The following is a 72,089-nucleotide window of genomic DNA, read 5'->3' as shown; positions in this document are numbered from 1 at the left end:
CAGTACAGGTACCTGAGTCTAACCTTGCCACCCCTGAGAATAATGGACCTGCCACCATTGGGAGTGGGTATACTATGCCAGGGGCACAGGCACGTTCGGGCAGGGTGTGTGGGAGGGATGCTGTGGACCAGAGGATGTGGTCTCAAAGGAAACATACTGACCAGAAAACCATCTCTCAATTCTTGGGAGTCTAGCACAGTTCTAAAGGCAGGATGGGCCAAGCTAGCACCATGTTGGGGGAAATCCAAAAGCTACAGAGGGACAACCACCAAGAAGCCATGCAGCACAAAATGCCCACATGGCTTCCATTGCAGGGGTTGCTGAGAGACATAAACACCACACTGAGTAGGTTTTGTACCCAACATCTGGCCTCTTCCACTAGCAATGAAACATAAGACTCTTCTACATCTGCTGCTGCTTGTAAAATGGAGGCCCTGCCAGGGGAAGGACGTGCCTCAGACACCTCACCCCTCTGTAATTGAAGACCCCCCCGCAAACGTGGATGTTCACACCGACATCCAGCAGCAGCTGATGCCAAGATTAAACCCACTGCCAGGAAGTAAACTGCTCCTGAATTGTTTCCCTTGTGTGCCACAGATACACCCTGTTGACTGTTTTGTAACCAATCCCCATTTTCATATGGTGCAAGGACACTGGACCTGTGTTTCCAAATGGCATAGCAGCTACCCTGATGATTTCATTCACCATGACTGAACCTATCACTATTTTTGTGTGTGTATTTTACGTTAATAGTCACATATGTTGTTTTTATTTCCACAATAAATCCCACTTAAACACTGGTCATGTGTATGTCTCATTTATCATCCATGTTCAATAGTTATGCATGCCAACTCTAGCCTAATAATGTCCCTTTGTATTGAACACCCATTATTATGGGCCCCATCAGCAGGAGTCTCATTACAGCAGGATTGTAACAGAAGAGCTTCCAAAAAAGTTGTAATCTTTTGCAAATATTTCGTCCATTACTTTGACAGAAGACTCCACTTGCAGGCAAATCATAGAACAACATGATTCAGAAAGAACGGCGGAAGTACAGTCAGAGGAAGCAGGAGTCTTGTCTGCTGATGCAACGAAAGGTATAACTAGTGAGGAGGAGTCACAAATCAATACTTCTGCAATACCTGGAGCAAATGTGGAGAAAGCAACTGAATCCAGAGCAAAGGCACTCCAGTAGATGAAGCAGCTAAATGCACTGTGTCAGAGAGCTCTGTATCCATCTTATTGAATAAGCCAGGAGCTGGGATGCAACATATGACAAAGACACATGGAATGGGCCAATCACAGTTTACTTTTTCTTTCAAAGCCCAAGGTATGATAAGCTTTCTGAGTTCTTTCAGTATCACCCGATCCAACCTTCCAAAAGTCAACAGTTTAATGGGCAGTTGCCATTTATAAGAAAAGATGGAAGTAAACAACACTGGTTAAGTTTTTCAGAAAACCACAAAGCTTTCTTTGCACAGTTTGCTTTGTATTTAGCAAATGTGAAGAAAGTGGTCCATTTATTCAAGGGATGAAAAATTGTAGGCACTTGTACATGCACATTACAGAGCATGATGCATCCCAATTCGACAAAAGATGCACTGGTTTACACATGATGACCATCTTTGGAGTTGACATAACCACTCTCCTCTTCTCCCAGTAGACAACAAATCGTGCACTACAAGTCAGAAGAAGGAGAGAAATATTGGAGCGTGTGGTTGAAGTCATTAAAGTGATTGGTAAACGAGGGCTCAGCTATCGTGGGAAATGAGAATTTGTTTTTGAGTTGGATAATGATTTGCTTGATCATGGAAACTTTCTTGAACTTACTCTTCACCTGACAAAATATGACCAACCTCTTATACAACACATTGAGTCTATCACTTCCAAAGCAAAACAGAAAGGTGGCAGTGGTGCGTCTGTGAACTTCATGTGAAAGACCACTATTGGCTATGTAATAGAAGTAATTTCCAAACTGATAAAAAGACACATTACTAAAGAAATACACGGCGCATATATGTACTCAATATAACTGTTACTGACCAGTGTTCAGTTATCATCCGGTATGTCACAGACATTGCACATGAATGCCTAACAGCAGTCAGAAATTGTACTTTGTCAACAGGAAAAGGATTGTTTGAGTTGGTACAAACTGCAATTCATCAAAAAGGTGTTGAAATGGTTAAGTGCATTGGAAATTTGACTGATGGTGCTTCCAACATGCAAGGTGAGTAAATGGACTCAGTACTTGGCTAAGCAAAGGTTCCCCAAGCCACATACATGTCTGGTGCTATGCATGTGTTATTGTGTTAAACCTTGTACTTATTGATGTGAGCCAGGCATCTACAGATTCCACCTCTCTCTTTGGACTGCTACACACTTGAATAGTTTTTCTCCGGGAGACATATAAAAGGATGGATATGTGGCGTGAGCTGTCAAAGGATGGTCGGACAGTCCAGATTATTGGAGAAACACGGTGGTGGGCAAAAGATGCTGCTCTCAAGAAAGTATTTGGCTCTGCCAATGCTATGTTTAATGACTTGGTCAAAGTCCTTCATAATATTTCATCTGACAATCTTAGATTTGTTCCAAATGTATGGTGCCAAGCCTTACAATTTGCTGAGATCCCATGCAAATTTCAAACAGTCCTAACAGCCCAATTGTATCTTCGCATTTTTTGCATCCGCCACGCCTCTGTCTCCAAACAAGTGGAATGGATATTCCGCAAGCACAGAGAATGGTGTCGGACACTATAAAACTCCTTACAACAGTTTACCGTAATTTTGAAACTGTGTAATCTGCTGCCACAAAATTTGCAGAGTGGGCCACCAGGCTTAGAAGAAAGGAACCCTGACCAAGAAATATAAATGGCACTTCCTGAAGGGAGAGTGTCCTTTACAAAGATGCCTGGGATGAGAACAAAGGATGAGCTTATAACCTTAGCTAAAGATTGATTTCCTACTGGGGTGTAAAATACAGTAATGGACATGGTTTTTAAAGTCTGACCACTCGTTTCAGGAGCTTTGGCAGCAAATATAGCATGCCTGGACCCAAAGAACTTCAATCAAAGCCTCCCGGTCAATGCTCTTGCAAAACTGTGTTCCTTGCTGCAAAACGTAGATAGCTCCATAACTGTGCAGACTTTGCAGAAAGAACTACAAGATTTTGCTGCTAAATGGGCAAATTTAAAAAGGACACTACCTGAAGAGTATGACAGAGAAGACCATACTAATAAAGACCCATCACTGCAATTAGAAGAATTTGACCTGAAGCTGGGCCTACAAAGTACAATACTTGCCATGACTGTGCTGTCTGTTGTTACTCTATCTTGAAAAAGTACCTGCTTTTCAGCAGTGCCTACCAGCATTTGTATTTGGCATACAAATGTGTCTTGACCTTATCCTGTACACAAGTAGCTTGTGAGATATGTTTTTACTAAACTGAAGTGCATCAAAACCCACCTAAGAAACCATTTTGGTCAGGAAAATCTTGAAGCCTTTTTGCTCATGTCAGTTGAATAGAATGTGCTTTCTCCATTGAAAAACAATGACATTATAGACTTAGTTGCAAAAAAGTGTATTGCTGCAAGACCTTTAGATTGAGTAAGGCTCAGTCTCTCCACAGCCCAGACTTAAAAGCAGCAACAGATATGAACAAATCTGTGTTTTCTGTATATGAACATCAACTGCTTGCTGTGGGACAAATTTACAACTAGATTGTATGGATACATTTTTTTAGCAAGCTTTACACCCCAGACTTCCTTTTCCTCATTTGTGATTTCAAAAGTAGAATTACCAGAATAATTTATATGAGAAGCCACACTGATTTCAAAGCTGCTCCTTTTACCAGGCATCACCCAATCCTCTGGAGAAGGCCCAGTGAAGAGCTTGGCTAGAAGCTGCAAATGTTTAGGTAAAAGACCACATATACTACAAGAACCGGATGTTATGTATGTTGCTCAGTTTTGCATAACTCTGTTTTTTTTCCTGTTGGTACAGGTCATATTCTTCAGAGCCGCTGTAAGAGAAGCATCTAAATGAATGTAGAAGACAATAATGAGATTCACTCTAGTCCTGTGCAGGCCACCTACTGAGGACTTTGGACAACAAGTGCATACATTCAGGTAAACAATAGTAAATTATGCTGGCTTGAGTTAACTTTTAAAATCTTTGGGAGTATCCTTTATAGGTCTCAATCAAGTGTTATTTCATTTCTACAGGTTCTTTTCTCTACTAGCCCACTCCTCTTTCCCATGTGAAACAGGGCCTGACAAAGATCCACAGAACTTTCAAATGCAATCTAGCTCTTCAGGGATAATCCTGTGAAATACTCTGGAGAAAAGATGCATACTTTAAGGAAAAGGTCAGGTGTTGTGATCGAGCTACATTATGGGAGTCATTACAACCCTGGCGGACGGTGTTAAAGCTGCGGTAATACCGCAAATAGGCCGGCGGACAAAAAAAAGGGAATTATGACCGTGGCGGAAACCGCCAACATAGACAGCCACTTTAACACTCCGACCGCCACGGCGGTACAGACAAGCAGCGCGGCAGTCACCGCCAACAGACAGGCGGAAGACAATGTACCGCCCACAACCTGCCAATCCGCCACCTTTTCCGGGGCGGATTCACCGTGGATAAAAACACGGCGGAAACAGCTTTTGCAATGGGAAAACGCTCACCTCAACACACTCCACGAGGAAGGAGGCCACCATGGAGCCCGAACTACAAATACTCCCTGCGCTTGTCTTCCAGCTCCTCTACGAACACCAGCAACGTAGGCGCCGAAGACAACGGTGAGTACTGCACCTACGACATAGGGGGGGGAGGCAAAAGTCAGTGACACACACATGCAACACCCCCACCCCCAACCCGACCCTCACCCACTACAACACACACACCAATGCATTTCCAAACAGCACAGAAACAACCCACAACCCCCCCCGGAAGAATACAAAGACAAAAGGAAATCAGTTCAAACATTGTAATGTTTCAAAATACAGTAACCAAATATATACAGATATATATAAACATTCGAAAATCATACATCACGATTAGTACTGCAGGTATGCACATATCAATGTCCGTGGACCACTGGGCCCACAATGCATGGGCGAGGCCCACACTAGATACCTGTCCACAAACGGAGAGAACACTGCAGGGGCATCAGATAGAAATACAACAGGCACCTCAGGGGGAAGAGAAGGGGGGGGCACCTCAGCCAGATTACAGCACCACGCCAAATCCACAACGGGGCTCCATGCCCATTGATGTATCCTGGGGAGTGCAAAGCCACAGTCGCTCAAGTGGATGACAGTCTCCACTGGTTCTGGAGGGGGACTGGTGCCCAGAGTGCTTCATCCTGTGAAGGACAGACAGAGTGGATGCAGGTCTCAACTGGTTCTGGAGGGGGACTGGTGCCCAGAGTGCTTCATCCTGTGAAGGACAGACGGAGTGGATGCAGGTCTCCACTGGTTCTGGAGGGGGAATGGTGCCCAGAGTGCATCACGCTCCCCGTGACGGTCCCAGTTCCGTCACTGTCCCAGCTGCACATGGGCTAATGATGCTTGATTTGGCGGTCTTTGCCCTGCTCAGGGGTCTTCACCATGGGGGTCTTTGCCCTGTTCAGCGGTGCTTGCCTTTGCTGTCTCTGACCTGTTCAGCGGTGCTTTGCCATGGCGGTCTTTGCCCTGTTCAGCGGTGCTTTGCCCTGTTCAGCGGTCTTCACCAGGGCGGTCTTTGCCCTGTTCAGCGGTCTTCACCATGGCAGTCTTTGCCCTGTTCAGCGGTGCTTGCCTTTGCTGTCTCTGACCTGTTCAGCAGTGCTTTGCCATGGTGGACTTTGCCCTGTTCAGCGGTGCTTTGCCCTGTTCAGCAGTGCTTTGCTCTGTTCAGCGGTACTTTGCCCTGTTCAGCGGTCTTCACCAGGGCGGTCTTTGCCCTGTTCAGCAGTGCTTGCCTTTGCTGTCTCTGACCTGTGCAGCGGTGTGTGGCATGACGGTCCCTCAGTGCCCAGCGGGGCTGTGGCTGCCGGGGCCCTCCAGGTCACTGACTCTGGCGGTGGTCTCCGAACCAGTGACGATACTGCTGCCCTCCAGGGCACTGACTCTGGCGGTGGTCTCCGGACCAGTGATGATACTGCTGCCCTCCAGGGCACTGACTCTGGCGGTGGTCTCCGGACCAGTGACGATACTGCTGCCCTCCAGGGCACTGACTCTGGCGGTGGTCTCCGGACCAGTGATGATCGTGGTGACCTCCAGGGCACTGACTCTGGTGGTGGTCTCCGGACCAGTGACGACAGTGCTGGCGGTGGCGTCCCGACCGGCGGGGAGGATGGCAGCCTTCTCCGCCGTGCTGCTCTTACCAGACTTTGGAGACTTCTGCCCCTTCACCACCTTGGGAGGAGTCACAGCTGACTCGGCATTTCCCCCGGGACCCTTGTGAGCTGTTTTGCCGGCAGGAGTCTTCACCCTCTCCCGTCGGCCACTTTCCAACTTAAGGTGCTTTACAGGGGGTGGACTGGCAGTGCTTTAGCTCCTTGTCACACTGGCTGCCCTGGTGGCCAGTGCACTCCACACACCTTTAACACGCACTACTGGTACCGGACTTGTTTTGGCTGAGGTGCTACTACGGGACCTATGAATTGGAGGGGTGGGGGTGGTGGGAAAGAGGTCAACATTGCTGAGGAAGAGTTTCTGATGAACACTGGGATGGGTAGCTGGAGGGATTCTGGGAGTAGAGAAAGAGGAGGTGGTTGTAGGAGGTGTAACTTTAGGTGATTTGGGTGCAGGTGCAGGTACTGGAGGCTGTCGTGAGGTGGATGGATGTTGGGTGTGTGGGTGCCCACGTTTGTGTACTTTGGGAGGGGGCATCACAGACACACTGGGAGTGGACACAGGGGACGTGTAAATGGTAGTGGGGGTGGTGAGTGCAGGTGAGCGGGGTGTGGTGCTGGGTGTTCTGGTGCAAGTCCTAGTGCCTGCAGATGTAGTGCATGCAGGTGAGAGTGTAGACGACACTGGGAGGGAGGAGGGAGACGACAAGGAGGGGGACACAGTGGAGGCAGTGGATGTTGCTGTGTCTGTATGTGGGTGATGCTTGTGTGAGTGCCTGTGGGATGTTAGGTGCCTATGTTTGCCTGAGCTACTTTTGTGTGTTGAGGTCTGTGCATGCTTGTCTGATGGTGTGGTTGGGATAGGCTGGGGTACAAGGGATTGGGTCTGGGTGGAGGAAGTTGGAGGGGGAGGCTAGACACAGGGACAATGGCTGCCATCAGTGCTGAGGCCAGAGATTGCAGGGTTCGATGATGGGCAGCCTGACCAGAATGAATGCCCTCCAGGAATGCATTAGTGTGTTGCAACTCCCTTTCTACACCCTGGATGGCATTCACAATGGTAGACTGCCCAACAGTGAGTGACCTGAGGAGGTCAATGGCCTCCTCACTGCGAGCAGCAGAGGTGGCAGGGGCTGAGGTGCCTGGGGCGAAGGTGATGCCCACCCTCCTGGGTGAGCGGGCACGGAGCGAAGCCTGAGGGGCTGCTGGGAGGGCGGTGCTGGTAGGGGGGGTGGCAGCTGTACCTGTAGGAGTGGGGGGCACAGATGGTGCCGCCACCGCAAGGGAGCTCCCATTGGCGGATGAGTCCGTGTCGCTGTTTGCTGATCCGGTGACCCACGTGAAGCTCCCCTCGCCCTCCGTCCCACTGGTGTATTCAGAGTCTGTGGTGTGGCCCTCCATGGCCATGTGGGATGCAGCTCCCTTGTGCTCCGGTGCCACTGTACCTCCGCCTGATGATGCTGATGCACAAGCGAACAGGGAGAGCACAAAAAGGGGGGAGGGGACGACAGAAGAAATACAGGTTGAGTGCATGGCTTACCGCTACCGTTGGCGGACAATACAGACACAGCAGCCCCCTGCACTACGCCGTGCTCTTGGCCTATACAGATGCAATTCCTGGGATATGGCCTACATGGCTATGAGTGTCATCTGTCCACATAGATGACACAGGGGTATGTATACCTGTACTTGGCACTCTACAGAGGTGGGGTGGAGGGCCACAGGGCCATGCCTTATGAAGGGGCCTAGCCTACATAACTCGCCCTGGCCTAGGGGAACCCACAGCCCTCCTCCCCCACCCAGACCCCTCCACTGCGCGCAAAGTCTGCAGAATGAGAGTGTACTCACCCCCTTGTGTCTGCTGTGAAGCCCTCAAGCACCCATCCAACTCAGGGTAGGCCACCGCCAGGATCCGGAACATCAGGGGGGTCATGGTGCGACGGGCACCCCTCCCACGTTGGGAGGCCATCCCCAGCTGAGCCTCCGCTGTCTTTTTGCTCCAGCGGCGAAGGTCCTCCCATCTTTTATGGCAGTGGGTGCCCCGTCTCGGGTGGACCCCCAGGGTCCAGACGTCCTTGGCGATGGCACGCCAAATGTCCTTCTTCTGGTGGGCGCTGACCTACATGACATGTACAGGGGAAGAAGAGAAGTGATTACCAACTGCACCGTCGAAGTGAGTGGCCCCCATCCCTACCCTTGCCATGTGGCACATGCATTCACAGTCCTTCATGGTCGCAGAACTCTGCCCCCTTCCTACTGACATCCAGCCCTCTCCACCCAGCATAGCCCATACAATGTGCTCCCTGTGTATTTACCTGTTGGTCTGGAGGACCGTAGAGTAGCGTGTACTGGGGGAAGACCCAGTCCACGAGCTTCTCCAACTCCTGAGCAGTGAAGGCAGGAGCCCTTTCCCCAGACGCAGCAGCCATTGTCTCTTCTAGACCGAGGTCACAGCAGCACTTGCAGTGTAGGTCCTCTCCTGTCGAAGATCAGGTATCGAGTGATTGAACAGCTAGAAAATGGTGGTCACGTCCGCGGCGGTGACGTCCGCAGTGGTGTGTATCATCACCGCCGGCGCACTTCATCATTGGCTCCTGGGACCCATAGGGTCCTATGTTAACCAATGCAGCATTGCACCGCGGTCTACGACTGCCTACCGCGACGGTGTACAGCGCCAGTGCAGATACCTCACATCCCATTGTCCCACTTTAGAGGTCAGGCAGCTGCCATTTCAGGGGCCCACATGGCTTCATTTACTACTGCGTCACACATATCTAGGCCTACACTCAACACACATACAGGAAGAGTTTTGTATTTGGTGTTGTGTTCTGTGTAGCTGTGGGTACATACCTGAGAATTTGTTGACTCTGTGGTCACTGTTGTCCTTCTTAGGCACCGTCAGCTGGGACATTTGAGGAGATGGCGGAATCCTCCGGTGTACCGACCGCTGGTGGACCTGTTAACAATGGAGGAGCGACATTTGATCATCACCTACAGGTTTGACCGTGCCACAATACAGGAACTGTGTACCCAGTTGGAGCCAGACCTGATCTCACCAATCCGCCATCCCACAGGAATACCCCCTGAAGTGCAGGTGCTATCAGTGCTCCATTTCCTTGCAAGTGGATCATTTCAAACAACAGTGGCCATGGCATCAGGGATGTCCCAGCCTATGTTTTCCAATGTGTTGGCCAGAGTGTTGTCTGCCCTGCTGAAACATGTGAGGAGCTACATCGTTTTCCCTCAGGTGGAGGATTTGGCTACAGTTAAAGGTGACTTCTATGCCCTGGGACATATCCCCAACATCATAGGTGCTATTGATGGCACCCATGTAGCTCTGGTCCCCCCACGCAGGAGTGAACAGGTGTACAGGAACCGGAAGAGTTATCATTCGATGAATGTACAGATGGTATGTTTGGCAGACCAGTACATCTCCCAGGTAAATGCTATGTTCCCTGGCTCTGTGCATGACGCCTACATCCTGCGGAATAGCAGCATCCCTTATGTGATGGGTCAACTCCAGAGGCACCGTGTGTGGCTATTAGGGGACTCTGGTTACCCCAACCTGTCATGGCTATTGACCCCATTGAGGAATCCCAGGACCAGGGCAGAGGAACGCTACAATGAGGCCCATGGGCGGACTAGGAGGGTGATCGAACGCACCTTCGGCCTCCTGAAGGCCAGGTTCAGGTGCCTCCATATGACAGGTGGTTCACTATTCTACTCACCAAGGAAGGTGTGCCAGATCATCATCGCCTGCTCGATGCTTCACAATCTTGCTTTGCGACGCCAGGTGCCTTTTCTGCAGGAGGATGGTCCAGATGACGGTGTTGTGGCAGCTGTGGAGCCTGTGGACAGTGATGAGGAGGAAGCTGAGGAAGAAGACATAGACAACATGGAGTCAGTCATACAGCAATATTTCCAGTGACACACAGGTGAGAACAATTTTTTTACTATTACATTCACTTTCACACTTCTACCTCTATCCTGTCTGTCAATTAGAAGCAGTATTTGGTAACTGAGTTGTACATTTCCATTACGGTTTCACAGGTGTGGTTACCAACGTGTGTCATCTGCTTGAATACTTCATGGACCTGTGATGTGTTACATAGGTATGTTGGCATTACATTTGAAAACGCATTTTGTCACTGTCATTGCTAATACACATTTTCAAAATCACAGACTGACTCCAGATTGTTTTGTGGTTCAAGGGTGTTTATTGAAGTGCTAATTATTGGAGGGGGTGGCAAAATGGTGATGGGTGATGGTGGAGGAATGTCCATGGCAGAGTCCAGTCTATTAGTCTCACGGGTATACTGCCCATATGGGCATAGGAAGTAGAGCTGGGGCAGTTCCAATCTGGACAGGGTAACAAAGTGAGACAGTGGGATGACAATCAGGGTGGTCTCATTTCCTGGCGGGGGTCTTGCCATCTTGCTCTGTCCTGTTCCTGGATCTCAGGGACCGCTTGTGTGGTGGTTCTCCATCTGCAGGGGGTGGGCTGCTGGTGTGATGGTCCTATGGCGGGGCGTCCTGTCCACTAGCGCCGGCGGAGGTGGTGGGCAGTTCATCGTCCAGGCTAGTGTCAGGGGCCCCTTGGAGTGCCACGGTGTCCCTCATGGTCTTTTGTATGTCCTTCAGCACCCCTACGATGGTGCCCAGGGCGGAACTGATGGTTCTGAGCTCCTCCCTGAACCCCAAATACTGTTCGTCCTGCAGGCGCTGGGTATCCTGAAACTTGGCCAGGACCGTAGCCATTGTCTCCTGGGAGTGGTGGTATGCTCCCATGATGGAGGAGAGGGCCTCGTGGAGAGTGGGTTCCCTTGGCCTGTCCGCCCCCTGTGGCACAGCAGCCCTCCCAGTTCCCCTGTGTTCCTGGGCCTCCGTCCCCTGGACCGTGTGCCCACTACCACTGCCCCCAGGTCCCTGTTGTTGTTGGGGTGGTGGGTTATCCTGGGTTCCCTGTAGTGGTGGACACACAGCTGATTGACGTGTCCTGGGTACGGAGGTATGGGCCCCCTGGGTGGGTGCTGTGCTGGTGTTACCAGAGGGTGGAAGGTCAGTGTTGGGCTGTGCCTGTGCAAGGGGAACCGACTGTCCCGAGGCCCACGATGCTCTGGGCTGGTCATCTGGATCCAGTTGGCCAGAGCTGCTGTCGTCACTGTGGGCCTCTTCTGTGGGTGGAGTGGAGATGTCTGGACCCTCCTGTGTGGTGACGTTACATAGTAGTCCTGCAGGGGTATAAGAGCATGATTATTGCATGTGTGTGTGTCATGGTGTGCAATGGGTGGGTGTGCGTGTACCCCAGTGCAAGCATTCCTGTGTGGGGGCTTGTGTGATGATGGTTGGGGGGTTGTTATGGGTATGTGCAGTGGCCATGCTTTAGTGATGGGTGTCCATGCTTAGTTGTGTCATGCAGGGCTTGGTGTTGGGATGTGTGGTTTGTGTTATTAGTACATTAGTGAGGAGTTGTAGTGATAGGGGAGGGGGTGAGGGTGGGGGTGTGTGATAGCATGCAGGTAGGGTGGGGGATATGATAGTTAAGATTTGACTTACCAGTGTCCATTCCTCCACCGACTCCTCCGAGGCCCTCTGGATGCATGATGGTCAAGACCTGCTCCTTCCATGTTGTTAGTTGTGGGGGAGGAGGTGGGGGTCTGCCGCCAGTCCGCTGAACCGCGATATTGTGCCTGGAGACCACGGAACGCACCTTCCCCGTAGGTCGCTCCACCTCTTCCTGATGTCCTCCCGATTTCTTGGATGCTGTCCCACAGCGTTGACCCTGTCGACGATTCTTCGCCATAGCTCCATCTTCCTGGCTATGGAGGTGTGCTGCATCTGTGCTCCAAATAGCTGTGGCTCTACCCGTAAGATTTCCTCCACCATGACCCTGAGCTCCTCCTCGGAAAACTTGGGGTGTCTTTGGCATGACATGGGGTGGTGTAGGTGATGTGTGGGGTGGTGTATGTGTTGAGTGTGGTGATGTGTGATGGTGTGGGGTGTTTTGAGCATGGATGTTGTATGGGTGATGGTGTTGTGTGCCTCTGTGTGGTGGGGTTGTCTATTGCTGTAGTCTCTGTCTGTCGCCTTCGTCTTCAGTTTTTGGTCGTAGGGGTTTGTGGGTGATGTGGGTGTGTGTTTTATATTGTGTTGGGTGTGTGGGAGTGGTGTTTGTATGTGTATCAGGTGTGTGTATTTGGAATTGTCCAATGTGGCGGTGTTTTGGAGATGTGTGTGTATTTTGAGCGCGGCGGTGTCTACCGCCAATGGAATACCGCGGTTGAAAGACCGCCGCGTGGATTCGTGGGTCGTGATAGCATGGGCGTGTTTCTCTTGGCATGACGGTGGAGGTTTTGTTTTCGCCAGTTTAACACTGACCTTTGTTGTGGCAGACTTGTGTGGGTGTCTGAATTTTGGCGGATTCCGAGATGTGGGTCATAATAGCTGTGGCGGAATTCCGCAGCCGCGGCGGTGTATTGGCGGTCTTTCTGCACGGCGGTAAGCGCCTTTTACCGCCAATGTTGTAATGACCCCCTATATGTTTTGGAGGTTTTGTAAGGGTACCTTCTGCAGGTGACATTTAGATATTATTTTTGTTATTTCTATATTGTTGCAGTTCTCTTTTCTGGAGTCCTACACAGTGAAGCCGGACAAGGTTATTATTGATATGAATGCAAAAGCCTTTGGTGCTGAGACAATCTGCAGAGAAAGGCCAGTGAAAACCTTGGACAAGCATTTGTACATCCAGGTAAAAGACTACACATTGTGATAGATCTAGATTTCTTGCTTTGGAATTATTAAAGTATATTTTTTGTTGTCCCTAATCAGATATATATTATTTGTGTCCTTGCAGATTCTGTTTTCCACAATGTCTCCTCTATTGACCAGGGAAATTAAAGGATGCTCAGAAACTTTAATTCCACTCTAGTCCTATATAGATTTTCCTGCAATTATGTAGGACAAAATCTGCATACTTTGGGTAAAAAAAACAATAATTGTGAGCGGGTATAAATGTATATATCTGTTAATTTGCTATGCCCTTTTGATGTTGGTGTAATTTCTCTTTCTCTTTATATTACAGGTTTTCTTCTCCCCCAGTAAATCAGGAGGAAGGAATCATTCGCTGGAAGTAGAAAGACAATGCACCAATACAAACTATGTTTGCAGGTAAAATGATAGATTTTATCAGTTTTTTTTTAAATCTGCAAGATCTATTTTATGTATGGGCAAAAGGTAAACTTACTCTGTTTATTATTTTTTTGCAAGTTATGTTCCCCAAAGTTCCTTCATTGTGAATTGGCTGGAGAAGAATTCAGGAGAGTTTAAGACCTGTTCTTTCTGGGCCATTGTAGGTTCTGTTCCCAGATATCCTGACCTAACCCTTTCCCACTTGATTGTGTGTGAGATTTCTGATTTGTTTAATGATCAATGTTCACACAAAGTTGTTTGGGAATGGGTATCTTTCCACCTTGTGCAAGATGTTTAATCTTCAAGTAAGTATTAACAAAAGTATTACATTTTCAGCTCCAGCCATGAAGATGTTTCAGAAAATACTTTGGTGAAACACTACATAAATTCTGGTTAAAGCTAGACTTGGGAAGGCACTAGATTTTGTTAATTTTGGGGAGCTTTAGATTCTGCTTTCCATAGGTGACTTATATGTTTTTTTCTCTCTCGGTGATTCTCAGAGGCCCAACCAAGTGTAGTTAGCACCCATCAAGTCTTTGAGCAAATGGTAATTACGTTCAAAGAAAGGTGCAGAATTTGTGAGGGAGTTAGATTTAATTTCTTTTGAGTGTTTTGCAAAATGTTTTTATGGCTGATATGCAAAATGTTTGTCATTGTAGGTTCTATTCTCCAAGGCGAAGGTCCAGAGGTTTGTTATTACAGGTTCTGTTCCAAGAGATTAAAGTCTAACCCATTCACTTTGACTTTGTACTAGATTTCTGATTTATGTGGTGATCAGAGTCAAGAACATAGCTGGTTGGGAAAGTTTACCTAACAAGATTGTTCAGAGTGTTGAGCCTGCAAGTAAGTATTCAGTTTTCAGAACTGCAGTGTTCCTAATCTTCACCAATGTTACTGGCTCTATAAGCTATAAAATGATTCGTTTTATAAGTATTCCTCTAAAAATGAGACCTCTGCGAGTAACCAAATGGTATTTCATTAAAATGGCACACCCCGCGAATGTGGGTCACTTCTTTTGGCAGTGCCAATTGTGATCCCAATCCGACCCTGCTAATTAGGCGTACATGAGTGGCAAGCAACCTGGAGTTATATGGGAGGTGCTCACGCTGCTGTAGGAGCACGGGAGGAGTAGCCACCAGGAGCTATACTTTTACTGTACCCTGAATCAGTTTGTATTCTATATAGCACTATTGGCATTACCCGAAGCCCTGTCAGCTGCCTTTCAATTCTAGTAAAGACAGATAGTGAAGCACCCTTCCCGATACACATTGCTAGCTGCTTATCTAGGGGATTCCCCAAAAACTGCGGCTGACACAGTAGGGCGCATTGTCCAGCCTTGAAACTACCTGTGATGGTTGGCGGCACAGGACTATTTATACACAGAATTGATTCCAACTTTACAAAATCAGGCATTGCTTAAGGCTACGGACAGGTTGATCTGTCTTCGACTGAAATGTCTACAGTTGACAACACTGGGGAAGCCCTGACCAAGAGGCACCTTCCTCCTGATATAAGATATCACTGAGAACTCAGCCTCTACACTGTGAACACTTTCATGATGCATAGACTATGTGCCACCTTTCAAACTGTGTATAAAAACATTCCCTGATGCCACCTTACGCTACATTCACTTGAGACAAGGAAGCGTATTACTCGCTTATATGTGACCATGTAGCCCCTGTCTGCACGCCAAAGGGAGTATGGTGTGGCAAACGGATTTAAATCATGTGCTCACCGATGGACAGCGGTTATACTGCTGCGCCCAGATGTGCACCCTTTCGCCGATTACAGGCTACGGTTGATACATTTCTTCATATAATTTACTGTATACCTGTTGTTATGTAAAAGGGGTCTTTAGATGACAATTGCTATAGGAGTTGCAGGGAGCTGAAAGCAGACTTCCTGCAACTAGCATGAAACTACTCACTGGAGGCACCAGTATTTGATGCATTAGGTCAGAATGCTACTATCGCACTGCTGGGGTATCTAAACGATGTACCAAAAGGAGTTTGATGCCTGTTAGCTATAGTGCTGGCCCTAGCCAAGCGACAGGAGGCAGTGCATTGGGGGTACCAACACCTTTCCCGGACTGATTGCTGGATAAAAGACGCTGTCTATTGCAAAGAGCACCTTGAAAACTATTTGAACCTCTTGCCGGGGACCACTTGTCACCTATTTGTCAGTAGAGGGAAGTCAAGAATCCATGATGACAGAGACCAGCAAGGCTAGGATAGAGGGTGCCATGGAGCTGCCGTCAGTCTGTATACTCACAACTCAATTGTTGTCAATGCCAAATGAAGCGTGTTTTGGTCCCTGCACCAAAAGCTTGACCTCTTTGAGGGAATGTGGAGCTGATGAAATGTTTGGATGGAGGGTGCCTATCAGGAGCAATGGAAATGAGATGAGTGACAGGATGATTGTATGAAGGTATTGTGTTGAGTCTGCCCTTCTATTCTGCTACTGTATACTGTATCTTGATCATCCTTGTTTTCTAATGATATGACTTTTGTTTATTATCTTATACTGCTACCTTTCATAAAACCTATTTAAAAAAAGTACACCCTCATGTTTGACAATAGTTACTTCTCATATGTACGTTTTAAACACTTTGCCTAAGTGTGGCATATTTACCCACGCACCCCAAGTTATACTGACAATATTCTAGTATTGCGGAGAACATCTCATTGCAAAATACAAGGTCTGCGAGGGAGGCTGGAGGGAATCTCAAGCTAAATTCTGTAATCTCGGAGCAGGGCATTGAGAGAACCTTTTTCATGGGGTCACAATTGCATTTGTCCCGGGTAAGTAGCAGATGTCAGATACCAAAGGTGTCCCAGTTTGTGTGACCAGCCACTAATCTTTGTGTGGCACTGTGTTATGTGGTCCGGTGTAAAAGGAATATTGGTGGTCATTACAACCCTGGCGGACGGTGTTAAAGCTGCGGAAATACCGCAAACAGGCCGGCGGACAAAAAAAGGGAATTATGACCCTGGCGGAAACCGCCAACAAAGACAGCCACTTTAACACTCCGACCACCACGGCGGTACAGACAAGCAGCGCAGCGGTTACCGCCAACAGACAGGCGGGAGACAATGTACCGCCCACACTATTACAACCCGCCAATCCGCCACTTTTTCCGGGGCGGATTCACCGTGGATAAAAACACGGCGGAAACAGCTTTTGCTATGGGAAAACGCTCACCTGAACATATCCCACGAGGAATCCATGGAGCCGGAATTACAAATACTCCCTGCCCTTGTCTTTCTGCTCCTCTACGAAGAACAGCTACGTAGGTGCAGAAAACACCGGTGAGTACTGCACCTACGACACAGGGGAGGGGGGAGGCAAAAGTTAGGGGGACACCCACCAAACACCCCCACCCCCACCATCGCATATCACAACATACACACCAATGCATTCACAAAAATAGCAGTAACAACCCACAATCCCCCCGGAAGAATGAAAACACAATGCAAAATTTGGTCAAACATTATAATGTGCCAATATACATGTCATACAAAAATATACAGATATATATTAGAAAATCACTCATAATTATATACAATACGAGAAGTAGTGCAGATATGTACACAACAATGTCCGTGCACCAACAGTCCAAAAATGCATGGGCGAGGCCCACAAACGACACCTGACCACAATCGGAGAGAACACTGCCGGAGCATCAGATAGAAATACTACAGGCACCTCAAGGGGAAGGGAAGGGGGGGCACCTCAGCCAGATGAATGCGAAGCCAGATCCACGACAGGGCTCCATGCCCACTGATGTATCCTGGGGAGTGCAAAGCCACAATCTCTCAAGTCTATACAGTGGGTGGGTTGCCCACTGTGCCATCCTGGGGAGTGCAAAGTCACAGTCTCTCAAGTCTATACAGTGGGTGGGTTGCCCACTGTGCCATCCTGGGGAGTGCAAAGCCACAGTCTCTCAAGTCTATACAGTGGGTGGTTTGCCCACTGTGCCATCCTGGGGAGTGCAAAGCCACAGTCTCTCAAGTCTATACAGTGGGTGGCTTGCCCACTAGGCCATCCTGGGGATAGCTACAGTCTCTCAAGTAGATGCAGTTCTCTACTGGTACTGGGTGGGACTGGTGCCCATACTGGATGAGTCTCCATGTGAAAGTTCATGTCCTGTCACTGTCCCAGCTGCACATGGGATAACGATGCCTGATGTGGCGGTCCATTCATTCCTACACGGTGCTTGCCCTGTTCAGCGGTCTTCACCATGGCGGTCTTTGCCCTGTTCGGCGGTGCTTTGCCATGGCGGTCTTTGCCCTGTTCAGCGGTGCTTTGCCATGGCGGTTCTGGACTGTTCAGCGGTGCTTTGCCATGGCGGTCTTTGCCCTGTTCAGCGGTCTTCACCATGGCGGTCTTTGCCCTGTTCAGCAGTGCTTTGCCATGGCGGTCTTTGCCCTGTTCAGCGGTGCTTTGCCATGGCGTTCTTTGCCCTGTTCAGCGGTGCTTTGCCATGGCGGTCTTTGCCCTGTTCAGCGGTGCTTTGCCATGGCGGTCTTTGCCCTGTTTAGCGGTCTTCACCATGGCGGTCTTTGCCCTGTTCAGCGGTGCTTTGCCATGGCGGTTCTGGACTGTTCAGCGGTGCTTTGCCATGGTGGTCTTTGCCCTGTTCAGCGGTGCTTTGCCATGGCGGTTCTGGTACGGACATTGGTGTGTGGCATGACGTTCCCTACACTGGGCATTGGTGTGTGGCATGACGATCTCTACACTGGGCATTGGTGTGTGGCATGACGTTCCATCATTGCCCAGCGGGGCTGTGGCAGCCGGGGCCCTCCTGGGCTGTGACTCTGGTGGTGGACTCAGGACCAATGACGATACTTGTGCCCTCCTGGGCTGTGACTCTGGCGGTGGTCTCTGGACCAGTGACGATACTTGGGCCCTCCTGGGCAATGACTCCGGCGGTGGCGGTGGTCTCCTGACCAGTGACGATACTTGGGCCGTCCTGGGCTGTGACTCTGGCGGCGGTTTCTGGACCAGTGACGATACTTGGGCCCTCCTGGGCAATGACTCCGGCGGTGGTCTCTGGACCAGTGACGATACTTGGGCCCTCCTGGGCAATGACTCCTGCGGTGGTCTCCTGACCAGTGACGATACTTATGCCCTCCTGGGCTGTGACTCTGGCGGCGGTTTCTGGACCAGTGACGATACTTGGGCCCTCCTGGGCAATGACTCCGGCGGTGGTCTCTGGACCAGTGACGATACTTGTGCCCTCCTGGGCTGTGACTCTGGCGGTGGTCTCTGGACCAGTGACGATACTTGTGCCCTCCTGGGCAATGACTCCGGCGGTGGTCTCAGGACCAGTGACGATACTTGTGCCCTCCTGGGCTGTGACTCTGGCGGTGGACTCAGGACCAGTGACGATACTTGGGCCCTCCTGGGCTGTGACTCTGGCGGTGGTCTCTGGACCAGTGACGATACTTGGGCCCTCCTGGGCAATGACTCCGGCGGTGGCGGTGGTCTCCTGACCAGTGACAATACTTATGCCCTCCTGGGCTGTGACTCTGGCGGCGGTTTCTGGACCAGAGACGATACTTGGGCCCTCCTGGGCAATGACTCCGGCGGTGGTCTCTGGACCAGTGACGATACTTGGTCCCTCCTGGGCAATGACTCCAGCGGTGGCGGTGGTCTCCTGACCAGTGACGATACTTGTGCCCTCCTGGGCTGTGACTCTGGCGGTGGTCTCTGGACCAGTGACAATACTTGTGCCCTCCTGGGCAATGACTCCGGCGGTGGTCTCAGGACCAGTGACGATACTTGTGCCCTCCTGGGCTGTGACTCTGACGGTGGACTCAGGACCAGTGACGATACTTGGGCCCTCCTGGGCTGTGACTCTGGCGGCGGTTTCTGGACCAGTGACGATACTTGGGCCCTCCTGGGCAATGACTCCGGCGGTGGTCTCTGGACCAGTGACGATACTTGGGCCCTCCTGGGCAATGACTCCGGCGGTGGCTGTGGTCTCCTGACCAGTGACGATACTTATGCCCTCCTGGGCTGTGACTCTGGCGGCGGTTTCTGGACCAGTGACGATACTTGGGTCCTCCTGGGCAATGACTCCGGCGGTGGTCTCTGGACCAGTGACGATACTTGGGCCCTCCTGGGCAATGACTCCAGCAGTGGCGGTGGTCTCCTGACCAGTGCCGATACTTGTGCCCTCCTGGGCTGTGACTCTGGCGGTGGTCTCTGGACCAGTGACGATACTTGTGCCCTCCTGGGCAATGACTCCGGTGGTGGTCTCAGGACCAGTGACGATACTTGTGCCCTCCTGGGCTGTGACTCTGGCGGTGGACTCAGGACCAGTGACGATACTTGGGCCCTCCTGGGCTGTGACTCTGGCGGTGGACTCAGGACCAGTGACGATACTTGAGCCCTCCTGGGCTGTGACTATGGCGGTGGACTCAGGACCAGTGACAATACTTGGGCCCTCCCGGGCTGTGACTCTGGCGGTGGACTCTGAACCAGTGACGACGGTGCTGGCGGTTGTGTCTGGACCGCCGGAAATGATGGCGCACTTCTCTGCCGTGACACTCACAACAGGCTGGCAAGACTTCCTCTGGACCTTCCCCACCTTTGGTGGAGTCACAGCTGACTCTCCAATCCCCTTCGAACCCAGGTCAGTTGTTGTCCCACCAGGAGTCTTAACCCGGTCCTGTCATCCACTTTCCAATTTTAGAGCCTTTACAGGGGGTGGGCTGCCAGTGCCTTGGCTCCAGGTCCTACTGCCTGCCCTAGTGGCCGGTGCACTCCACAATCCCTAAACACGCACCACTGGTATTGGAGACTTTTTGGCTGGGGCGCTATGACGGGACTGATGAATTGGAGGGGGGATGGGGGCAAAAAGGTCAATTTTACACAGGGACAGTTTCTGACGAACACTGGGATGGGTAGCTGTAGGGGGTCTGGGAGTGGAGGAAGAGGAGGTGGTTGTAGGAGGTGTTACTTTAGCTGTTTTGGGTGCAGGTGCAGGAACAGGAGGCTGTCGTGAGGTGGATGGATGATTGCCGGCGTTTGTGTACTTTGGGAGGGGGCGTCACAAACACACTGGGAGAGGACACAGGGGACGTGTAAATGGCAGTGGAGGTGGTGAGTGCAGGTGAGTGGCTCGTGGTGCTGGGTGTCCTGGTGCGATTCCTGGTGCCTGTAGATGTGGTGCATGCAGGTGTGTGTGTAGACGAGACTGGGAGGGAGGAGGGAGAAGAGGAGGAGGGGGACACAGTGGAGAAAGTGGATGTTGCTGTGTCTGTATGGGTGTGATGCTTGTGTGAGTGCCTGTGGGATGTGTGGTGCCTATGTTTGCTTGAGCTACTTTTGGGTGTTGACTTGTGTGCATGCTGGTCTGTAGGTGTGCTTGGGATGGGCTGGGGTACAGGAGATTGGGTCTGGGTGGAGGAGGTTGGAGGGGGGAGGCTCGACACAGGGACAATGGCTGCCATCAGTGCTGAGGCCAGAGATTGCAGGGTTCGCTGAAGGACAGCCTGACCAGAATGAATGCCCTCCAGGAATGCATTACCGTGTTGTAACTCTCGTTCTACACCCTGGATGGCATTCACAATGGTAGACTGCCCAACAGTGAGTGACCTGAGGAGGTCAATGGCCTCCTCACTGAGGGCAGCAAGGGTGACTGGGGCAGGGGCTGAGGTGCCTGGGGCGAAGGTGATGCGGAGGGCGGTGCTGGTAGGGTAGGTGGCGGCTGTACCTGTAGAAGTGGGGCGCACAGATGGTGCCCCCACCACAGGGGAGCTCCCATCGGCGGACGAGTCCGTGTCGCTGGTTGGTGATCCGGTGGCCGACGTGAAGCTCCCCTCGCCCTCCGTCCCACTGGTGCATTCAGAGTCCGTGGTGTGGCCCTCCATGGCCATGTGGGATGCAGCTCCCTCGTGCTCCGGTGCCACTGTACCTCCGCCTGTTGATGCTGATGTACAAAAGGACAGGGAGAGCAGGAAAAGGGGGGGAGACAGAAGAATGAGAGTTTTAGTGCATGGTATTCCGCTACCGTTGGCGGACAAGACAGACGCAGCAGCCCCCTGCATTAAGCCGTGCTCCTGCACTCCGCACACGCAATTTCTGGGTTATGGCCTACATGGCAATGGTGGACATCTGCGCACATGGATGCCACAGGGGCAAATATACCTCGACTTGGCACTCTGCTGAGGTGGGTTGAGTGCCACATGGCCTACATTACGGAGGGGCCTTGCCTACCTAACTCGCCCTGGCCTAGGGACACCCACAGCCCACGTCCCTCACCCAGACACCTCCACTGCACGCAAAGTCCGCAGAATGAGGTTGTACTCACCCCCTTGTGTCTGCTGTGATGTCCTCAAGCGCCCATCCAACTCCGGGTAGGCCACCGCCAGGATATGGAACATCAGGGGCACCCCTCCCACGTTGGGAGGCCATCCCCAGCTGAGCCTCCGCCATCTTCTTGCTGCAACGGCGAATGTCCTCCCATCTCTTCCGGCAGTGGGTGCCCCGTCTGTGGTGGGCCCCCAGGGTCCGGACCTCCTTGGCGATGGGACGCCAGATGTCCCTCTTCTGGTGGGCGCTGACCTACATGACATGCACAAGGGAAGAGGAACAGTCATTACCAACTGCACCGTCAATGTGAGTGGCCCCCTCCCTACTCTGCCCATGTGGCCCATTCATTCCCATGCATTAATGTTCAATAAACTCTGCCCACTTCCCTCTTCCACCCAGCCCTCTCCACCCTGGCCTAGCTCATACAACATGCTCCCTGTGTACTAACCTGTTGGTCTGGAGGACCGTAGAGTAGCGTGTACTGGGGGAGGACCCCATCCACAAGTTTCTCCAACTCCTCCGATGTGAAGGCAGGGGCCCTTTCCCCAGACGCAGCAGCCATCGTCGCTTCCAGACCGAGGTCACAGCAGCACTAGCAGTGTAGGTCCTCTCCTGTCAAAGGTCAGGTATCTAGTGAGTAAACAGATAGAAAATGGCGGTGACGTCTGCGGCGGTGACGTCCGCGGCGGTGCGCATCATCACCGCCGGCGCACCTGTTCATTGGCTCCTGGGACCCATAGGGTCCACTGTTAACCAATGCAGCATTGCGCCGCGGTCTACGACCGCCTACCGCGACGGTGTGCAACGCCAGCGCAGTTACCCCACAATCCCATTGTCCCAGTTTAGAGGTCAGGCAGCCGCCATTTCAGGGGCCCACATAGCTTAATTTACCTCTGCGTCACACATAGCTAGGCCTACACTCAACACACATACAGGAAGGGTTTTGTGAGTGGTGTAGTCTTGTGTGTAACTGTGGGTACATACCTGGAGGAATAGTGACTGGTTCTTCGCTGTTCTCCTTCGTAGGCACCGTCAGCTGGGACATAGGAGAAGATGGCAGAATCCTCCTGTGTACCGACCGCTGGTGGACCTGTTGACAATGGAAGAAAGACATATCATCGTCACCTACCGGTTTGACCGTGCCACTATCCAGGAACTATGTACCCAGTTGGAGCCAGACCTGATGTCACCGATTCGCCATCCGACTGGAATCCCCCCTGACGTGCAGGTGCTGTCAGTGCTCCATTTCCTTGCAAGTGGGTCTTTTCAGACAACAGTGGATATGTCATCATGGATGTCCCAGCCTATGTTTTCCAACATGCTGTCCAGAGTGTTGTCTGCCCTGCTGAAACACGTAAGGAGATACATCATTTTCCCTCAGGTGGAGGATTTGCAGTGAAAGGTGACTTCTATGCCCTTGGACATATCCCGAACGTCATAGGTGCCATTGATGGGACCCATGTAGCTCTGGTCCCCCCCCCCACAGGAGTGAACAGGTGTAGAGGAACAGGAAGAGTTATCATTCCATGAATGTCCAGATGGTCTGTTTGGCAGACCAGTACATCTCGCAGGTAAATGCTATGTTCCCTGGCTCAGTGCATGACGCCTACATCCTGCGGAATAGTAGCATCCCTGATATGATGGGTCAACTCCAGAGGCACCGTGTATGGCTATTGGGGGACTCTGGTTACCCCAACCTTTCGTGGCTATTGACCCCAGTGAGGAATCCCAGGACCAGGGCAGAGGAACGGTACAATGATGCCCATGGGCGGACTAGGAGGGTGATCGAACGCACCTTCGGCCTCCTGAAAGCCAGGTTCAGGTGCCTCCATATGACAGGTGGATCCCTATTCTACTCACCGAAGAAGGTGTGCGACATCATCATCGCCTGCTCCATGCTCCATAATTTGGCTTTGCGACGCCAGGTGCCTTTTCTGCAGGAGGATGATCCAGATGACGGTGTTGTAGCAGCTGTAGAGTCTGTAGAGTCTGTGGAGCCTGTGGACAGTGATGAGGATGAAGCTGAGGAAGAAGAAAACGACAACAGGGAGTCAATCATACATCAATATTTCCAGTGACACACAGGTGAGAACATTTTCTGGTTTGACATTACATTAACTGTCACACGTCTACCTCTATCCTGTTTGTCTATTTCAATCACTATTTGTTAACTGAGTTGTACCCTTCCATTATGGTTTCACAGGTGTGGTAACCTACGTGTCAACTGCTTGCATCCTTCAAGGGCTTGTGATGTGTGACATAGGTATGCTAGCCTTACAATGGTACAGCCATTATGACACTGTCATTGATAATACAAAGTACAAAATCATAGACTGACTCCAGATTGTTTTGTGTTTCAAGGGTGTTTATTTAAGTGCTCAAAAAATGAAGGGGGGTTGTAAATTGGTGATGGGTGATGGTGGAGGAATGTCCATGGCAGAGTCCAGTCTAATAGTCTCACAGGTGCACTGCCCATCTGGGCATAGGAGCTGGGGCAGTTCGAATATGGACAAGGTAACAAAGTGGGACAGTGGGAGGACAATCAGGGTGGTCTTATTTCCTGGCGGGGGTCTTGCCATCTTGCTCTGTCCTGTTCCTGGATCTCAGGGACCGCTTGCGTGGTGGTTGTCGGTCTGCAGGGGGTGGGGTGCTGGTGTGGTGGTCCTGTGGTGGGGCGTCCTGTCCACTAGCCCCGGAGGAGGTGGTGGGCAGTTCATCGTCCTGGCTAGTGTCAGGGGCCCCTTGGAGTGCCACGGTGTCCCTCAAGGTCTGCTGTATGTCCTTCAGCACCCCTACGATGGTGCCCAGGGCAGAGCTGATGGTTCTGAGCTCCTCCCTGAACCTCCCTGAGCTCCTCCTGCAGCCGCAGGGTCTCCTGCAACTTGTCCAGGACCGTCGCCATCATCTCCTGGGAGTGGTGGTACGCTCCCATGATGGAGGAGAGGGCCTCGTGGAGAGTTGGTTCCCTTGGCCTGTCCTCCCTCTGTCGCACAGCAGCCCTCCCAGTTCCCCTATGTTCCTGTGCCTCCGTCCCCTGGACCGTGTGCCCACTACCACTGCCCCCAGGTCCCTGTTGTTGTTGGGAGGGTGGGTTACCCTGGGTGCCCTGTAGTGGTGGACACACCGCTGATTGACCTGTCCTGGGTAGGGAGGTTTGGGCCCGCTGGGTGGGTGCTGTGCTGGTGTTTCCAGAGGGTGGAAGGTCGGTGTTGGGCTGTGCCTGTGCAAGGGGAACCGACTGTCCTGAGGCCCACGATGGTCCAGGCTGGTCATCAAGATCCAGTAGGGCAGAGCTGCTCTCGTCACTGTGGGCCTCTTCTGGGGGTGGAGTGGTGTTGTCTGGACCCTCTGGTGTGGTGACGGTCCTTCGGGTTCCTGCAGGGGCATAAGAGCATGATTATTGCATGTGTGTGTGTAATGGTGTGCAATGGGTGCCTGTGCGTGAACCCCAGTGCAAGCATTCCTGTGTGGGGGCTTGTGTGATGATGGTTGGGGGGGGTGTTCTGGGTATGTGCAGTGAGCATGCTTTGGTGAGGGGTGACCATGCTTAGTTGTGTCATGCAGGGCTTGGTATTGGGATGGGTGGTTTGGGTTATGGGTACATTAGTGATGAGTTGAAGTGATAGGGGAGGGTGTGAGGGTGGGGGTGTGTGATAGCATGCAGGTAGGGTGGGGGATCTGATAGTTAAGATTTGACTTACCAGTGTCCCATCCTCCACCGACTCCTCCGAGGCCCTCAGGATGCAGGATGGTCAAGACTTGCTCCTCCCATGTTGTTAGTTGTGGGGGAGGAGGTGGGGGTCCGCCGCACCGCAATGTTGTGCCTTCCCCCGTAGGTCGTTCCACCTCTTCCTGATGTCCTCCCGATTTCTTGGGTGCTGTCCCACTGCGTTGACCCTGTCGACTATTCTGCGCCATAAATCCGTCATCCTGGCTATTGATGTGTGCTGTACCTGTGAGCCAAATAGCTGTGGCTCTACCCGTACGATTTCCTCCACCATGACCCTGAGCTCCTCCTCGGAGAAGCGGGGTTGTCTTTGGCGTGCCATGGGGTGGTGTGGGTGATGTGTGGGGTGGTGTATGTGTTGATGAGTGTGGTGAGTGTAGTGGTGTGTGGTGTTTTGTGCGTGGATGTTGTGTGGGTGATGGTGTTGTGTGCCTCTGTGTGATGGGGTTGTCAATTGCTGTGCTGTCTCTCTGGCCTTCTTTCACAATTTGTGGTCGTAGGGGTTTGTGGGTGATGTGGGTGTGTGTTTTATATTGGATTGGGTGTGTGGGAGTGTTGTTTGTATGTGTGTCAGGTGTGTGTATTTGTAATTGTCCAATGTGGCGGTGTTTTGTAGAAGTGTGTGTATTTTGAGCGCGGCGGTGTGTACAGCCAATGGAACACCGCGGTTGAAAGACCGCCGCGTGGATTCGTGGGTCGTAATAGTATGGGCGTGTTTCTGTTGGCGTGGAGGTGGAGGATTTGTTTCCGCATGTTTATCGCTGACCTTTGGTGTGGCGGTGTTGTGTGGGTGTCTGAATTTCGGTGGATTCCGAGATGTGTGTCATAATAGCTGTGGCGGTCTACCGCGGACGCGGCGGTGTTTTGGCAGTCTTCTGCACGGCGGTAAGCGACTTTTACTGCCAATGTTGTAATGACCCCCATTGTGTCCTTCCCATGTCTTTGTTACCTTACACCCACTAAATTTAACATGTGGATTACCTCATGGAGGATTTCTCCCACTTGTGCCTTGTATGTGCACTCTTGCCTCTGGATTTGTCAAGTTCGGGATTCAGCACTAGAATTAGGCCCCCTCCCTATATAAAATCACTCTTAGTACCCTTAGGTATGTTGAGAATGGTGCATAAGTGTTCAGGCTCATCTACATCTGGGTTGTATGTGTTAATCAACACAATCTGCATGTTGTTAAGAAGGCCTGTTAGCATTAAGTATCAGCCCCATCTGGATCATTCCTTTTTTTGTAATAATCTAAAATCAATGGAACTTCTTCTCAATATACCTACTGATCTAGCGTAAGTACTATACAATGAGAAATATCTGTGTTGTCCCTAGCGCTGAGGAAACTGTGTGGTCCCCAGCGCCTAGCAAACTTTGCTATGTTGCAAGGATCCTCGTGTCTCCTGTAGCATGTAAACATTCAAAACATTCCTGGCCTTCTGAGGATTGTTTAGTCTTCTGGTATTTTCCATGTTAATAGAGTCCGCGTTTTACTCATCTAGGTAATACACTTGGGATTAGAAGCAGAAGCGGTTTGCCACGGTTACAGGGGGCGGGGTGGCGCGCGCCCACTCAGTGGGGGGCAGGGTGTAAAGAAATTTTAATTAAAAACAAAAAATAAAAAATAAACTTACCTCCACGCCGCTTCTCACCGCACTGCTCCTCTCTTCCGTCCTGCAGGCAGGCATAGGCTTCCAGCCTGCCCTACGCCAATCCTGACGCTGCTCAGAGCACTGTCAGGATTGGCTGGGAGCGCCCAGGTAGGGCGCTCCCAGGCACACTGGGAGCCACAGCATTCTGCGCATGTATGTTTGGCCGGCCAGCGACGGCCGGCCAAACATACATGCGCAGTGAGGGGAGTGCACAGTGCACTCCCCTCACTGCTTTTCACCCCATAGCCCGTCCCTTTCACAAGGAAGGGACAAGAAACTTAGTTTATTGTCCCTCCCTTGTGAAAGGTTTGCAGCTTCTGCTGTTGGCGGGGGGGTGACGCTCCTCCACCCAAACTGATTAGAAGTGTGCTATTTCTATTTCTCAGGGTTATATTGACATAAGTTTTATTTGCTGAGTGTAACAGTGCATGACTTTTTGTTTACTGTAACTCCCACACTGATCACCCCAAGCATCAATGTCAAAGTCCCAGTTAACCTAACATATCCCAGAACCTTTACAGTGCAGTGACAGTATACGCTAGGGGGTGTGGTCTGCCCAACATTCTCCACAGTTACTAAGATTGAGATTGAGTCTTCTGTATGATTAGTGAGTTGCCTATCTCAAATAAACTTGTCTGGCTTTGAGATATAGTAAAACAGATGTAGGGGGTCATTCCAACCCTGGCGGTCATCGACCGCCAGGGTGGATGACCACGGAAGCACTGCCAACAGGCTGGCGGTGCTTCCCTGCCTACCGCCGCGGTCAGAAAAGGGGATCCGGCGGTTTCCCGCCGGATTTCCCCTGTCTGGGCTGAATCTCCATGGCGGCGCTGCAAGCAGCGCCGCCATGGAGATTCTGACCCCCTTCCCGCCACCCTGCTTCTGCCGGTTTTTACCGCCAGGAACAGGATGGCGGGAACGGGTGTCGTGGGGCCCCTCGGGGGGCCTGCACTGCCCATGCCACTGGCATGGGCAGTGCAGGGGCCCCCTAACAGGGCCCCAGCATGATTTTCACTGTCTGCTTAGCAGACAGTGAAAATCGCGACGGGTGCAACTGCACCCGTCACACCCCTGCAACACTGCCGGCTCCATTCGGAGCCGGCTTCTATGTTGCAGGGCCTTTCCCGCTGGGCCGGCGGGCGCTCCCTTGGCGGGCGCCCGCCGGCCCAGCGGGAAAGGCAGAATGGCCTCCGCGGTCTTTTGACCGCGGAGCGGCCAAATGGCGGTGACCGCGTGGCGGGCAGCTACCGCCGCCCGCCGCGGTCAGAATGACCGCCGTAGTGTCTCTAGCTGGTCCCACTTTTTCCAGGTTAATACTTTCTCCCACACAGCTGCAGGCTGGGCCAATGTCTTCCTCTGGTCACAGACAAACTTGCCCTTTTTTTGTTCAGTTTTCACCACGGCTATGCACACAATGTCTCCACTACCCAGACCAGCTTTATGCTGAAGGCTAAATGGCACATATAGGGCCTTGTTATGAGGCTGGAGGTCCAAAGACAGCCAGCCTCACAGTGGCGGTTAGACTGCTGCGACCGTCCAACTGCCACATTACGAGATTGGTGGTCAGATCTGCCAATCTACCGCTGCATCCTGCTAGGATCCAAAATCACAATGGGCTGATGGTGGTCCTGGATGTAATCAGCCAGGGCAGTGCTGAACTCAGCGCCGCCCTGCTGATTACAACCTTGCTCTCCACCAGCATTTCCATGGCAGTCTGACCACCATAAAAAGGGTGGCTGATAATAAGTGAAGGGGGCCACAGGGGGGCCCTGCACTGCCCATGCATCTGGTTATCTACTCAGCTTATACGTGGGCAAGCATTGTTAAGCATCTCTTCTTCACCTCTTCTTCATCCCTCCTCTCTGGCGCTGTTATGCCCGGACTCCTGAATGGTGTTGGACTGAGCATTGGGGAAAGAGGAGTGTTGTGCTGCCCTCCTACAGGCCCCATTTTGTCTAACTCCAAATCAATCAATCTCAGCGTTCATTGCTGGTTGTGGCACACCTCACAGCCCCTATGCTACCAGCATTCCTCATGGTGGGGAATCTGCTCATCCTCAATGGCCAGGTCTGGGGCCCCTAGACCCCCCAGTTCGTACGGGACAGTCAGAGTGCGCCAGCTCACTCAGGGCTGCTTACCTGCACAAGCCAATCTAGTGAGCAACACCTTCAGTGCTTTAAAATAGGTTTTCGGTAACAACATCGGGATGTCCTGGAAAAGGAATAGAAACCAAGGAAGTACCACCATTTTCATTAGTGCAATGTGACCCACCAAGGACAACGGAAGCCTGATCTATCTCTCTCAATCCCCTGCCAACTTCTGGAGTGCGGCATCAAAATTATTGACCACTACTATCTTTGGGTCTATGTGGTTTTTGTTGCCCAAATATCTTACTGACTCTACTTCCCATTTAAGGGGAAATCCCACATCCACCTGTGTCGTCACCGCTGTCAGGGGAATCATAACAGATTTGCCCCAGTTGATCTGAAGGCCAGAGAGCGCGCCGTATCTTGTAATGTCTCGGAGAATTGGGGAAACATTGCGCTGCAGATCTTTAACATATGAAAGTGTGTCATCCACATAAGTCGAAAGCACAAGGGTATAATCCTGAAAGCACAAGCCGCGGTGTCCATGGTACTCCCGAAGCGCGCGCGCCAGGGGCTCTGCCACTTGTACATAAAGCAGGGGGGAAAGCGGGCACCCATGTCTGGTGCCCCTAGTGATCCGAAAAGTCTCCGTCACCACTCCATTGATGCGGGCCTAGCTGATGGCTCCCCATAATGTGGACACCAGGCTTAAAATGATATCCCCCACACCAAACCACTGCAGGACAGTCCTCATGAAATGACACTTCTCGCGTCCCAAAAAAACGCCACTTCTTTCAATTTTGGATTAATATTCTGCAAGGTACCAAACGCCGTACGGAGATTCATAGTCAGGCTGCGACCCCGAACTAATCCCGCCTGTTTTGGCTGGATCATCCGCAGTAGCAACCCAGCCAGGCAATCCGCCGAACATTTTAGCATAGATCTTAACATCTACATTAAGTAGTGACAACGGGCGGTAGGATGAGCATTGCTCCTGTGGCTTCCCCAGCTTGAGCAACGTAATTAACATTGCTTCCTGCATCGATGGGGGCATAAGCCCCCCTTCCACCATTTACTCATAAACATCTTTTAACTGCGGTAGCAGCAGGTTTTTGTAAGCTTTCTAAAAACGCACAGTTAGCCCATCGGGGCCTTACCCTCTGCCGTTCCCCTCAGTGCTCCATCCATCTCCTCCAGCGTCAAAGGGGCCATAGGGACATCCCTATCCTCATCTGTCAAATGCGGCATATTAATGTGTGTGAGATAGTCCAACAGCACCTCCTGATCTGGAGTAACCCTGGAGGTATACAGAGATTGATAATATTCACAAAATCTAGCCAATATATGTTCCGGGTCTCTGATCTCACTGCCATCCGATGCCTGCACAGCTATGATCACGTTTTGCTCTCGGTTGGGACGTATCAGATTTGCCAGTACCGAGCTAGGTCTTTCCCCTTCCCCTTACATTCGTGCAGCAGCATATTTCCCCAAATGCTGAACTTCTGCGAGGGCCGTATCCTAAAATTCCAGTAACTTAGCATGTATCTGCCCTAGTGTCTGGCTGGCTGCCGTGTTCTGATGAACCTGCTCTAGTTGTGCCAGGTCCCGCTCCAGTAGCTGCATGCGGCCCCTAATCGATTTCAGAACTCCAGCGTGCTTAGCTATAGTAATTCCCCTGATATAGACCTTGAATGTCACCCACACTCGCCATTGAACCCTTATTGATCTGAAAAAAGTCTTTAATCACTGTGGCCAATTCATCTTGGAAGACAAGAGTCTAACAAAGAGTATGGAGGAACCTCCACGAGAATGGTGGAATAGATGCTGCATTCAAGGTCATCATCAATGGGACCGGGGAATGGTCAGAATAGGTCCTTGGCCAGGGAGTCTCCGGGTGCAAGCTGCCCAGCAGGCTTCTGGAAACCAGCCACAGATCTATACGTGTGTACAAGTTGTGTGCAGCTGAATAGTGCATATATCCACCTCTCTCTGGGTGCCTATCCCCAGCTCAGAAGCCAATCCCATCACCGCTCTAGCGGCGGCTGCTGGTCTGCGGTTCCAACCTCCTGACCTGTCTTGCGCAGGGCTCAGTGTGCAGTTAAAGTCCCCACACCAGAGTTGCGGAAGAACCCCTCAGGAGCTCACCGTACTAGCCAGGCCACAATAGAATTGGGGATCGTCGTAATTCAGACCATATATGCCTACCAATAAGAAAGGCACAGTACTCCCTCCACATTGCGCTACAACATATCTCCCTCCTACGTCAACTGCCACCCTCCTTAGGCTGATACCGGAACTCTTTGAGGCCCATATCAGTACACCCTGGGCCTGTGAGGTGAAACCTGCTGCCAGGAACTGCCCCTGCAACCTCCTAGGGGTGAGCACAGGGCTGCTCGGTGCCAAGTGTGTCTCCTGTAATAAGGCAATATCTACTTTGTGTATGTGCAGGTATGCTACTATTTTGCATACCTTCCATGCATCATTTAGACCCCGCACATTCCATGTGACCAGTCGTATCTCACGAGAGCCTCTATGTCCCACCGAGCTTTCGCGGTTATGTGTCATTCATCATAGTAGGACCCCTATATCTTGCCCGCCGCACTCCAGTCATGAATCTGCAATCGCACTGCATCAAGCATAAAACCCCAAAAAATAATAAACCCACAACATTCCCCCCAATCCCATCCCCCACCCACAGTAGGCAATACCCCAAAACGCCCATCTGGCTACTACTTCTTGAAACATCCTCCCACCCCCTCCCAACCCAATCTATCTCTATAACAATTAGAAGTGGTACACACACAGAGGTGTATGTTGCCCAGTCACTTCGTGTTCCACTTGCGTGCCACCCACCTATACATTGCTGCTAACAAACTATTTCGATCATTTGCATTGCATATACGGTCAATAAAGACCACACAGATCTCCTACTGCTTCCTTCTGAGCTGTCTTATAAAATAGAATAGTCTAGGGCTTCAGCTTCCACCCATAGCGCCATAAATCTGAGACCTGGTAGCAGCGCAGAGCCCCGCGGGCTGAATGGACCTCAGTAGTGCCCATACATAGAGTCCACCTCCATCTGACTAGGGGTCTGTATCATCCGCATCACTACCTCCTTTAGCTGCCACTCTGCGTTTTACAAATTGATCTAGTTTCTTGTGATCTGGAAAAAAAAGCGAGCTCCCGTCCACTTCAACTCTCAATTTGGCAGGATATAGCATTCTATATTCCAAGTGCAGGTCTCTCAACTGTTTCTTCCCAGGTATAAACTGTCTTCTTGCCTTCTGCACCTGCAACGTGAAGTCTGGATGCAGCAAGACTGTCATACCTTCATACTGCAAAGTTTTCAGTTCCCTGGAGCGCGCAAGGCCGCAACGCGGTCCCTGTAGTCCAACAGTCTCGTTATGATAGGACGAGGAGAAGCACCCAGAGGCGGGCGGGTCATCAAGGATCTATGGGCTCTTTCCACAACAAAAAGATCAGAGAAGGTAGTGCGCCACAGCAACTATACTAGTAGTCGTTCTATGAAGCCCTCCTTATTGTCGATTGCGGTAGACTCTGTGACTCCCACTATAAGTAGGTTGTTCCTCCGGGACCTGGCCTCCAAATCATCCACCTTCAGGCGTAAAGAATGTACCTCATGGTTCAGCTTAAAATGGCTTGCGGCAAGCTGCATCTGTCCATCCTCCACTTCCGACACTCGTCTCTCAGACTGATGAAGGCGCTCAGCATGCTTATCCAAACATTCAGTCATTCTATCTATACGGTATGAGAGGAAGTCTATTTTGCATCAATCTGGGTCAAGCTGTGCTGCATTGCCACCAAAATTTGATGCAGATCTTGCTCCTCACCAGCGGGCATATGAGGTCCCCTCTGATCCAGGCTCCATTCCGTCACCTGCAGGGTTGTGTGACTTGCGGCGGTCAAACTGTAACTTAGCTTGGTTCTTCTCTGTCTTACCCATTATGCGCATCCTGGAGGAGATATGTCACACACACCAATCCAGGGGTACTGGGGCGCAAGACACTCTCCCCGTCACCACCACTATAGTGATCGCTGGTCCTGAACAACGTCACCTCCCGATGAACAAGCGCGCCTCCGCCTCCAGGCACCCCACGTCCGGCCGATCAGGCAGCCCCAACCAAAGTACACCAGGCCTCCAGCCGGAGATACGATATAGTCCAAATCCTTGAAGGGTGCAGTTGGGCCCACGCATCCAGTCTCATGCCGTAAACGCAGCACAGACCCGGGTCTGTCCAGCACAAGCAACCAGCGCACAGGGGAGGCCAGCTTTTACCAGCAAGCAGTTCAATCATAGAGCCCCCAGGTCACGTCCCAGTCGCGTGTACTCCAGGGCCTCTTGCTCAGCGCGAATGGGGCAAATTTCATCCAGATCTCGCAGTCCTGTTCCCAAACCTGCAGCTCCATGCCTCACCAGCAAGACAGCAATGATAGGCTCCCAGGGGCACTCTCCAGCACTGCCACCACTCCAGGCCCCACTACGCGCCGCCGTCCTCCACCAGGGCAAATTCAACCACTGGTCGCCTTTCTAAATATCCGCCCACCGCCAGGTCACTCAAGTGTCAGCTGGCTGCCTCGGGGGTCCCCCGCCGTGTAGTCTTGCTCAGCCCCCAGTGCGCTCTCCTCACGACCTCTGGCACTCTGGCCCTTGTAGTACCCAGGCCCCACTATGGCAGAGCCTTCCCGCCGCCAGACCCAATGCAGTCCCCAAAAGCACGCAGCAGACAGGCCGTACTGCCAGGCTCCGCCCCTTGGCTCCCTCCTCTTCACGGGCCAGCAGGCCGCGGGGCTCCCCGCCCTGGGCCACGGATTCAAAGTTGGCTGGAGTCAAACCACCAGCACCGAGGTGTTGCCGTCAGCAGCAGCTGTGTTTGCCAAGCTCGGAAAACGCTTGTCAGCGAAGGATTATGATCGGATTGTTGGGTGGCCGGCGGAGCTCCGCTACAGCGCGGCCATCTTGCGACTGGGCAAGCTCCGCCCCCCAAGGTGACCAGTGATGTGATGGAAAAAGGAGTGGCTGTAGCAAAGTTGCAAAATAAGTGGGGACATGTGTGTTTTAATTATGCTCCTGGTCCCAAACTCCATGACACATTCTATCCTTGCACACACCTGAAGAGAGTAAACTGAGAGATTCACATTGTCATGTTCAGGACAAAGTCACTAGTAGACATCTGTTCTATGAACTCTAATGGAGATTCTCTCTCTTCAGTAGACTTGGAGAACACATGTTTCCTAATTCAGCTACATCCAAACAAATAGAGGTTCCTTTACTGTTCTATGCCAAATAGACAGTTTCATTTCAGAGCCACAATATTCACCAAGATTTTGGATTCTCTGGTTGAGATTCTACCTTCTAGGAAATCAAAGTAGATCCATTCTCTTAATGGTCGTTAGCCGCACACACCTTGAAGGGCTGCACTCTACTTCTGTCATTTGACTGGAAGTGGAATTTCAAGAAGATGTAGCTGTCTCATTAGAAATATAAAGGGTTCATGAGGACTGTTTAACAGTATAAAGTGAAATGTCTTCTTTCCAGACCTAAGGGTTGTGAAATATCAAACAAAGTGCATGTTCTCATAATTTAATGGTTGGTACATCAAAGAATGTAGCTTCAGATGCATAGGGACATGGCTGTTTGTATCTTCATGTTTTTTCTACACAAGGATGCACCTGATTATGTGAGTGAATGCTATGCTGACATGAGGCGTCTATGAATTAGGGCCAGAAGATAATTTCCATTTGAACAAGGAGGTCCTGTATTCCTTAACTGGGCATGATGTCAACCATGAGGGAATGGTGCTCCTAGGAGCTCCATCATCCCTGGTGTGACCAACAAAATCCTCCTACAGCTCCCATAGACCCCTATCACAGTCGGTTTGATGACCAACTCAGCCTTCAATCCTTCAATCCAAGGTTACCCTAGAACTACAACTATAAAACCATGTCACAGGTTAGCAGTCCTGAAATACCCTTATCGCTTATAGAGGAATTTGTATGTTTTTCTCAGTTCCACACTTAGCGGATAAACTGTTGTTATAAGTGTCTTTTGAGAGGCCTCAGAGGATGTTTCTTGGATAGAATTCTACACCTTAGGGGTTCTGGCATTTCTAGAATTAGGAAGGCGCATGCACGTAAAATGAGATCAGACTCCCCTCTTTCTAAACTGACTTCTTTGGAAAAATTATTTAAAACACAGTTTCAATACAACTCCTGGCTTACATATCTAATAACAACCTACTCCATTCTTATCAGTCATGATTCTCACCAAAATGTGGTAAAGAAACCGCAACTTTAGAAATACTTGCTGAAGTATTCAGAACCTGTTGAAGGTGACGCTAGTCTCCTAATCATACTAGTGGTATAGTCAGTTTTGATACTACAAACCATAAAACCCTTCTTTCTTTTTTATCTCAATATATTTGTAACTGAAGGCCAAGTGCCGAAATGGCCTCCTTCTTGTCATTCAGATATCAATTTGTTCAAATGAAATCATGCTGATCACTCTCTTTTACTACTAAAATGTGGGGTACTACAGTTTCTACTTCATCCCCCTGCTTATTCAATCTTTACATGGAACCTGTGGGAAATATGGTGAAAGAAAATTGTATAAACATTTAGCAATATGCAGAAGTTGTACAACTGTACTTGAAAATCACAAAGAGAGAGTATTAAAAATCTTTTTTAAAGTAAACTAAAAGTTCCAAGTAATTTATTTCAGAGGACATGATACCTATGACAATCTTAGCTTCACACACTCCCCTTTCTAGATAACTCCCCCACACTTGTTCCTTCAGCAAAATCTCTTAGATTCACCAGTGACTAGAAAATAAGCATATAACCCCAAATCTCAAAGCTAGCCAAAACCTCATCACTACAATACCACCTCCTCAGGAATTTTGAACCATCTGTTCAGCCAGCAGACATTAGAAAAGTGGTGCAATCTCTGGCTCCATTTCATTTTGATGGTAGTAACACCATTTTAGTTGGTCCTATGAACCCTCATGGAACCTCTCAAAGCCATTCTGCACACTACTACACACCTAGTCAAGAGAGCATAAACATCAGTCCCATACTAAGACAAATCCGGTAGCTGCTAGTCAAGATAAGTCCTGATTTAAAAATAGCCTGTCTCACACACAAGGCACTTCACTTCATTTCATCCTCTTACCTAAGAGGCAAACTCCACACCACGGGAGATCAGAGAAACAGTACCGGGAAATCAGCACATTTCCATGATAAAAACAAAATAAAACAGTTCTTAACCAAGCCTTCGGCTGCCACACTCTCAGAAATTGGGATAACCTCCTTGAAGAATCAGACTCAATTCTGACTTCCTAGCCTATGATGCTAAAACTCCCCAATTTACACATTATCCGAAACTAGACAATTAATTCACCCTCATTTTCAAGTTTGAATGTTACTCCATTCACGTTTTTAATAGTTTACATCTAACCTCTTCTACACTTATAGATCCGATAGAAGCCCTAGGTAGTGTACTACTACTAATAATAATGATAATGTTAATAATTTGGCTGTGAAAGTCATATTTTTGGGTAGTGCCTCTTTTACCTGGCGACTTGGAATGTTGGAGCCCTGACTATCAAGGACCCTTAACAGCAATTTGTTTCAGAAAGGGTCATACTTTTATGGATCAAATCTGTTTATTGTTTTTGAAAGTGCAAACATACAAAATACAGCTCATTGTGGGACGTCAGATGAAATGTATCACCACAGTAGCAGTTCCAAATCTAGAGACAGAAGTCCCTCTAATAAATCCCAAGGCTGTGCCCAAAGGGACCTCCCAGCCAGCCCTCTCCTTGCAAATCCGTGAGCCGGCTGGCAACGCCCAATAGTCTTTCAAGCTGCGAGTCCCGCAATTGAGAACCACACAAACCTGTAAATGAAAAACATATCAACAATGCCTCCCCTCGAAAGATCATGTCATCCTCCTGCCTCTCCACTCCTCTACCCCGTCCCCCGTCCAAGCCCAGCCCCCCCCCCCCAGCAACCCTCCCCACAGCACTCTGACCAAAAAATCAAATCAGCCTCAAAACTCTCAGATAAGTCGGGCATGTTAATAAATTCTGCGGACAGGATCTGAAGGAACGGCTTCCACAACACCCTCAGATCACCCATCCGCTGCTGGGAGGCCAAGGTAAGTTTCTCCATGGCAAGGATAAACCACAGTTTCTGGAGCCATGAGACACGCGTTGGAACCCTATCTGTACCCCAGAGAGCTAAAATCAGCTGCAGCGCTGCGTTAAGTGCCAGGGCCATCTGCCTCCCTTTTACAGATCTCAAAGGAAAGGTAAGAGGATTGGGAAGCCCCAACAAGATATACGATGGGAATCTAGGGATCTTAGGGCCTCATTACAACATTGGCGGGCGGCGGTTGTAACCGCCGGGGGGCCGCCAATGCAGCCGCACTCCCGCGGTGCCCATTTCGACATCCCCGCTGGGCCAGCGGGCAGAAGCCGAGTTTCCGCCCGCCGGCCCAGCGGGGATGTGGGCCGCAACATGGAAGCCGGCTCCAAATGGAGCCGGCGGTGTTGCGGCAGTGCGACGGGTGCATTTGCACCCGTCGCGCTTTTCACTGTCTGCATAGCAGACAGTGAAAAGCCGCATGGGGCCCTGTCAGGGGGCCCCTGCACTGCCCATGCCAAGGGCATGGGCAGTGCAGGGGCCCCCAGGGGCCCTGCGACTCCCCATACCGCCATCCTCGTAATCCCCTGGGCAGCACTGCCCTGGCGGATTACTACCGCCGGGGCGATTGTGGTGGAAAACTGCCGGCCCCGGTAGTGCGGAAGCACCGCCAGCCTGTTGGCGGTGCTTCCGTCATTTTAGCCCTGGCGGTCTCGTACCGCCAGGGTTAAAATGACCCCCTTAGTTTGGAACGCCTTATCAATATCGTCTATAATGCTTTCCCAGTAACGATGTAGCTAGGGGCAATGCCAGAGCAAATGCACAAGTGTGCCTTTAGCTCCACACCCCCTCCAGCAGAGATCCGACTTATCATGGTCCCATGCATGTATCCGCGCTGGAGTGTAATACCAGTAAGAAGCAACTTTATATGATGTCTCTGTCCCTGCTGCATTATATGCTGTGTGGTGTATTCTATAGAATATACTGTCCCACTCCTCATCTGAGAATTCTCTCTCCAGCTTCCTCTCCCATCTTAATTGTCCCCTTGACATAGGTGGGCGCTTCTCCCCCTGCAGAAGCCGATAAAGTTCTGAAATGACTCTTTTATCATCCTTCTTTAGCAAGATCCATTTCTCGAATGGCGTAAGAGGCCTATCTATTAATGCTCTGTTAGCCAGCAGGAGATCCCAGTGCCGAATCTGATAATACATCAGCCTATCCGCCTCCAACAGGCCATAGGCCTCTCTCATCTGGTCGAAGGAAAACACCCCTTGTTCATCAAAAAGGCTTCCTACCCTCCTGCAGCCCCCTTCATACCAGCGTCTCAAGCCTTCCAGACAGAGTCCAGACTCGAAGTCAGGATTCGCACCTATGGGGTCATCGGGGACGGGAAAGACGTCAGCCCCAAACGGCAGGCCACAGCATCCCATATGCGTAACGTTGTTTCCCGTAATCGGGGAAGAATAAAGACCTCCAGCCCTGTGCTGACATTGAAGCCAAGGCTCCTTCCATATATGAGAGCCCGCTACTGCCTGGTCCATGAAACACCAGTGTTTCTCCGTGAGTGGGCGACTCCACTCTAAAAGAAAGCACAGCTGCGTTGCCTGAAAATATCTCAAAAGACACGGAATCGCCAGTCCCCCCCGCTCTTAGGGCGATATAAAACCTGTCGCTGGAGACGCGCCGGCCGACCCTCCCATATAAATCTCAGGACCGCCGATTGGAGCGTGGCAATCGCCCGGGGGGTGGAGTCAATGGAAGCGCCTGAAACACATATAGTATACGCAGCAAGACTGTCATCTTGACCCTGCCCAACCAAGACAGCTTGTGTCTCTCCCACAACTCCAGGTCCCGCTGTATATCGCGAACCAACTTCGTGTAATTCAGGCTTGCCGTTTTTGTAGCAGATGTCGCCAAATCCACCGCAAGATAGGAAAGACGCGAAGACGACCAAAGAAAGGGGTATTGAGCTCTCAAGTCTTCCTCGTGACCTGAGCTTACTGACAGACTAAGGACTTGAGACTTCTGCATGTTCACCTTAAATCCCAAAACCTGGCTAAACTCGTCTAGTATCTCCATAAGCGCAGGCAGCGAGGTCGCGGGCTCCGCAAGAGTAAGGATCACATCATCTGCATACAAGGTAATACGATGGTGGTCTCTGCCGAATTTCACACCGGAAACCGAGGGGCTATCTTGCAAGCGCTGCACAAGGGGTTCCATATATAGCGCAAACAAAAGGGGGGAAAGCGGGCATCCCTGTCTGGTCCCACGCCTGATCGGGAACGGCATAGAGAGCACACCATTAACTTGAACCGCCGCCCTGGGGGACCGATAGGCGCATCGGATCTAAGACCTAAAGCCCGGGCCCAAGCCGAAGCGCTCCAGAACCTGGAAGAGGTATGGCCAGTGAACCCTATCTAATGCCTTTTCAGCGTCGATAGAGAGGAAGAGCGCCTCTCTATGAGATCGGTCCATTTTATCTAACAAATGCAGAAGTCGCTTCGTGTTATCACCACATTGTCGGTTTGGAATAAAACCTAACTGATCCGGATCAATAAGACCCGGCATATAAAGATTAAGGCGGTAAGCAAGAATCCCAGTGAATAGCTTGGCATCTATATTCAGAAGCAAAATCGGCCTATATGAAGCGCACTCCTCTGGGTCCTTGCCCGGCTTATGTATAACAGCAATGGTAGCGTCCAGCATACTAGGCGTCAGGGATCCCGACGTCCGAAAGGAATTAAAAAGCCGCACGAGAAGCGGGGCGAGCTCCACACAAAAGGTCTTATAAAATAATGCCGTAAACCCGTCAGGGCCAGGGGACTTCCCACCCTTCAGACGAGAGATCGCCGATATAACCTCTTCTGACCTTATCGGCTGGTCCAGCAGGGACGCCTCTCTCTCACCAAGAGGAGTGATTGCTATGTCCTCTAAATAAGAATCCAGGACCGCATTGTCCCGCTCATCCACCGCATATAGCCCCCGGTAGAACTCCGCAGATGTCTCAGCAATCTGGTCACTCGTGCGGGCCACTTCACCAGAAGGGGAACGGATCAGTTTGATCACCGACACCGCACGCTGCGCTCGCAACCGGTGCGCCAAAAGCTTTCCACACCTATTGCTTCCAATATAATATTTATGCTTAAGCCACACTACCGCTTACTCTGCCCTATCCCAGTCCAGTCGCTTCAGCTGTTGCCTTGCATTCTCTAATTCCCGCCAAATTCTAGGCGCACCGGTGGATTTATGGGAGCGCTCCAGGACACCTACCCTCTGCTCCAACTCCTCCCATACCTCCCTCCTTGTCTTATTATCTCTCGCGGACAGTGCCATCACCTCGCCCCGCACTACTGCTTTCAGAGCCACCCATACAGTCTCCACGGAAGTGCTGCCATCATCATTAAAGCTTATATAGTCGTGATCTCACGCCGGAGCGACTCCACCACTGTCTCACTCTGGTGCAAGGAATCCCTAAAACGCCATCACGGAGTACCCACTCGGCCCACCTCCATGGTGAGCTCTACAGTCATTGGAGCATGATCAGTCAAGGCTCTGGGTTCAATCGTAGCCTCCCCGACCCGGGACATAAACTTGTGTGAAGCCAGAAAAAGATCGAGCCATGCATAAGTCTTGGTCGCCACTGAATAAAAGGAGTAATCTCGGAGCGTGGGATGCGACTTCCTCCACACATCCTCCAGCCCACATTCAGCCAGCCACTGACGCCCCACCTCCAACAATGCCCCCGTCTGCCCAAAGCGTTGACCAGAGCGGGCAAGCTTGTTGTCCATCACCAGATTAAAATCTCCTCCTACCAAAATGGCACTATCTGGCGAGCTAAGTATCGGGGAAACCGCCTGTCTCAAGAAGGCCTCCTGCTGGGAATTCGGAGCATAAAGGGAAGCAATAGTGAAAGAGAAGGCCCCAAGTCTTATTCTAATAGCCAAGAACCTGCCTGGCACTTCGTACACTTTCCCAACTATCTCCCCAGCAAAAGTCCTTGAAAGCAATATTGCCACCCCCGCATGCTTCATAGGTGCTGAGGACCAGAGCTGTCTAGGGAACCACCTTGAACGCATGCGAAACATATCTTTATGCAACAAGTGGGTCTCTTGTAATAGACAGATATGACTTCCGGATTTCTCTAGATCCGACAAAATCGCTAACCGCTTGGTCGGACTGTTAAGCCCACGGACATTCAAACTTAAACACTTAACTGTCATACCATCGCAGGGAAAAAATTGCTCAGGGGGGGAGGATCCACGGAGGGACCAAGACCCAGAACAGCACCTCAGCCGCTCCAAGTCACATGGCCAAACCATTATGACCCATAATGACCAGGCTCGCAGGGAAGCATACCAACATATAACCATAACGCACAACAGGTGCTCGTAACGAAGAAGTCCTCTCACACACATCCCAAAGAGGAAAAGTCTCAACAGGGCCGTAGAACCACACGTTTGCCCGTTAAGTCCATCGACTCCGCCGCCCAGGCCCCGCTCAGACGGTCACAGGCCCGCAACCAGCGGACCCTTGCTGTCCAACAGCTCTCCGCCTTTCCTCGCCTAGGCACTTGTCCCAGCCGCCACACTGCTCACTGCCGACTGACGTTCTGAGATCTGCTCCGACACAGTAGGACGCTGCTGTTTCCTCCTTCTCTCCTTCCTCCGCCGCCTCGGTCGGTCCACTCCGGCCGGGCCCAGATTCAAGTCCGGACCCTGAGTATCCCCCTCCAAACCCAGGATTCGGTTTGCCTCAGATAAAGACTTCACCTGGCGAAGCTGATCCTCCCAGCGGAAAATAAGGCGGAACGGGTGGCAAAATGAGTAGGACACAGCATGCGCACGCAAATGCTCTGTGATAGGTTTAAACTCCTGTCATCGTTGCAAGGTCCAAACCGAGAGGTCCTGGTATAATTGCAGTTGATGGCCTCTAAAGTGGACCTGCAGAAGATTGCGTGCCCGTTGCAAAATGCTTTCTTTCAGCCCGAAATTGTGGACACATGCCAAAATATCCGGCAGGTGGTCCCCGGCTCCGTCAGATCAGCCCACACGGTGGACTCTACCCAGGATGATCTTCCAGGGCTCCTCCATGTCAAGGACTGTGCGGAACAATGCCACCACAAAGTCTCCAATGTCTTCCTTCTCAGCTCCAATCAGCGCTCCACTAATGCGGATATTATGCCTGAGCGAGTGATTCTCCAGGTCCTCCACTGTCATCGGAAGGAGATCTTGCTGCTCCCGCAAGCGTATAACCTCCTGCTGTAGGACCACCACCTCCTCACCGCGGGCAGCTTCCCCTTCCTCAACCTGAGCTATCTGCTCACCCAGCGACGTAAGCTCAACCCGCAACTCTTTCACCTTGTGAGATATGTCCTTGCGGAGTTCCTGCAGGTCGCTGCAGAGCGATTCAAACAAGGAGGTAAGGAAGCCCTTCGTAACTGGGGCCGCCTCGTCCTCTGCCATCTCCCTCCTTGCCTCAGGAGACCTCGCAGGCGGCGGTTCTTCAGGGGCCCCCCCGGCACCGGGCACCCCCCAGTCAGCATATCTCTTACCGTCCGGTCCCGCTTGGGCTTGGAGGTCGCCATCTCCTCTACCCTCTGTCGGCAACAGCTCAAGTATCTCAGCCGGACCTCTACGTGTCACCGCCGGGGCCGTAATCTCCTGGGCGCACACTCTCACCAGCAGCCATCGGCCTTTCCTCTGCAGGGCTCTCCGTGGGGCTGCTCCTCAGCACAGCTCGTCTCCGCGCCAAGTAAAGGCTGCTGTGGGCCGCCCGCACCGCCGACCGGTGACCCAGCCTCCCCGCGCCACTACAGACTCCTCCACTGCAGGGCCCAGCTACACAGGGGTGCCCTTGCTCTTTCGCCGTCCTCTCTGGGGTCCCTCTCTGCAAGGCCCCGCAAGGCGGGCCCGCTGTCTCTCCGGCCCCAGCAACAAGCTCGTCGCTGGGTCCCCGTTGCGGGCCCGCCTCACCAGGAAGTCGCAGCCCCCGTTAAGGGTGCCACTGTGCTCCTGCGGCCACCCAGCAGGCCGCTAGGTCCCAGGCCCGCCTCGCGGCGCAAACTGCGGTCCTCTGCACCCGCCGGCTGCGGGCGCCGGCCCAAGACATGCGGCCCTGCGAGCACAGCAGCTCGGCAGCAGACGCCCTCAAAGTTCGGGCCCCCGGTGCCCCGCCACACCAGGCCTCACGGCAGCGCCCCACAGGCCATCCTGATCAGGGGTCGCAAGGCGATTCCAAGGCCTAGGCGGCGGAGCCCGGACCAACGCGTCCGCTCACGCCGCCATCTTGGCCACGCCCAGGGTTATAATTTTAATCCGTCCCGCCCAATCTTTCAAATGGTTGTATGCCAGAATACTGATAGTAAAATTATCTTCTGACATAAACATTGTGTCCTAAATATGGTTTATATAAACATTGCTTCACGGAGTGTAGATTTTATATTAATAACTCAAATAGGGTGTATTTTAGAAAATTATATTTAGGACATATTTTGTCAGGTGATATTTAGGCCACAATATACTGGTACTACCCCTTTCAGACATAAGGTGGTCACCTTTATTCTCACTGATTATCTGTTTATTAGATTTGCTCTTGGTCAGATGGGAAGTGCCTTTTAAGGGCCACTATTAGGAGGTGGGTCCTTTTGGCCAACTCTGTGACTTATGATCTATGCAGAATGAATCTTCCAAGTTTGATCCAAGGTAGCCAAAACGAAGGGATGGGGGACTCTTGGACTGTGGCTACAGGGATGCCTTTGATTAATATTTCGTATACTGACACATGGCTCACGAGGCAGATTTACATATAACTCTATACAGGTGATGTAGGGGTGTCCTGCATGCATTTTTGACTACTGTCATGGCATCTTCCTCTCTGCAATTCTGCACTAGTTGGTTTTAGGATTTTTAAGCTCAAGCGCTTTGTAGGATTTTTGGCTATGTTGTGATAAAGGGTCCTGCTTCCTCAAATTAAGGGTTCTGAAAAATGAATCTGGTAATGCCAAGATTGCTTATCAATAATGTTCATTATACACACAGGGATTTGAATCCCTCTTATTCACTACTTTGATCTTCTCCAAATAAAGGAAGAAAGTGGTGATTTCCCATGCCTTCCCTTCCTCCCATGAGTCTCCACACATCAGTAGGAAGCAGTGAAAGAATGGGTGGATGGCCTAGCGTTCATGCTAGCCCCTTCATTGGAGGTCTGAATCTACAGTGGCCCACCTACCGCAGCCTCCTCTGTTCCACAGTGTCAATCTGTGTAACAGCTGAATTACACTCACACAGACACACACACACATATATATATATAAACTTTGAACAAGACCGAGAGGTTGAAACGCGTTGGTGGTGTCATTTAGTAATTCTTTGGATATAAGCAATTAAACTCCTGGAGTGCAACAAATCAATTGTTTGCTTTGGAGATTGTGGAGGAATGGTCCCTTCCTCATGTTTGCACCCGTGAAATTTGTGCGCCACAAGGTGGACCTTTGGATTGTGTATGTATGTATAAATATATATATATGTACATATATACATATATATATATATATATATATATATATATATATATATATATATATATATATACCTATCTGCTACAGAAAAAACAAGCATACCTGTGCAATTTCCTTCTCTAAACCAACAAAGAGGGGGGGGAGTCCTTCAGAACTTGAAACCATCATTTCTGCAGTATAAGCTCACACAAGCCTCTGTACCCCCACCTCCACGGCAGTGATGTGTTCTCTTCCAGGTGAAGGGTTGAGACAGGTGTCTTTCTCTCTCGAGCACCACCCTTCCCTCTGGGTGAACGTGGAGGTGGGACATAAGTCGTTGTAGCAACTCAGCTGCATTCCTTTCAGATTACTGGTTTTCATTGTGACTGAACTGCATGATCAACATAAATGGCAGGCGAATTGCAGGCGTCCTGCAGGCTTTTCTCCAAGGCTACGTGTTACATTTACACGGCGCTTTTTTTAAAGCTTGGGCAGAACATTATAAGGGGTTAGCTGCCAATCTGTAATGTGCTACCTGGCTGGAAGTCTGTTGAAAGGTCTGGCATAAAACGGTGACGATATAAGATATTTCTATAGAGAGATTGGTCTTCTCTGCAATCCCCACGAACTCTTTCCCGATATGACGATCTCCAAACTCATCCATAAATGTAATATCAGTTATTTCATTGCAAAATCATTATCTCCATTATGGGGGCAGCCGCTGACAGTTTAAAATAATGGTGCATGTTACATCTCATTTATTTTTCCAAAGAAATCGCCTCAAAGGCCATGGGGCTTAATCTCAATTCACAGTTCTGACCAATATTTTAGGGCGTCAACACACATAGTTTAGAGGCATCATTTAGAAGGTGTATAAGTATTTAAACGCAGAGAAGCCTACTCGCTGACCTCAAAGAAAAGAGGGGAGTAAAATGTGTCGCGCACATAAAACATATGGAGTCGTATTTCTTTTTTGAACCATGAGCTTTTGACAAGAAATGCTATAGACATCAACAGAAACACAGTAAAATAAGAATAGTACACAACAAAACGTTTTTGCAGCATGAGTCTTGGAAATGAACAATAAACATAATAGATACCGGAGAGAAATGTAATAACAAACTTGCCAGACTGCTAATGTATATATATATATATATATATATATATATATATATATATATATATATATATAAAAATTGAGGTGCATGTATATTATAGTATTAATGAGTTTTCTGCTTTCACAAGTCCGGTTCATCTGGGTACGGTTCATCTGTTTACATTTTCCCGTTCTGGTCTTGTACTTAGATTTTGGGTCCTGTTGGTTTATGTATCCCAGTAACACCCATATTTATCATTTTTTAGCGTCGCATTTGCGTCATTTTTTGACGCAAAAGTGGTGCAAACTTACAAAACATAGGCCCTCATTATGACATTGGCAGTCCTGCTTTCTGCCATGCCGACTGCCGCCAACATACCGCGGCGGTATACCGCTACCCATATTATGACCCACACATAGCAACCCGTCACCATACAGACACACACACAAGTCCGCCGGCCCAAAGGTCAGTGATAAAATGGCGGTAGCAAAACCCACACCGCTAAGCCAACAGAACTACACCCACAACATTATGACCCACGAATCACCGCGGCGGACATTAAACAGCGGTAAACCATTGGCGGTACATACCGCCGCGCTCAAAATACACACACACATACAAAACAACACCATATTGGACAATTCAAACTACACACTCCTGACACCCATACACACACCACACCCACAACACTAAAAAAACACACACACATTACCCACAACCCTTTACGACTACAAACCATTGCCAACAGAGAGAGAGACACACCAAGAGCACCCATTGCAAGAAAGATGGAGCTATGGCGGAGAATCGTGGACAGGGTCAACGCCGTGGGACAGCACCCCAGAACAAGGGATGACATCAGGAAGAGGTGGACCGACCTATGGGGGAAGGTGCGTTCTGTGGTTGCAAGCACCAGATAGCTGGACAGAGGACTGGCGGTGGACCTCCTCCCCCACAACTAACAACATGGGAGGAGCACGTCTTGGCAATACTGCATCCTGAGGGCCTGGCAGGAGTAGCAGGAGGACAGGACTCTGGTAAGTCAATTCTCTATTACTATCACCCCCCCTACCTGCATGCCAACACATACTCCCACCCCTCACCCCCATCACCCCACCACCTCACATACACCCCACCATCATAACCCACCCATCCCAATACCCAGCACTGCATGCAACAATAATGCATGGATACCACTCACAGCCCTGCATGGACACCCATCACCACAGCATGCACACTAGAGAGTCACCTAGCCCACAAAATAACTACTCACACAAGGCAAAGCTGACAGAGCAGTCACAACCATAGAGGCCAACACACCCATCCACAAGATGTCACATGCAGAAACAATAACACTGCATTTACATCCCCACAGGTCCCACACCCAAAGTCACCGGAGAGGAGGTGCCAGCAACAACCAGTCTCCCCACAGAAGAGGTCCACAGTGATGACAGCAGCTCTGCTCGTCTGGATCTGGATGACCAACCTGGCCCATCAGGGACCTCCGGAGAGTCGGTTACCCAGGCACAGTCCCATACTACATCATAGTCTACCCCCTCAGGAAACACCACCACAGCATCCACCCAGCGGACCCATCCCTCTGTCCCCAAGACAAGTCAGTCAGCAGTGTGTCCAACACTACAGGGACCCCAGGACACCCCACAAACATAGGGTGATCAGGGACCCGGGGTCAGTTGCAGTCGGCACACGTTTCAGGGGACAGAGGCACAGGACAACAGGGAAACTGGGAGGACTACTGTGCGACGGAGGAGGACAGGCCCAGGAAACTGACTCTCCATGAGGCACTCACCAACATCCTGGGAGCATACCACCATTCCCAGGAGACGATGGGCCAGATACTGGCCAAGTTGCAGGAGACCCAGCGGCTGCAGGAGGGACAGTACCTGGAGATCAGGGAGGACCTGCAGGACATCCACACCACCCTGGTCACCATTGCAGGGGTGCTGGCGGACATGGCCAACACCATGAGGGAGGCTGTGGCCAACCACCGGGCCCCTGACACTAGCCACACCGATAAACAGCCCTCCATCTCCGCTGACGCTAGTGGACAGGAGGCCCTGCCACAGGAACAACAGGCCACCAGCACCCCTCCCTCTGCACAAGGAGAACCACCACGCAAATGGTCCCTGCGATCCAGGCAGAAGCCAGAGAACATTGCCAAGACCCCCGCCAGGAAATAAGACTCTCCTGATTGTCACCCTTGTGTCCCACTCTGTCACCCTGTCCACCTTAAACTGCCATTGCTCCCCTTCCTATACACCCTTGGACAATGCACTTGTGATACAAATAGACTGGACTCTATCCTGGACTCTCCTCCACCATCACCCAAGCCCATTGCACATCCCCATTTACTTCTCAGCAATTAAATAAACGCCCTGTGAAAAAATACAAGTATGTAGTATGTCAAATGATTTAAATATGTATTCCTTTAACAATCTGTAGACATTGCAATTAGACTGTACAGTAATGTATACATAGGTATGACCTGTATTGTGCTGGAGTCAATACACCAGGAGCCAGAGTAGGACACAGATATCTGTGAGTAGACATGTCAAAGGGTATAGTAAGTGGCCATAGTAGTGGGAACAGCAGCCTACCAGTGGAAATTTACAACACAAAACTGCAATGGAAGGTGAAGTTACAGTGTCTTACCTGTGTGTCACTGGAAGTACTGCCGAATGGTAGATGTTCTGTTGTCCACATCCTCATCCTCTGCCTCCTCTTCGACACTGTCCACAGGCTCCACCGCTGCCAAACGCCCATCTCCAGCCTCATCCTTCTGCAGAAAAGGCACCAGGTGACGTAAGGCAAAGTTGTGCAACATGCCACGATGATCTGGCACACCTTCTTGGGTGAGTAGCACAGGGAACCACCTGTTAGATGGAGGCACTGAAACCTGGCCTTCAGGAGGCCAAAGGTTCGCTCTATAATTCTTCTTGTTCGCCCATGTGCCTCATTGTAACGTTCCTCTGCCCTTGTCCTGGGATTCCTCACTGAGGTCAGTAGCCATGAGAGGTTGGGGTAACCAGAGTCACCTGCAAATACCGAGGGATACCTGTTAGCCAGACACTAACCCTTTGGGCCAACCCCACACCCATATACCAACATACACTGGGTGGGGACCATGGGCTCACCTATTAGCCACACCCGGTGCCTCTGCAGTTGAGCCATCACATATGGGATTCTGCTATTCCTCAGAATAAAGGCATCATGCACAGACCCAGGATACTTTGCATTCACATGGGAGATGTACTGGGCCGCCAGGCACACTAGCTGCACATTCATCAAGTGAAAGCTCTTTCGATTTCTGAACACCTGTTAATTTCTCCAGGGGGGACGACGACAAAGGCAATATGTGTACCATCAATATCCCCAACAATGTTGGGGATATGTTCCATTGCATAGAAGTCAGCTTTCACTGTGGCCAAATCTTCCACCTGGGGGAATACAAAGTAGCTGCGCTTGTGTTTCATCAGGGCAGACAACACTCTGGTCAGCACTATTGAGAACATTGGCTGTGACATTCCTGCTGCCAAGGCCACTGTCACTTGGAATAAGCCAGTTGCCAAGAAATGGAGCACAGATAGGACTTGTGCAAGAGGCGGGATCCCAGTGGGCTGACGGATAGCTGAGATCAGGTATGGCTCCAATTGGGCACACAGCTCTTAGATTGTGACCCTAGCAAGTCTGCAGGTGAGGATAATGTGCCTGTCCTCCATTGTTGCCAAGTCCACCAGGGGCCTGTACACGGGGGATGTCTCCATCTCCTATTCATCCTCAGCGGTTGTAATCTAGGGGGCAAAACGATGAGCAACTGGTCAGTTTCTGACATTTCCTCAATGTACAATGCACTGCATGTTGTGACGGAAACAGTATTTTTATGTTTAGTACCAAAATGTGCTTATGTCTGCTGTGACGCAGTTAGGTGCCAAGACCTGCCCCCCCCCCCGAAATGGCGGACGACTGTCCTGTGTGGATGGACAGGTGGAAATTAGGTAATGCCGCTGACGTTTTGTGCTGCTGCGGGAGGCGGTCAAGTACCGCCATGCAACTCCTCATTGGTTATCATTGGGCCCTATAGGTTACAGTAGCCAATGGTGATGTACGCCGGCAGTAACGGTACACACCGCCGCGGACGTGACCTCCATTTTCTATCTGTTCACTCACTTGCTACCTGACCTTCAACAGGAGAGGACCTACACTGCAAGTGCTGCTTTGACCTGTGTCTGGAACCGGCCATGGCTTGAGTCACTGGGGAAAGGGCCCCTGCCTTCACCTCGGCGGAGTTGGAAAGACTGGTGGATGGGGTCCTACCCAAGTACCGAATGCTGTATGGGCCTCCAGACCAACAGGTGAGTACACTGTGAGCACGATGCATGGGGCATGAATGCATGGAGTGCTGTGTGTGAAGGCCTCCTGTAAGGGGGGGTGGTTGAGCGGTCCTGGGCAGCGTGCTGCAAGTATGGTGGGCAATGTATGTGCGTAAGGGGATGGGAGGGATATGGTGGGCCATGACTGTAACAGGCCGGACAGTATGACTGATATCATTTTCTATTTTTATTTTTCTTCAGTTCAGCGCCCATCATAGAAAGGGTATATGGCGTGCCATCCTCAATGACGTGCGGACCCTGGTGTCTATGGCAGGAGGAGCACCCACTGTCACAAACGGTGGGAGGAACTGAGATGCTGGGCAAGGAAGACGGCAAAGGCCCAGCTGGGGATGGCCGTCGAACCCTGACCCCCCTGATGTTCTGCATACTGGCGGTGGCCTATCCGGAGCTGGATGGGCGCTTGGGGGCATCACAGCAGCCACAAGGGGGTGAGCACAATCAATCAATCAATCAATCAAAAAATTTGTAGAGCACGCTACTCACCCGTGAGGGTCTCAAGGCGGTGGGGGAAGGGGGGACAGGGATTGTCACTGATTGAACAGCCATGTCTTGAGCTTCTTTCTGATGACCAGGAGGTCCTTGGTTTTGCAAAGGTCGGTGGGGAGTTCCAGGTTTTGGGGGCAAGGTAGTATAAGGACCTGCCTCCTGTGGTAGTGCGGTGGATGCGGGGGACTGTGGCTAGGGCGAGGTCGGCTGATCGGAGGTTGCGTGTGGGAGTGTGGAAGTTCACTCTATCGTTGAGGTAGGTTGGGACGGTGTTGTGGAGGGATTTGTGTGCGTGGATGAGGATCTTGAATGTGATTCTCTTGTCTATGGGGAGCCAGTAAAGGGATTTGAGGTGTGGGGAGATTCGTTCGTGGCGGGGGAGGCCAAGGACGAGGCGTGCAGCTGTGTTCTGGATTCTCTGGAGTTTGAGTTTGAGTGTGGTGCCGGCATAGAGGGCGTTACCGTAGTCCAGTCTGCTGCTGATGAGTGCGTGGGTGACTGTCTTTCTGGTTTCTGGGGGAATCCATTTGAAGGATTTTTTTGGAGTGCGGAGTGTGTGGAAGCAGGAGGAGATTAGAGCATTGATTTGCTGTGTCATGGTGAGGGAAGGGTCACGGATGATCGGGGCGGAGCCTAGGGCGGTGGGCCACCATGAGTCGTCCCATGTGGTTTTGTTGGGGCCGAAGATGATGAACTCGGTTTGGTTTGAGTTGAGCTTGAGGTGGTTAGTGGTCATCCAGTTGGCGGTGTCGAGGAGATCGGCGTATAGGTTGGTTTTGGCGGTAGTGTGGTTGCGGGTGAGGGAGAAGATGAGTTGGGTGTCATCCGCATTGGAGAGGATAGTGATTCCCTGTGCTCGGAGGATGTTGGCTAGGGGGATCATGTAGATGTTGAAGAGTGTGGGGCTGAGGGAGGACCCTTGGGGAACTCCGCAGGTGATCTTGGTAGTGCTGGAGTGGAAGGGTGGAAGGCAGACTCTCTGGGTCCGGTCGGTGAGGAAGGAGGTGAGCCAGTCTAAGGCTTTGTGGCAAGTTCCTATGTTGTGGAGGCGTGTGCAGAGTGTGTGGTGGCAGACGGTGTCAAAGGCTGCGGAGAGGTCTAGGAGGATGAGTGCGACGGTCTCGCCTTTGTCGAATTTGGTCCTAATGTCGGCAGTGCATGCGATGAGGGTGGTTTCCATGCTGTGGTTTTTGCGGAACCCGGATTGTGAGGGGTCAAGAGTGTTGTTTGCTTCGAGGAAGTGGGATAGGCGGGCGTTGACTAATTTCTCTGCAACCTTGGTGGGGAAAGGGAGGAGGGAGATGGGGCGGTAGTTGGAGAGGATCTCTGGGTCGGCTTGTTTTTTTTTTAGGAGAGCTGTGATTTTCGCTTCCAGGGGTCTGGGTAGGTGGCGGAGTCGAAAGAGGAGTTGATTATGTTGTAGAGTATGGGGGCGATGGTTGGGCTAGCTTTGTTGTAGATGCGGTGTGGGCAGGGGTCGGAGGGGGAACCGGAGTGGATGGAGTTCATGTTTTTTTTGGTTTCTTCGTGTGTGGTGGGGGTCCAGGTTTGGGGGTTGGGTTAGGTGAGTGAGGTGTGTGTGTGGTAGGTGTGTGTGGTATGAAGCTGTTGTGGATGTCCAGGATTTTTTGGAGGAAGTGGTTGGAAAGGGCGTCACATAGGGTCTGTGTGTGTGTGTGGGGTCTATGTTGCTGGCTTTGGGTATGGCAAGTTCACTGATGATGGTGAAGAGTTCTTTGCTGTTTTGAGAGTTGTTGTCAAGGCGTGTCTTGTAGTGATCTCTTTTGGCGGTGCGTATGAGTTGGTGATGGGTGCGAATGGTGGTTTTGAGGGTGGAGACGTTGATTGTGGAAGGTTCTAGTCGCCATATTTTCTCAGCTTGGCGGCACAGTTCCCAATATACTACTTGCGCGTGGAGGGGTGGTCTCTGGGTGGGGGATGTGCGCCTGTTGGTGCCCCTAGTCCAGACTCGACATTGCATAGTAGGTTCCATGTTGGGCAGGGGCTGATGCACTCCACACTCAAACAAGCTAGTGGGCATCCACAACTGGGAAGGGCTCTGTGGGTCTCAGGTATGCTGCAACTGGTGTTAGGTATTGCTGTCCATGGCCTGGTGACTAGCATTGTGACTGGTAGTGCATCGCCTAGTTCGTAGGGCTGTCCCATGTGAGTTGTATATGCCACTGGTGGTGTTGTTGTTGCTGGCATTGACCAAGTATATCCTCTGTCTCTTCCCCCCCCCCTTTTTGTTTTGCCACCCTGTCCTTCTGTGCATCATCTGGTGGAGGAGCAGAGGCACCGGCGTTGGAGGGAGCTGCATCCCACAGGGCCCAGGAGGCTGAATCCACTGACGGTGAGGGCACCAGTGGGACGGAGGGCGAGGGGAGCACCACGGTGGAGACTGGAGGGGACAGTTCTGAAAGTGATACCTCCTCCTCCGATGGAAGCTCCCTGGTGGTTGCGGACACCTCTGTGGCCACCCTAACTACAGGTACAGCCACCACCCCCGTACCAGCACCATCCTCCCAGCAGCCCCTCAGCGTGTTTCCCGTGCCTGGTCACCCAGGAGGGTGGGCATCTCATTCGCCCCAGGCACCTCAGTCCCTATCCCAGTTAGTCCTGCTGCCCTTAGTGAGGAGGCTAGTGACCTCCCGCGATCCATCTCTGTTGGGTAGTCAACCATAGTGAATGCCATCCAGGGCCTGGCAGGGCATTTGCAACATACAAATGCATTCCTGGAGGGTATTCACTCTGGCGTGACGGCCCAACATAGATCATTCCAGGCTTCCTCCGTGATGGCAGCCATTGACCTTGTCTCTAGCCTCCCCCTCCAACTTCCTCTACCCAGTCCCATTCCCCTGAACCCCAACCTATCCGAAGCACACATTCAGACCAGCATGCACCCAAGACAACACACAGGAGTAGCTCGGGCAAACACAAGCACCACACATCATCCCACAGGCACTCACACAAACACCATCCAGATGCAGAAATACCAACATCCACTGCCTCCACTGTGTCCCTCTCCTCCTCCACCTCCCTCCCAGTAGCGTCTACACTGGCACCTGCATCCACTACATCCACACCCACTGCCTTCATCACCATCAAGCCTATCAGTACAGGCCCCTCACTGCCAGTCACCACCCCCACGCACACGTTCCCTGTGCCCTCTCCCACTGTGTCTGTGCCCCCTCCTCCCAAAGTACACAAACACAAGCACTCAGACACCCAACAGCCATCCACCTCACAACAGCATCCAGCCCATGCACCTGCACCCAAACACAGCAGACAGACACCTCCTACAACTAATCCCTCTTCCTCCACTCCCAAACCTTCACCCTCTTCCTGCCCAAGTGTCCCTAAGAAGCTTTTCCTCTCCACCCTTGACCTCTTCCCTAACCCTACCCCCCATCCTTCACTTCGGGCCAGGGTGGGCAGAACCCAAGCCAGCTTCTCAGGCACCCAGTCCACGGCCACTGTAGTTTCGGGAGCTACTGCAGGTGTAAGAGGCTCCAAGGAGGCACCCATCAGCAATGGCATTGTGCCTGCACCAGCTGCCAAGGAGAAAGGCAAGGAGGCACCACTAGCTGTCATTGCAAGGAGGCACCACCACACGACCTGGGCAAGGGCAGGGAGGCACCACCACACGGCAGAGACAAAGGCAAGGAGGTACCACCAGCTGCCAAGGGCAAAGAGGCACCACCACACGGCAAGGAGGCACCACCAGCTGCCAAGGGCAAGGAGACACCACCAGCTGCTAAAGTGAAAGGGCAAAGGGCCTGCCCCTGCAGCTAGGAGGGACAGGAGGCCTGGTGCTGTGACAGGATCTGAGCCCCCACTACCAACCATGATGCTTCAGCCGTCCGAGGCTGCAGGGGAAGGGCTGGAGCATCCCCCCACCACTGGCTGCACTGCCATCTGCACTGCAATCAGCACCACTGGCAGCAGCAGCAGCCCAAGTGTGCAGCCGTCCGAGGCTGCAGGGGAAGGGCTGGAGCCTCCCCCAACACTGGCAGCAACGCCACCTGCACTGCCATCAGCACCGCCACCAGCACTGCCACCAGCACCACTGGCAGCAGCAGCAGCCCGAGTGGGCAGCAGTCCGAGGCTGCAGGGGAAGGGCTGAAGCCTCCCCCCACCAATGCCAGCGCCGCCACTTGCACCGGCAGCAGCCCGAGTGGCCAGCCGTACGAGGCTGCAGGGGGAGGGCTGGAGCCTCTACCCACCACTGGCAGCACCGCCACATGCACCGCCATCCGCACCGCCACATGCACCGCCGCCAGCACCACTGGCAGCAGCAGCCCGAGTGGGCAGCCGTCCGAGGCTGCAGGGGAAGGGTTGGAGCCTCCCCCCACCACTGGCAGCACCGACACCAGCACCGGAACGGCACCACTGTGCAGCCGTCCCCACCAGCGGATGTACTGTAGTCCTGCCTCCATGGAGTGTTATGCATCCTGCCCACTGCAAATCTTGTGGGTATGACACCCAGGTGAGAGACTGTGACCTTGCACTCCCCAAGTGCTGCATCACAGGGCACAAGGCTCCCTCCAGAACCAGTGGAAGAAGGCATCCACTCACCCCCCCCCTTGCCAGAATGAAGCACACTGGGCACAAGGCCCCCTCCAGAACCAGTGGAAGAAAGCATCCACTCACCCCCTCCTTGCCAGGATGAAGCACACTGGGCACAAGGCCCCCTCCAGAACCAGTGGAGAAGCCATCCACTAGAGAGACTGTAGCCTTGCACTCCCCAGGTCCAAGCAGAGGGCAAACCACCCACTAGAGAGACTGTGGACTTGCACTCCCCAGACCAAGCAGTGGGCAAACCACCCACTAGAGAGACTGTGGCCTTGCACTCCCCAGGACCAAGCAGTGGGCAAACCACCCACTAGAGAGATGGTGGCCTTGCACTCCCCAGGATTTCGCACAGGGCATGTAGCCCCCTCCAGGACCAGTGATGTTGTACCATCTTCCGGCTGAGGTGCCCCCCCTTTCCCCTTCCCCCTGAGGTGCCTGTGTATTTTTGTCCTGATGCCCCAGCAGTGTTCTCTCTGTGTTGATGAAGGAGTCAAGTAGGGCCTTGGCCTATGTGATGTGGCCCTCTGGCCCACGGACATTATGGACTGGGCAGTGTCCCTCCATTTCGATATCTGTAAATACTGTTTTGAATTTTGAGGACGCATTTCTAGTTTTTTATCTTATTACACTCCCTTAAATCACTTCCTTTTGTCCTTGAATTATTCCTGAGGAGTACGGGTGGATGTGTAATGTTGTTGCATCTGTTTGTGTGTATGGTGTTGGGGGTGTGGGTGTTGCTTGTGTGTGTCACTCTCTTTTGCCTCCCCCCTCCCCTGTGTGCTAGGCGGCAGTACTCACCGTGGTTGTTGTCGCCGGCGTTAGTGTTCCTGGTGTAGGAGGAGGTAAACCAGCCTGGGGAAGATCTGCAGTTCAGGCTCCATGGCATCGTGGTTCTTCCTTGGATCTCCAGAGGTGAGTCCTTTGCCTTCTGTGTACTGTTTCCGCCGTGCTTTTGATGTCGTTGGTACCGCCCCGGAAAAGGTGGAGGATAGGCCGGTCATAATAGGGTGAGTGGTACATTGTCTTCTGCCTGGCTGTTGGCGGTTCCCACTGCGGTGCTTGTTGTTACCGCCGTGGAGGTCGGTGTATTAAAGTGGCTGTGTTGGCGGTTTCCGCCGTGGTCATAATTCCATTTTTTTTTTCCGCCGGCTTTGATTTATTTTATGGTCATTCCCGAATCCATGGTCGGATCGCCACGTTTTCTGAGCCTCAGTATTTCAAGACTTTCTTTTGGATATATATATATGGTAAAATACTGTCCAAGCCGACCTGGAATGAGTAAAAGCAACCCCTGACAAATGTTTCGCTCTCATTAGAGCTCACCAGAGTGGTTTAGCTTTGTCCAGACACAAGGGAGCACCCAGTATAAGTCAAAACAAATCCCTTTCAGGGTTACAGTGATGCATAAATTATGCAAAAAAGAATAGAGAACTCTGGGTAGTTCCCAAGTTTAGGTGGAGAACAACTCTAGTAAGGAGCACTCTACAACACCAGCGACACTCTATATTTGCTCACCTCAAATGTCTTTTTATCTAGCAAACTTTTTAAGCATTGGATCAGCACAGTGCTATCCACGCCGAACTAGATAGTGACAAAGTCTTTTATAATTTATACAGCAAAGTCTTTAAGCATGGGTTTGACACAGTGTCAACCTTGTTGAGCTGTAAAATGACAAAAGCCATTTACCACTCCAGGCACAGTATTACAGCTTTGGACTGGTAAAATACCGTCCAAGCCGACCTGGAATGAGTAAAAGCAACCCCTGACACATGTTTCGCTCTCATTAGAGCTCACCAGAGTGGTTTAGCTTTGTCCAGACACAAGGGAGCACCCAATATAAGTCAAAACAAATCCCTTTCAGGGTTACAGTGATGCATAAATTATGCAAAAAAGAATAGAGAACTCTGGGTAGTTCCCAAGTTTAGGTGGAAAGCAACTCTAATAAGGAGCACTCTGCAACACCAGCGACACTCTAGATTTGCTCACCTCAAATGTCTGTTTATCTAGCAAAGTTTTTAAGCATTGGATCAGCACAGTGCTATCCATGCCGAGCTAGATAGTGACAAAGGGCCTGATTACAACTTTGGAGGACGGTGTTAAACCGTCCCAAAAGTGGAGGATATACCACCTACCGTATTACGAGTCCATTATATCCTATGGAACTCGCAATACGGTAGGTGGTATATCCGCCACTTTTGGGACGGTTTAACACCGTCCTCCAAAGTTGTAATCAGGCCCAAAGTCTTTTACCATTTATACAGCAAAGTCTTTAAGCATAGGTTTGACACAGTGTCAACCTTGCTGAGCTGTAAAATGACAAAAGCCATGTATGTACCATTCCAGGCACAGTATTACAGCTTTGGACTGGTAAAATACCATCCAAGCCGACCTGGAATGAGTAAAAGCAACTCCTGACACGTGTTTCGTTCTCATTAGAGCTCATCAGAGAGGTTTAGCTTTGTCCAGTCACAAGGGAGAACCCAGTATAAGTCAAAACAAATCCCTTTCAGGGTTAGAGTGACGCATAAAGTATGCAAAAAAGAATAGAAAATTCTGGCTAGTTCCCAGGTTTAGGTGGAGAGCAACTCTAGTAAGGAGCACTCTGCAACACCAGCGACACTCTAGATTTGCTCACCTCAAATGTCTGTTTATCTAGCAAAGTTTTTAAGCATTGGATCAGCACAGTGCTATCCACGCCGAGCTAGATAGTGACAAAGTCTTTTACCATTTATACAGCAAAGTCTATAAGCATAGGTTTGACACAGTGTCAACCTTGCCGAGCTGTAAAATGACAAAAGCCATGTACCACTCCAGGCACAGTATTAGAGCTTTGGACTGGTAAAATACCATCCAAGCCGACCTGGAATGAGTAAAAGCAACTCCTGACACGTGTTTCGCTCTCATTAGAGCTCATCAGAGAGGTTTAGCTTAGTCCATACACAAGGGAGCACCCACTATAAGGCAAAACAAATCCCTTTCAGGGTTAGAGTGATGCATACATTATGCAAAAAAGAATAGAGAACTCTGGGTAGTTCCCAAATTTAGGTGGAGAGCAACTCTAGTAAGGAGCACTCTGCAACACCAGCAACAATCTAGATTTGCTCAACTCAAATGTCTGTTTATTTAGCAAAGTTTTTAAGCATTGGATCAGCAAAGTGCTATCCATGGCGAGCTAGAAATATATATATATATATATTTATTTTATTTTTTTCCCCATTGAAGAAGCAAAGGTTACGGGGACGTTATAGTTAGGAAATAAAATTAAAAAACATAGAAAGGCACATAAAAAAAGGTCTCAGGGACATTATAGTTAGGTTCTGAATTTACTCATACAAAACCTTAGAAATTCACCAGTTATAGTTATTTCACGTAACTATAACTCGTACCCTAAGGTAACTATAACTCACACCACCGCCAAGCACAGTTTTTTAATGAATAATTTTACAACAAATGTTACAGTGATATTATCAATGATGCTATAAAAGATGTCATGGGTGCTGTAATTTCCAGGTAACTAGCAGTGCACGGCGAGGGCTCAAGTTATAGTTTTCTTAGGGCACGAGCAGCCATAGGAGAGTTAAATAAGGGGGAGGGGCACGTGCTCAGAACACAACAATCAACCAACAGACATAGGTGGTCATTCTGACCCTGGCGGTCTTTGACCGCCAGGGCGGAGGACCGCGGGAGCACCGCCGACAGGCCGGCGGTGCTCCAATGGGGATTCCGACCGCGGCGGTAAAGCCGCGGTCGGACCGGCACCACTGGCGGGGTCCCGCCAGTGTACCGCGGCCCCATTGAATCCTCCGCGGCGGCGCAGCTTGCTGCACCGCCGCGGGGATTCCGACCCCCCCTACCGCCATCCAGATCCCGGCGGTCGGACCGCCGAGATCCGGATGGCGGTAGGGGGGGTCGCGGGGCCCCTGGGGCGGGCGTGGCTCATGTCTTCATCAACCATGGTCATTCTGGATTGTATGAGCCTGGTACTGCTAGTTTTGGCCCACTTCTGGGTGGACTAGGTTGTTTGTCAGTCAACTGCAAGCCCAATCCATGTTGCTCTGCACATCAAGGCAGCTGCAGATCACTCCAGGGTGCTACACACAGGCAGTTGCAGCCTGATTTACTCCAGTACATATAGGATGGCTGATGCAGCCTCTACCTGGGCCGATACACATGGCTGATATACATAGTAGAGGCAGTTCATCTTGGGCTCATGTGCAGGTGCTGGTAGAATTTTGTCAGGAATCATGGAGAGAGACTCTGAAATCCTCTGCAACATGGGTTGCTCTTGACTTTATTGTCATAGGCAGTCTGCTTTCCCTTGGTGTCTCTTTCCAGGACCATGCTGAGCTTCTCCTCCTCAACAGTCTCTTCTCCTTCAGGTCCAGGCAGATTGTTTCCCTCTCTCAAGAGGCAGGCAGGCTTCTTGGCATTAGGCAGACATTCAGCTCCTCCAGCAGAAAGTACGGACTTTAGGTGATGTCTCCTCACATCTAGGACACTGGCTGTCAGCCAGATACCAGCCCTGATCCCATAACGGCCCTTTAAGTACTATGTGGCGCACTCCCTTCTTTGGTCATGAAGAACCTGAACTTGAACAAAGTTGGGTTGTTTTGGCCCCACGTTTGTAGACATTTTCTAGACAGGGTTTGTGGATCCACTGTCTTAAACTTCAAAAACAGTATGGGTGGTTGTCTGTCAAGTACAGTGCTCAGGTTGCTCTCTAGATACAGCCTTTGTATAAAATGATGCTTCTCAAAGTAGGTAGCACTGAGATTGTCTCCAAATGGAGCATCCACAGCTTGGCCACAATGAAGTGAGGTGTTTCTGTACCTGGCTGTCATCATCCTCAATTAAACATTAAACAATGTCAGACAAAAGGGCAGGACTGACATAGAAATATTCTCACCTTGAACAACAGAAACCAGAGTCCCACCCTTCACTCCTAATGTCTACGAAATGACAGTGCTCAGGAAGAACTAATCAGCATCCCCTTGCTAACAGAGTCTTCATGGATTTTCTAAAGGTAGCCCTGGCACCATCCTCCCCACCTCAATACCTACAATTCCATCTACCACCCTTCAGTAATGATGGCAATACACTTTCACTGTTTGGGGAAGCTGTCCTCATCTTCCATTTTATGCCAAGGTAAGCCATACAAACTGGATCCCATTGGTTTCAGCACTCATATTATACACACACAGAGTGTGAGTGCCACACATGTGCTTCACTCATACTGTACATGTACTCAGCATATAAACAGGGTGTGAGTGCAAGACTCTGGGTATCACATAACAACACAACTCTAAGAGAGGGGTTGTAGGCCACACTCTCATTGACACAGATAAAAAAGATATGGTCAACTATATAAGATCACAAACACTGTATGCGTCCACCATAAATTTATGTGCTAACCTCAGCACAGGAACATTAATTCTCTGTCCACTATGAAGGTTTCAGATAGCCCATGCTTCAAACTCTGCTTGCACATCACCCAGACCTTGATGCCCAGCATCTACCGGAAGCCCAACCCATCCAAGACAAATTAATGTTATTTGCCAAGAAAAACAAAGAAGACTCAGTACAAACCTGGTTTATTGATATAAACCTTGTTGGCTTTGAACCCCAACTTTCACCAAAAGTCAAGTAACTTTGATTCACAAAAAAAACAAAAAAAGAGAGGTCAGTTCCAGCTCTCTGTTCTAAAGAAAGCCAAACCAATTCTCCTGGGAAGGCGGGGAAGCAACTTCAGAAGTGCTGGTTAAGCCTTCATAATCTTGCATATAGATTATGGTAATGCCCTAGTCAATAAACACTCAGACTCCACACTGGCACCCCTTAGCGGCATTCTAAATGATGCAGCATTGCTCATGCAGAGCTTAAAGGAATATGATCACATCACTCTCAACCTGATGGAACATCATTAGCTCCCCTTGACAGCACGTGCACTTTTACTTACATGTATAAAAAACATAAATGAAGTGGCTAGAGAGACTATTGGCGCTTTCCTCCTAAATCTGTCCTTTATCAATATTCATATTCAGACGATAACAAGCAGTAGGTGCATGGCAAGGGGTGGGGGGAGGCAGCCTCTCTACACCTTCCAATACTAGGACGTATCCCAGTTTTAATGGTCATTTAAATATTGCCTGCACAATCAATGATCACAGTCAGCTGTGTGTGGTCTAGTTCATATTTATTAGCCTTTGCTGCCTTTATGTACTGGACCACACACAGCTGAGTGTGATCATTGAAGAGTCAGAGCAATGTTTACAATATATAAACTAATTGCCTAGGGTCACAAAATTTGCTCAAACGGGGACGCCGAGATTGATCCCAGGTTTTCTTGTTTCACATTGTGCAATACATCTACTAGATAGATATCCCTCTTCACTCGTCAATTTTACATCAAAGGTCACTGCTTTGTCTTTAATTCCTGTTGCGTGAGATTACAGAGTGGCTAGCAGACAGAAGCCACATGATGGTTCAGCTAGTTTTGGGCTTGGGCTCCAAGAGAACCTAGAGGTGAATAAGGCTGAGGCTATATCAAATATGGATAATCTAGGTTATGGGGAAGTAGAAGCCCAAGTGCAACAACAGGCAGGGTGGAATTATCAAAAACTAGGTCCCGAGCCAGAACTCAAGAAAAAAGAAGGTCAAAGAGGGAATTGTAGAAGGAAGGCAGATGAAAAAGTTAAAAAAAAAGTAGCCACTAAAATTGAAGTTAACGTAAAGGGTAATAGTCCAGTATCAAGGATTTTGCCCCCATTGTGTCTGAACCCCTGGGTGGGGGTGGGTTTATTGAGCCCTCTACAGTGACGATTATGAATGTCAGCATGAGAACAGATCTTGATCATGGCAAATTGCCACTGAATGGTAGAGAGTGCCCCTCACACACTTCTACGAGTGCCCAGCATGGACTGTCCTGTGAAGTAGGTCCGGATCCAGTAACAGAGGGTTACCAGCAGGACCAAGCCGGGGATGGAAATAAGTTGATTTTTCTTCTGAGATATTGAACTAGGGATTCACAAGACATATTAAATTGTGGAAATGGACTAAAACTCCTGCAAGCCATACCCCTGCTGAAGAATATTCAATTTGCAGACATAGATTCCACAGACTTTTAACTGGGGAATGGACGCTAAACAGCGCCTACCAAGAATCCACCCTGGTGACCCTGGTTTTCTGCATCTGTCGCCAACAGGGTTCTTAAGGAGAAAAATCTCTTTTATAAATGGGGAATTGAGCTTAAGACTTCCCAGACGATCGGCTATCTGGAACCTTTGGTTTCGGTTAGCAGTATGATAGATCCCACAGGAAAGAGTAAACCCTTAAAACCTTATTCAATTTTGAGGACAGCAGCTGGACATCTTACACCGGCTATTTATCACCCAATAAATTACATGCTAGATAACGGACATGACACAGGGCAAAATATAGGATGGCTTTCAGCGGCTCTCCACCACGGTGTGAGACCCTGACAAAATTCCTCTCCATTTAGATCTCCCAAAGTTAACTGTCATCGTAACTCATTAAAAATCTGTTTCTGGAACATAAACAGGATAAATGCCAATAATCAGCGAAAAGACCTAACCCTGTTAAAAGACTTTCACATTGTGCTTCTTCAGGAGACTTGGGCAATAAATTCTTTCACAATTGATGGCTATTTGGGTTTCTTCTCCCCAGCCTGTAAGGTGAAGAAATTTGGGTGGCCGAAGGAAGCTCTGGCGACCTTTATAGCAGTTGGGTTGAAGGTAACCTGTATACAATTAGAAGAAGACTATGCTGATATTTTTGTAATAAAACTGCTAGATTGGCATAAGACATTAGGTAGACCCTTGTGGGTAATAAATGTTTATATACACCCAGATGCCCACTCCAAGAAGCTACTGTCCTCTAAACTCGTTGCACTAGTATAAATGGGGATCCCAGAGCTACTAATAGCAGGAGATTTTAACATGAAGTTACTGCAACCATATGACAGAGAGGAACAGATAGTAAATCAGGATCTTATATGGTCTGTTCCAACAGCAAACATTGGGGAGTCAAGTTAGGGGCAGGGGAGAGGCTAAAGTGGTTGCTTTCGCTAAAGATTTGGAGGCATCCGGCCTCAGAATCTTGAACGGGAGATACCAACAGGACACCCCTCCTGCTCCTACCTGCTATGCTTTGGGATATCAGTCCTTAATTGATTATGCAATGGTTATTCTGCCACTTTTGGCGTTAATTGCATCTTATTGTATTGTAAGGACAGATTTAAGTGACCACAGCTTGCAAAGTATTGAGATAAATTATATTGTTCCTAAGCATAAACCAGCTATTACCTTTCCTAGGGCGGGGACTCAATCGAAATTATTGGGAAAACTTCAGAGGAGCTACTTAACCAAATTAGGTGTGATTCAATTGATGAACAAATAACCCTATAGTTATTATTCCTGGAAAAGTTTGCAGCTAGAGTTCATTCTGACCCCCCGCCATCCCCGGTAAACCTCACCTGCACTATGAGTTGGAGAAGGTAAAAAATAGAGATAAAATAAAAATAACAGCAGTCACTAAACTATTGAGGAAAAAGAGGAACAGGTTATTAAGATTGGCCAAAAAGCACTCTAATGATCCCGGTATACAAAAAGGCCTAAAAGTCATAAATAGTCAATATCATAAACAGATATGGGAAGAAAAAACAAAGAAAAGGCAGGACTTTTGGGCAAAGGCCTATTTCTTAAGTAAACAAAAGAACTCTCCGGCCTTGTGGAAAATGATCAATAACCTAAACAGGGCACCTACAATTCTATCAAGCTCAGATATCTCCGAGTTATCTTGGCATGATTTTCTTACTCTGCATTTTAATCATGATAAACAAATTAAAGAAGAGACGCTTTGCACAGGGAGTGGATGAGTGACTCATGGGCTGCAATCAGATAATAATTCAGTCAGTTACAGACCTACAGATGATAATGATCCAATGTTCTCCTTCCCTCAGATAACAAAACTTATTAATAGAAGCAGGCAGGGCTGGGCCCCAGGCCCGAATGGGATCCCAAATGTTTTATATAACACCGATCCAGGCTTCTCGGCAGAGAGGCTGGTCACAGTCTATAATAGTGTATTGGAGCATGAAACTATCCCATGCTCCTGGAAAGGTGCCATTATCCACCCAATTTTTAAAGGAGGTGATTGTGCCAACCCTGAGAATTATCATTTCATCACCCTAACTGACACCAAGCCTAAATACTATGCGGCACCTTCTTGGAAGACCTACAGACTTGGGGTGATGAAAAACACATTATTTGGACCAAACAGTTAAAGCTTCATAAAGGGGCCTGGAACAGCAGTAAACATCCTATCCCTTACTACTATTATAAAAAATGTAAACAAAGAAAACAAACTCTGTATGTATGTTTCGTGGATTTTAAATCTGCTTTCGACTCTGTACAGCGTACCCTGCTGTGGGCAAAATTAAACTCATGGGGTATCCCGTCAAAATGATTAAAAGCAGTGCAGATGCTGTATTCTGCTGACACTTGGATTAGAGTGAAACCTTTAGATGGTACCTTTCTATCAAGGAAGGTGGGGACTGAACCCGGTCTTAAACAAGGCTGCACCCTAGCGCCCTATCTTTTCAATCTTTATTGATCAGATCTGTCCTAAATATTAAATGGGGTAAATGCGCACCTCCCAAAGATTGGGGATCTCGTCACCTCAAATCTGCTTTATGCTGACAATGTTGTCCTTTTAAGTTACACGAAAATTGGATTTCAGCGTTTGGAAACAAAATTGGCAGATTTTGCAGTACATAATGGTTTAGTTATAAATAAGAAGAAAACAAAGATTATGAAAATAAGCATCAGAAGACTGAAAAAATATAAGTGGTACCTACAAGCCTCAAAGCTTGAACAAGTCGAAGTATACAGATACTTGGGGGTGTTATTAGACTGGAGGGGATCATTCTCCCCCCAGATAATGGATTTAGTACAAAAAGGAAATACCTTGCTGCTTGCTTTTCGTTCCTTGTTAAGAGTGCTAGTTGGCCCCAGTTAAAGGCCTCTGTTACAAGTGATAGCCGTCAAGTTAATTCCAAGTGTTACCTACGGTAGCGAAGCTCTGAGGGGTAGGGACACAATTATCCTGAATAGGATCATTGGGAAAGTTTTTAGATCTCTTTTTCACCTTCCCAAGAGAGCACCTCAGGCCGAAATTAGGCTGGAGTTCGGGTATGTGAATCAAGTGATTGCAAGACAGGGTGCCTGTATTAAACTCGGGAAAAGCGTGCAACTTGCAAACGAAAATGGGTTAAGCCAAGCTCTCTGGAAAGAGTTAAATATGAAACCGAGGTCCTTACGGTTATATTTTGACCAGTCTTTGGATCATCTGGGTGGCCGTTCATTATGGGATCAGAGTTTGCCAGTGGACGCTTTTAAAAAAATCATTAATCGTATGGTAAAGAAAAAGTCCCTGGTTGTGGATAAGAGTCTCTTTGTTGGTAGATCCCATTCATGGTCTATAATCAAAGAGAATAAAATGCTAAAATGCCAGTTGTATCTGGACCGGGGTTAGTCAAAAAAAGAAAAAGATCTATTTATTAAATACAGATTCGGTCAACTTCCAGGAGATCAAGATTTTGCACAAAGGGCTAGCTCAGGATTAACGTCATCTTGATCTCTATGTGAGTGTGGAGTTGGAGATCTGTTACACCTGATTTGTATATGCCAAAACTTAGGGCAAGAACTAAGAAGGTACCTCGAGGTATTGTTCAATCAGAGACTCATACGTACCTGTAGGGAGGCTGTGATCGCCTGTCTTAATTCCTCAGATACTTCACTGAATGATAGGTTAGTAAAGTTTCTAAGACAGGCCTCGAAAAAACTGGAAGCTCGGAGTATGTTAAACTCAGTAGTGGGTGTGGAACGAGTTTGAGTTCTGGTCGTTAGATTTTATCAGTGTTTGAGTCATAATTGACAAGATGTCAGCCGACATACAGCGGTAATAGTTGACAGGGTCTTAGCCAATGAGATATTGGTATGCTAGGACTTTTATTTTTATTAATCAAATTAACATTGGACTGTTTTAGGGAGAATAAGTATTGATTATTTTACTTTTATATGTATTATTAAGGATCTTAAAGATTGTATACATCATAAGGTTTTGTATTTTTAAAACTAATTTTGACATTGGGTAAAGTTTGGATATGAAATTGTATTGGAATTAGTTAACATTACGGTCTGTGTAAAGGTTTAATTAACTAAGCACGTTAAATAAATGTAAATGTAGAGCTGAACAATGCATATGGCTTGAGCATTCAGTGGCTCCCCACTTCTGATTTCTGATTCAGTTTTTGTACATGAGCTTCGTGGTAGCCCGGTTTACCAATTTGATCCAACTGTGTGACCCAAGGTAATTTTTTTTTCACTTTACTCTCTTTTTCTTTAATAGCGCATATGACACCCTTGGAACGCATGACTTCAAGATGTGAGCTGCACAAACCTTTTACCTGTGTTTGATTTAATAAACTATAATGTTGTCCATGTATAATAACAACCCAGGCCACCCAAAGGGTGCGCATAGCATCTGACTTACCTCTTAGTTCACCATAGGCATTGTTGCCAGGGTGGGGGAGGGAAGCACAAATGTTTCTAAATTTATGTTTGAAAACTATCACTTTAAAAAAAAAAAGACATAATCGCACTGATAAAGTCAGATGCACTACTACTAGTGGAGTGAAACGGTTCTGCATGTTAATGAAATACATTTTTTGAATTTTTGAAGATACTTTTTCATATTTTAACACATTTGTTGCAAGTCTTTCAAAATGAAGGTACACCTAAAATTAACCTCTTCAGACACCCCCACCCCCACCCCCACAGATAATGTATTTATTTAACTTCTATCGACCCGTAAATAAATACTTGCCGTTTTGAAAAGGGGGGCAGCACGCACAGGTCGGGAGGGCCGTACTTTGAGTATCACTGACACACACTTCAAATTACAATATATATACTGTATAAGAGCTAAAGTTGAATCTCACTTCTATTCACACCCTTATGTAATGACGGCAATGAATGGGTGCATCCTCGAATGATCTGGTGAAATAGAGCCCTCCAGAGAAATTCTGCATTCTTTCGGGCTATCATAGGATCACCGTTCAGATTACCAGTAAGCAATGATGTAACTGTAGTAGGTGCGTACAATGATGCGGATTACAAAGTAAATTATTTCTCTCTTGATAAACTACTCTCATATTCTCTTCAAAGTATCATGTTACCACCACAGCCTGCAGAAGGAGTCCTGAATATGTCAGTCTGTAGTGGACTGAGATGCTGTTTTCTACCTAGAAATTGGAATAAGGTAGAGGGTGATGCAGCATCGTCATCCCCGGCACCAACAGGAAGAAAGGCCGGATGATGACAAGAAGGTAGGGCTAGGACAGAAGCCACGAGGGACAATGTAAGGAACAGACATGCTGAATGACTGTTCACTGAAGCCATTTCATATACAGCAAAACTTCCAGTTTTCTGCTGTGTATAGAACAGAGATGGCACATTAACAGGTTGGCACACTCCAGCTGCTGTTGTCTCTTACTGTTAAACATTAAGTTTGATACTAGTTTTAATCTAACATGCAGTCTGAGCACCCTGTTGCCTAGACCCTCATCTTTTCATACTTTAGAGGAGCATGGCCACTGAATGCTTGAGTGGTGAATATGCTGCCCCTCAAGTATTCAGGAGCACCTATTATCCCGCAGCCCCTCACTCTTTTGGAGCTATGCAGAAACTGTGCTGCCCGGTTACACTTGCTTCCTTGCTGACCTGCCATCAGCAGCACCCCACGAAGTTGTTGAGGTACTCTCCTTTTATATAAGCATTTGGCTTGATCTCCTTGATCCTAACATTATTAATTTATACAGTGCTGTGTGGTGCTGACACATTACCTTGCTCAACCCACGGCTGTGGAAAAGAAAGAAAAACGTTTATGAAGGGTTTAGAGTACAGTTAGTTCTAACAGAAGGTCCTTAATCCGTCAGTCACCCTTGACAGCGAGCTGAAGGAAACTACCTTCACTTGAATTGAAGGTGCTTTCCTTCAGCTGGTAGTCAAGGACTCGGAGTGTTCCAGAGATTTGGGCCATGGAAAGCTGATTATCTTCTGCCACAATTTAGTCTCTTGGAGTGCTGTTGGATTAGCTGAGAAGGATCTGACTGCAGGTTCCTAACTGGTCAAAAATAGTGAACCAGCTTTTGAGGGTTGCAAGGCCCTTTGCCCCAGTAAGTTTTGTGGTTGAGAAGAATGTTCAAATGCTATTCTTGGTTCCAGTGGGACCAGTGGAGCACTGCCAAGACTGGGTTGATATGCGTTTTCTCTGTTCTGGCTTCCCAGTTTTCTGCTCTCTGACACCTAGTTCAGAGTCATCTGGGGAGGCCTAAGTAAACAACATTGCAGTAATCCAGGGGTGCCATCATCAGAGCTTAAGCTTCCTTGATATGGTGGTTAGTTTGCAGAGTGGAATATTTTTCTGTGGGAGAGACAGTTGAAGATTTGTTCCCAAGATAACTGCCTTTATCCGAGTATGTGACATTGAGGTCATACATAATCTCAAGACACACTTGAATCTAGAAAAGTGTTTGATGTGGAGGAGCATATATTGATATTGAAAAGAAAGAGAAGAGACCTGTGGTATTCAGGCTGAAATTTGCAGGAAGGCGACACAATAAATTCTATACATATCTGATGCCTCAGTTTATTGGGGAATGATTCAATCCATTTGATGGACAGCTTTAATATCCCTGCTCATTCATTACGCTTGTACACAGAATATCGTCGCCCACTATGTCAGAAGTGTTTGAGAGGTCTACTACAATCAAGGCCACGTGTTTACCTGACATGAAGGTCTCCTCTCCCATACACCATAGTTGATTATGCATATCAAAGTGGTATGAATACCAGGTTACTGAAATTCTGATCCCGATGCTTTAGAAGTTGTCTTGCAACTTCTCTTTTTAAATTTTCCCTGAGTACGGGAGACTGGAAATTGGTAGCTAGTTGCAAAGAACTTGGGCAGGGTCATTAGTTTCTTCAAGTGGTCATGGTTGTATATTGCAAGGATTGCTGTTGGGCAGTGCAGCTGTCGATGAATATCAAAGCATGCACTTTTATGCAGCCAACATAAACTATTGCCTGGAACGTGTTTGCATGCTCCCATTACTCTTGCATGTTAGAGCTACAACACATGCAAGTAAACCTCATGCGTGCCCTGTTCTGTCAACTCTTGCATATGCTGCATACTCCTGTCAAAAAGTACGGGCACACGAGTACTTGCTATCCTGATATTTATTTATTTAGTCCCCCTATGATACATGTTTCTTCCAACTCTCAGTGAGCTTATCTCAGGAGCACTTATTACACAAATTAGGCTGACTGATTTCCCTGCCAGTGTTCTGCCGAACTGTGATCTAAGAAGAAAGTGGTCATCACTTTCAATTAGTTGTATATAATTCCTATCTTTGTCGAGGGTCCCTAAGCCCTATCTAATACCTTCCCCTATTTTTATTAGAATATTCATCTCCCACTCTGAAGCACTTGTATGCCTTCTTCGTCTGAATAAGCTGTCTTCTGTCTTTTAAACAGAATATATTGATTTCAACGAGTATTATAGCATCATCTAATTACAGACACATTGGGACATCAGTTGCCTTACTGCGATTCAAGGCTGTACATTCTTCCTCAAGAAAACAGTGTGTAGACGTCCCCAACGCCCCACCTTCCCCTGTCCTCCCTGAGTCGTGCCTACTAGTAGTCCATATCATATTTTAGGTCTTATTCCCAATAGTCCCATTAGTGCATACAAATATCAGGAGGAACCAAAGTACCCAGTCAGTGGGTGAGTCAGTGGGGTGTTCAATGCTAAGAAGCAGTTCATGTTTGCATCAATAGTTCTAGGGAGGAGCAGGGGCCGGTGCTTCTTCAGGTGATGTCTCTTGTTGTGGAATCTCTGGGTCCTTCAAGCATTCTACCAGTGTTGTCCATGCTTGGGTAGTGTCTAATGAGCCCAAGCCCCATCTGGCCTCTCTCAACCACATCTCCCCCTTGTAGATAGCCCATCTCTCTAGTTCTCTACACCATGTCACTACACTCGGACCCACACAGGCTTTCCAATGTCTGATGATTTCCCTCTTTGCCCATATAAAGGGCAAGTCCTAAAATGTATTTGTGACCTTAGTCTTGGGGGTGTGTGGGAACCAGCTCAGCAGGTGCTGGACATAGTTCTTATAAAGAAACATCCCTGAAACGTTTTGCTATTTTCTCCCAGTCTTTGCTAACTCGCTGTGCGTGACGTTAGGGTTCTGGGAACTTCCCCATTGTCTGGCAGTGGAAAGTGGGCACACCCGTCCTACCTATCGTAGAAAGGGTTGGGTTGGGACATGGTTGAGGTGCTGTACCCAGGAGGGCCCTGTGAAACAGGTATACCACATGCCTGAGGTGGGTAAGTCCCTGGCTACTAGGGGGACATGCACTCGGTCTGCCAGCCCCTAAAGGACCCCGTTAACCATGTCCTAGGCTTGTGGAAGAGTCCTTTTGGGGTGTTAGTGTGCCTGCACTTAGCGTAGCAGTCCCAATGTGGGCTCCAACTTTGAGCTTCCCCTGGGCTGGTGGCAGGTAGAGGGCAGTGCAGGGATACAAAGGTGCACCCTGTTCGGAAAGGGGGTACCCCCATGTGGGTGTCCCCTACCTAAAAGAAGGTGAACCGCGTCCATGAAGGCGGGTTGGCCCTCTACTAGGTCGCAGTGGACAGGATGGACTGTTCCTTTGGGGAGCAGGGTCAAGGCGATTTGCATATGGCTGGGTCTAAACTGGGGTGAAGTGGCAAACAAAATAACGATGGATTTAACCCAGATCTGTGACTGGGAGGGAGTAACTTTCTAAAACATTTCAGTGAATTAATTGGGAGTATTTTTAGCACCTTCAACACTGCTCAGATTGTACATTTCTTTAGGGCTATTGGTTCCGGTTTTGTCCGCACCTTTTCCTCTATATTTGGCATTATACCTTCAGCCATACACTCTATTTTCTCAAATGTTTTCGAGGGATTCCCTATTACTATGGCATTAATTGGCGGCATTCTGTTGCTATTCTTTCTTCACAATGGCTGTCCCATCCCAACAATGAGGACTGATGGCGCTTCCACTGGCCCAATTGTGTCATGAACGCATGATGCAGTACTTTGGAGCACCACTTCTGGAAGAGCCGGAGTGCAACTGGTCTCTGTCATTCAGACTGGTTTTGAACTGTGGGCAGCCTGCCCTTCATTTCTTATGGCGCCTTTCGAGCATGCACCGGAAGTGTCTCGCTACACAGTGCATACCTTCTTTGAACACTGATCTGTTGATGTTCTTGCTGAGGGCTCATTACCAGACATACACATTGAGATTGCGTTTGGTGCGAGAAGCTTCCTATGAGTCCCCCTTCAAGGACCAAGTGGCTCTTGGTGTTATAACACCTGGCACTGCACGGGATGCTGCCGCCTCAGCTGTTGCTGAAATAACAGAACATGAGTGCTCTCTTGCCTTCTT

The sequence above is a fragment of the Pleurodeles waltl genome, chromosome 11, assembly GCF_031143425.1.
Source record: "Pleurodeles waltl isolate 20211129_DDA chromosome 11, aPleWal1.hap1.20221129, whole genome shotgun sequence".
In the NCBI taxonomy this organism is placed as follows: Eukaryota; Metazoa; Chordata; class Amphibia; order Caudata; family Salamandridae; genus Pleurodeles; species Pleurodeles waltl.
This window is presented reverse-complemented; position numbering follows the sequence as displayed.